The sequence below is a fragment of the Eumetopias jubatus genome, unplaced genomic scaffold (assembly GCF_037043125.1).
Source record: "Eumetopias jubatus isolate StellerSeaLion01/CBP00866 unplaced genomic scaffold, mEumJub1_p1.0 scaffold_13, whole genome shotgun sequence".
NCBI classification, from domain to species: domain Eukaryota; kingdom Metazoa; phylum Chordata; class Mammalia; order Carnivora; family Otariidae; genus Eumetopias; species Eumetopias jubatus.
In genome coordinates this window covers 11345191-11417279 of record NW_028274819.1, presented here as the reverse complement: position 1 = coordinate 11417279, position 72089 = coordinate 11345191, and the positions used below count along the sequence as shown (strand labels likewise).

Genomic DNA, 72089 nt, shown 5'->3' with positions numbered 1-72089 from the left:
GCTATTCTTCCTGTTGGGCATTTACCATAGGCCCAGAACTCTGTCACTACTGTTCCTCATCACCTTGATCATTGCTTTTTCAGAGATAAGGAAACAGACTCATTGTCTAAATGAAGTTCCCAGAGTTTCCTGGTGAGTAGAGGGAGCTCTCAGATTCCATCCTGGATTCATGTGGTCTCAAAACTCATGCTTTTTACCACTGATCAGTTCTCTAGCTATAATGGTGTTTCTCAAGGGGCATAAACAAACACTTTCTCAAATATGAATCACAAAGATCCTTTCTCTTTCAATTGGTTGCCTTTTCCGTACAAGCACTGTGGCAGATTTTAACCCACTTGTCCATTTAGAAAATGCCCTGGTTTCCTATTAGTAGATGCTGTCTCTAGTCACTTCAGTGAGAGCATTGCCATTTTTAGAGAGTTCGAAGGATCCATAACTTCTCATTCAAATGCCATTAAGTTTCCTGAGACACTTGAGAGAAATATCTGTTTAAAATCTTTCTTTGTCCCCTTAGACTCTCCAGGAGACTCTTCTACTTAAAACTAAAATTATCCCAAGAAACTCCCAATGACAGGGCTGAAATGCCACTGCTGTGTGCTGTCTGAAAGTAAATATGGTTTGCCAGACTCCTGTCCTGGCTCCTGGCTTCATCTTTACTTTCTAGTTAAGAAACTGAACCCAAAACTTTAAATGGCATCACCACAGGAAGGGGCATAAAACCCCAATGGGAACATCAATCTGTTGATCCCTGGCCATGCATTCTTCCAAAGTTATTATAATTGTCGCCCAGAATACAACAGTACTAGGAATCCTGAAAAATGGAATAATTTGCTTTTTGATAATGTGTCAGGGTTACTGAAAACCTGATAGAGCTTAACTAGCCAAATCAGGTTCTTTTCATTTTAAGTTTGATCCCACATTCAAGATTCCGAAAGGAGATACAAAGTCTAAAAAGAAAAGAAGGCTAAAATGATACAGGAACTCACCAAGGAGTCAAGACCACGTGTACTATCCTGAGCTGAAGATGCAGGAGAGTGACAAAGCATAGTAGGACATGGGTTGAGATTATATTTCTTTTTGTATCTTATTGTCTGACCTTTTTGAGAAAGTCTACGGTTATCAAGCTTCAGATCATAACAACTTTGACCAGGTCTTCGTAAATTTATGATACTTGGCAGGACTTTCTTTTTATTACATTTTTCTGGTTAAAATCTTGAACTGAGATTTTTTTTTCTTCCAATGATTAAAGAGCCACACTGCATAGTCTTCTTCTCACAGATAACAACAATAATAAACAGCAGCTAACATTTAGTAATTGCATACCATGTGTCTGCACTGTTGTAAGCACTTTACCTGTATGAATGTGTTTGTTCTTCATGATAATTGAATGAAGTAAACACTATTATAACAATTTATGGTTGAGGAAACTGATGCACAGGGAAAATAAGTTATTTGCTCAAGATAATTTGCTGGTAGATGGTAGAACCAGGAAGTAAACCCAGAGTTTGACTTCAAAACCCATGCTACTTAGCACCACAAACACTGCCTGTGATGTTCTGAAACAATAAGTGGAAATCAATACATCTACTAGTAACAGGAATTTGGCCCCAAGTTCAGCCTTGTAAGCACCAGAGTCTGAATAGATCTTTAGCCTCGTGTGATATTTCTCTATTTTATTTGTTTGCTTTCAAAAACAGGATCACCCTGGCTGTTGTGTGGAGAATAGACACAAGAGGGAACAAGGGCTGAAGTAGGGAGACTCACTACATCAGCACCCCAAGTTAGTGAGAGGCAATTATGGCATATTAGACCAGTGGTTCTCATCCAGGGGTCGTCTTTCCCTTCAGGGGACATATCAGGAGATAGTTGGTTTTTTCCTCCAATAGGGGGTGGTGTTGGTGCTGAGAGCTAGTGGGTGTAGGCCAGGATGTTGTTAAACATACTAAAGTGCATAAGACAGCCCCCCACCACAAAGAATTATCTGGCCCCAAATGTCAATAGTGCTGAGGCTGAGAACCCTGAATCAGGTGTAACAGTGCAATCAATAGGAAGTGGTTAGATTTTGCATATATATGCATATGCATGCACTGCATATAGTAGTATATATTACACACATAATGTAGTATATATATTATATATATGTAATATATCTGAGGAGTATTCACATACAGTTGGATATGGGGCATAAGAAAGAGAGGAATCCAGGAGACTTTATATGACTTTCAAACTACTATAAAATGGGAGATACCACTAACTCATAAAAGAATGTGGGAGATCCTGGCTCAGTAACTCTTTTGATATTGTCAAGTTTAAGTTACCCATTAGATCTTCAAGAGAAGGTAGCAAATAGGTAGCTGAATATATAGGTCTGGAGTTGAGAGGAGTAGGTACATGCTAGTGTAGAAAATTTGTATTTATCAGCAAAAAGTAATTTTTAAAGCTGATAAGACTTGATGAGTTCAAGGCAAATAAGTAAGGAAAGAGAATATAATTGGTCTAAGGCTTAAGTCTTGGGATTTCCAATGCTAAGAGGTAGTCGAGAGGAGGCAGAACCTTCAAATGAAGCAAAGAAAAGTCAGTAAGGTGACTGGAAGTAAAAGCGGGATAGAGTGGGATTCTGGGAGCCAAGTAGGCGGAGCCATCAACCACATCAACTGTTGCATTAAAATGTTAAGTGGGACGAGAACCACAATCTGACCATTACCTCTGGCAACGTGGAGAGCACTCATGGCTTTGGCAAAAACAGTTTTGGTGAGAGGTATGGATGAAACTGAAAATATAATTAAACATAAGATGCGAAATAGTAAAACTCCTAGAAGAAAAAATCAGGAAAAAGCTTGGTAAAAATTTTTTTGCATGTGACACTAAAAAGGACAGGCAACAAAAGCAAAAATCAACAAGTGGGATTATACCAAACTAAAAAGCTTCTACACAAGAAACAAGCAACAAAATGAAAAAAGGTGACCCATGGAGTGATAGAAAATATTTGCAAAATAAGTGTCTGATAAGGGGTCAATATCTAAAATATGTCAATAATGCATACAACTTAATAGCAGAACAACAAACAATCTGGTTTAAAAAATGGGCAGAGGAACTGAAGAGACATTTATCCGAAGAAGACATATAATTGTCCAACAGGTACATGAAAAGATGCTCAATATCTCTCATCATCAGGAAAATGCACATCAAAACCAAAATGAAGTATCACCTCATACCTGTTAGGATGGCCATCATCAAGAAGACAAGAGATAACAAGTGTTGACAGGATGAGAAGCGGAACCCTTGTGCACTGTTGGTGGGAATGTACATTGGCACAGTCACTATGGAAAACCATGGAGGTTCCTCAAAAAGTTAGAACTAGAGCAACTATAGGATCCAGCAATCCCACTTCTGGGTGTATATCCGGAGGAAATGAAATAGGGACCTTTAACAGATGTGTGTACTCCCATGTTCAGCATTATTCACAGTTGTCAAGATATGGAAACAACCTAAGTGCCCATCAATGGATAAATGGATAGAGAAGATGTGGTACGCATATGCATGCACAGACTTGCATGCATGTGCTCACAGTGAATATTATTCAGCTATAAAAAGGAAGGAAATTCTGCCATTTGTGACAACATGGATGGACCATAGAGGCATTACGTCAAGTGAAATAAGTCAGAGAGAAAAAGACAAATGGTATGATTTCACTTACATGTGGAATCTAAAAAAATCAGAACTCATAGAAACGGTTGGTAGAATGGTGGTTGGCAGAGGCTGAGAGATGGGGGAAATGGGGAGGTGCCGGTTAAAGGATATAAACCTCCAGTTGTAAGATGAATAAGTTCTGGGGATCTAACGTACAGCCTGGTGACTGTAGTTAACAACACAGTATTAAATATTTGAAAGTTGCTAAGAGAGTAAATCTTAAATATTCTCCCCACAAAAAAGAAATGGTGATTTTGTGAGCTGATGGAAATATTAACTAACCCTATTGTGGTAATCATTTTGCAATATGTAAGTGTATAAAACCCACATGTTCCATACCTTAAACTCACACAATGTTATATGTCAATTTTATCTTAATAAACCTGAACTAAAATAACAATATGTTCACTTTTTGAATAATTTTTTAAAAAATTTTATTTATTTATTTATTTGAGAGAGAGAGAGAGAGAGCATGAGAGGGGAGAGGGTCAGAGGGAGAAGCAGGCTCCCTGCCAAGCCGGGAGCCCGATGTGGGACTCGATCCCAGGACTCCGGGACCATGACCTGAGCCGAAAGCAGTCGCTTAACCAACTGAGCCACCCAGGTGCCCCACTTTTTGAATAATTAAGAAAACTGAAAAGTATTCTGAAAAGTATTAAAATGCATTGCTATTGTTCTTGTAAATGTAAATCTATTGCAAACTGTAATTTCTACTTATAATTTAAAGACTAGATATCTTAAAATAAGAACTTGTTGATTAAAAATACATGATAAAAATAAATAAATAGATTAAGTGTAAACACTAAAAAAATATTTAATGGGAAGAACTTTCCCTTGAGGTTTGTGATGATCACAAACGTACATTATTGTTTGATTTTTGCTACATCAATGTATAATCCTGGAGACTTCCTACACTATTTTATGATATTCACCCAAAATTATCCTATACCTGGAAGCTGGGGCAATCTATATGACATGATTTCTGAAGATAATTTATTAAACTCTTGCTTTGGGGATAGTGTGCTTTTTAGGTGGTTTTTGCCAAAACAGGGACCCAGTTCAAACTTTATTTTCATCCATAATCCCTTTTTCTTGAGATTTTGCATTGCCAGTTTTTACTGGAAAAAACACCTTGGAAAACATTTTTTTCAGTTCCCTGGAGATGTACACATTCATGACAAGATGCGTTTTGGGAAAGCATAACCAAACCAGATTGCAGTGTTTTTCAAAAGCCTAGCCCACAGTTCTGTGAATTTTTCTCCCCTGAATCAGAATCACCTGGAGCTGGTTAGAGAGCCCAGATGACTAGGTGTCAAACCAGCCTCCCTGGATCAGAATTGCTGTCCACGGGACCAGGGACTGGGTGCTTTTTATAAGACCACAAAGTGGTTATGATACATAATATTATCAATCAATGTATAAATCATTCTTTTGTCTCACCCACTTGGAAGATCCTCAAATCATCTAGCAAAGTCCTGCTTTCACAGCCCAATAGACATGTATCCTATATATGACAGTTTCAGACACCTCCCTATGCTTGCGGAAGACACCATTTGGGTGGATACAGTCTCAATCCACTTTATATATTTCCTCTTGCCTTTCTGAATCATTATGATTATAGTAATTTAAAGTAATTTCAGCCTTGAGGCAGAAAAGCCAATCATGTTGAAGGTTTTGGCGTTGCTTCGAGAATGATGGATCAGCACCTGCAGCTGAGGAGACAAGAGGCTTATAAACACCTGTGGAGACCACTTCACTCAGTTTCCTGTTTCCTCTGGCATCTTGGGTTGAGATCTGAAATGATGAGGGTCTGGCTTGTTTGGAGGGCTTTTCATGCTTTTTGTGTTGGTTTGTGGTTTTGAAGACGGTAAGGAAAAGGGAATTCTGGAAGGTGGGATTTCAGGTAGTGGCTATGCTTTCTTACATACCATTGACTTTGGGGGGTGGCATTTTTCCTTTGGAGTCGGGAGAAAGCAAGGAGGAACTGTCAGGTGTCTAGGAGATCTGGAGATTGCTCCGAATGGATTCTGCATATGTTTCAGTCCTGCTCTGCCATTTACCAGATATCAGAACTTAAGTTTATTCATTCATAAGTGTGGATCAATAATAAAATTGACTTCATGCAGATATAATGAAAAATAGACACCTCCCCCAAACGACAAAGTTAGCGATCCATAAATAAACTTACTGTGGAGTGCATTATGCTTTTGTTTATTCCAGTAGAAGTCTTTAGTTTCACATAGCAAGCTAGTATCAACTGGCTCAAGCATTTTCAAAATGAAAGCAGCTGATGAATTTTTCTAGGTCTGTACAACCAAGTATTGAAACCTATCCATCCCTGTTTTAGAGCTATATCAGTTATGCTTGGAAATATTTCAAAAGTGTATTTGATAGCCAATTATAGATGAAATTTGTATTCTCCCTGAGAAACCTCTAAGGAATTGATAGTTGGTTTATAACCCCTCAGGAAGTAGCTCTTAGGATTTCCCTCACATTCAGATGAAGCAACAGACTTTAAGTAACTTCTCTAAGATCTCACAGTGGAACATACAGAAATAGAATCAAGCCATTTTCACTCCTGAGTTGAGATTCAGGTTGACTACTTTGTTGAAAGTTTTCTAGGCTGTTATTTGGGCCAGATATGGGATCTAATATTTTCCATTTTTTTTCTTTCATCAGTGTCTGTAATCTGTAACCAGCGCTGGCTTCAGGTCAGAATTAAACAAAAGCCTTATTTGTATTACCAGGAACAGTATTATGAAATCTATTTGGGAACTGGCTGTCCCCTAACTGGAGGGATGCAGGATTTCTTTGAGTTCCTTTACCCTCTCTCTTCTTGTGGACTCAGAGTTGAAGTAAGAGCAGTTATTGTTTCAACTAACATACGTTCTTTGTGACTGTGCTATTAAAATTAATTGTAAATTGATTTTATAGCTTATGTAATATTGACTACTCTCTATCTTAAGTTTTGTGATTATTTCACAGTAGAAAAGATATCAGGTAAATGGGGGTCTTTAAACACCATGCATTCTTTTTTCCCCCAGTTTTATTGAGCTATCATTGACCTATAACATTGTGTAAGTTTGAGGTGTCCACTGTGAGGATCTGGTATGTGTATATACTGTGAAATGATTACCATGGTAGAGTTGGTTAACACCTCCAACAGCTCATGAAATTACCATTTCTTTTTTTGTGGTGAGAATATTTAAGATTTATGTTCTCAGCCACTTTCAGTATGTAATACAGTATTGTTAACTGTGGTCACCATGCTCTATGTTAGAGCCTTGGAATGTATTCATCTTCTCCCTGGCAGTTTGTATCATTTGGACCCTTTGATCAATGCCTTTTGAAGTTTCCCACTCCCTAGCCCCTGGCAACCACTATTCTGTTCTCTGTCTCTAGGAGTTTGTCTGTTTGGCTTTTTTAGATTCCACATAGAAGTGAGGTCATACAGCATTTGCCTTTTGCTGGTTTATTTCACATGGCATAATGCCTTTAAGGGCCATCCATATTACAAATAGTGTGCTTTCCTGTTCTATGGCTGAATGATGTTCCACTGTATGTATGTACCACGTTTTCTTTCTCCATTCACCTGTCCAGGGGCACTTAGGTTGTTTCCATATCTTGGCTAATGTGAATAACACTGTAGTAAACACAATGTGCATTTAAAAAAAATTCTGCCAATACATCTCTCTTGCCTGTGACAAAATCTAACTTGAGGGCAACGTTTTATTTTGAAACAGACTGACAAATCCCCCACCCTTTTGTTTTTGTCGTTCAAACATTTCAACTAAACTAGGTTGCATAGCTGCTGTATAATTAAAGGGGGAATTGATCTTTTCTGAAGCCAAAAAACTTAAATTCCATGAACTACCCTGAATAAAATGGATCCTGATGAGAGATGTCCTGGTTTTCCTGTTTGGTCCAACAGCACCCCAACTATTAGCACATATGATTTAAGTAAACTGATTCTACCCCTTGATCCAGGTACGTGGCCCACACCTGTGAATACTAATGTATCTGCAGTACCTAAAACCATTCCCAGCATATGGTAAGCATGAACAAGTAATGGTTACGTACAATCAGCATTTGTGAAACAAAAAGGCTATGTCCATTGTCAGTTCAGGGAATGACTCCAGGTCAAGTGGAACCCTGCTAGGACATTTGCAGGTTTTTCTAGGGAAGAGTCTTTTACATTGGAACTGTAAGCAAGTCATCCATAAGGAAAGAGGTGCCAAAGTTTCAGTTTGTCAGCCCTGGAAGAAGAACCTCTGTGTGTGTTTGGGGGGGGTGGGGCGTGGAGGAGGAGGGAAGGACCAACCTGGAGAAAGGAAAAGATAGGAGATTTTTGGGGAGGGGGAAGTAGGAAGGAAAGAAACTGATACTTGATAATGTGATGGAATTCTTCTATTAAGCTATTCCTAATGTTTAATTACCCTGGGGTTCAGGAACATGGGGCAGTATATTCCTATTTGTGCAAAATCCAGATCAAATTGAATGTCTTTAATATGTAATACTGTTCTGTACAATGCTCAACCCTACAGATTCTTACCAGGCTCATTTTTTTTTTTTTTTAAGATTTATTTGAGAGAGAGTGTGCGAGAATGAGAGAGCGAGTAAGCAGGGCGGAGGGACAGAGGGAGAGGGAGACAGAGAGTCCCAGTCAGACTCTCTGAGCTGAGCTCAGAGCCTGACTCAGGGCTCCATCTCACGACCCTGAAATCACGACCGGAGCCAAAACCAAGAGTCAGATGCTTAACTGACTACACCACACAGGCATCCCTTACCAGGCTCATTTTATAGATTAAAAAGCTTAGGTCTATTTATTCCTTCCTGACACAAGAAGTAAGTGTTTAAGTCAGTATTTGAGCCTGGAGTCTGAGGTACTACAATGTACTCTTGAATGCCATAGTTCTAAGCCCTGAAATGTACACTTAAAGATGAGTTCTATGAAATACTCTACCTCACTGCATGGACAAGCTGAGTACTCTCATTTTGGATACCACCTTATATTTCATAATTCTAGAATTTAAGTACATTTAATCGTAGCATATAATTGGATGCATGTCTGTTGGCTTACACTTTCCATGGAATCCACTACTCTGGAGATATACAAATGGACAAAGGTCTTAGGTTAATTGCTTTTCTTTAGAAATATTTCTGTGTATTTCTCTTATGTTGAACATACTATATATCTTGTTTTTTTTATTAACTATAATGTATTATTTGTTTCAGGGGTACAGGTCTGTGATTCATCAGTCTTACACAATTCACAGCGCTCACCATAGCCCTTACTCTCCCCAGTGTCCATCACCCAGCCACCCCATCCCTCCCACCCCCCTCCACTCCAGGAACCCTCAGTTTGTTTCCTGAGATTAAGAGTGTCTTATGGTTTGTCTCCCTCTCTGGTTTCATCTTGTTTCATTTTCCCCTCCCTTCCCCTATGAGCCTCTGTTTTGTTTCTCAAATTCCTCATATCAGTGAGATCATATGATAATTGTCTTTCTCTGATTGACTTATTTTACTTAGCATAATATCCTCTAGTTCCATCCATGTTGCAAATGGCAAGATTTCATTTTTTGATGGCTGCATAATATTCCATTGTGGACATTGCTGTTATAAACATTGGGGTGCACTTGCCCCTTCGGATCACTACATTTATATATTTGGGATAAATACCCAGTAGTGCAATTGCTGGGTCATAGGGTAGCTGCTCTATTTTCAACTTTTGAGGAACCTCCATACTGCTTTCCAGAGTGGCTGCATCAGCTTGCATTCCCACCAACAGTGTAGGAGAGTTCCCCTTTCTCTGCATCCTCACCAACATCTATCATTTCCTGACTTGTTAATTTTAGCCATTCTGACTGGTGTGAGGTGATATCTCATTGAGGTTTTGATTTGGATTTCCCTGATGCCGAGTGAAGTAGAGCACCTTTTCCTGTGTCTGTTGGCCATTTGGATGTCTTCTTTATAGAAATGTCTGTTCATGTCTTCTGCCCATTTCCTGATTGGATTATTTGTTCTTTGGGTGTTGAGTTTGGTAAGTTCTTTATAGATTTTGGATATGAGCCCTTTACCTGATATGTCATTTGCAAATGTCTTCTCCCATTCTGCCAGTTGTCTTTCGGTTTTGTTGCCTTTGCTCTGCAAAAGCTTTTTATCTTGATGAAGTCCCAATAGTTCATTTTTGCCCTTGCTTCCCTTGCCTTTGACGATGTTTCTAGGAAGAAGTTGCTGCGGCTGAGGTCGAAGAGGTTGCTGCCTGTGTTCTCCTCAAGGATTTTGAAGGATTCCTGTCTCACATTGAGGTATTTCATCCATTTTGAGTCTATTTTTGTGTGTGGTGTAAGGAAATGGTCCAGTTTCATTCTTCTGATGTAGCTGTCCAATTTTCCCAACACCATTTGTTGAAGAGACTGTCTTTTTTCCATTGGACATTCTTTCCTGCTTTGTCCAAGATGAGTTGACCATAGAGTTGAGGGTCCATTTCTGGGCTCTCGATTCTGTTCCATTGATCTATGTGTCTATTTTTGTGCCAGTACCATACTGTCTTGATGATGACAGCTTTGTAATAGAGCTGGAAGTCCGGATTGTGATGCCACCAGCTTTGCTTTTCTTTTTCAACATTCTTTTGGCTATTTGGGGTCTTTTCTGGTTCCATACAAATTTTAGGATTATTTGTTCCATTTCTTTGAAAATAGTGGATGGTATTTTGATGGGGATTGCATGAAATGTGTAGATTTCTCTAGGTAGCATTGACATCTTCACAATATTGGTTCTTCCAATCCATGAGCATGGAACGTTTTTCCATTTCTTTGTGTCTTCCTCAATTTCTTTCATGAGTATTTTATAGTTTTCTGAGTACAGATCCTTTGCCTCTTTGGTTAGATTTATTCCTAGGTATCTTATGGTTTTGGGGGCAATTGTAAATGGGATCGACTCCTTAATTCCTTTCTTCTGTCTTGTTGGTGTATAGAAATGCCACTGATTTCTGTGCATTGCTTTTATATCCTGCCACTTTACTGAATTCCTGTATGAGTTCTAGCAGTTTTGGGGTGGAGTCTTTTGGGTTTTCCCACATAAAATATCATATCTTCTGCAAAAAGTGAGTGTGTCACTTCTTCTTTGCTGATTCAGATGCTTTTTATTTCTTTTTGTTGCCTGATTGCTGAGGGTAGGACTTCTAATACTATGTTGAATAGCAGTGGTGATAGTGGACATCCCTGCCGTGTTCCTGACTTTAGGGGAAAAGCTCTCAGTTTTTCCCCATTGAGTATGATATTCTCTGTGGGTTTTTCATAGATAGCTTTTATGATATTGAGATATGTACCCTTTATCCCTACACTGTGAAGAGTTTTGATCAGGAAAGAATGCTGTACTTTGTCAAATGCTTTTTCTGCATCTATTGAGAGGAACATATGGTTCTTGTTCTTTCTTTTATTAAGGTATTGTATCACATTGATTTTGTGAATGTTGAACCAGCCTTGCAGCCCAGGAATAAATCCCACTTGGTCGTGGTGAATAATCCTTTTAATGTACTAGTATTTTGGTCAGAATTTTTGCATTCATGTTCATCAGTGATATTGGTCTGTAGTTCTCCTTTTTATGGGGTCTTTGGTTTTTGGATCAAGGTAATGCTGGCCTTATAAAACGAGTTTGGAAGTTTTCCTTCCATTTCTACTTTTTGGAAGAGTTTCAGAAGAATAGGTATTAATTCTTCTTTAAATGTTTGGTAGAATTGCCCTGGGAAGCCATCTGGTCCTGGGCTCTTGTTTGTTGGGAGATTTTTGAGGACAGCTTCAATTTCCTTAGTGGTTATGTGTCTGTTCAGGTTTTCTCTTTCTTCCTGGTTCAGTTTTGGTAGTTGATACATCTCTAGGAATACATCTATTTCTTCCAGGTTATCTAATTTGCTGGCATAGAGTTGCTCATAATATGTTCTTGTAATTGTTTGTATTTCTTTGGTGTTGGTTGTGATCTCTTCTTTCATTCATGATTTAATTTATTTGGGTCCTTTCTCTTTTCTTTTTGATCAGTCTGGCCAGGGGTTTATCAATCTTATTAATTCTCTCAAAGAAACAGCTCCTAGTTTCATTGATCTGTTATTTTGGTTTCTATGTCATTGATTTCTGCTCGATCTTTATTATTTCTCTTCTGCTGGGTTTAGGCTTTATTTGCTGTTCTTTCTCCAGCTCCTTTAGGTGTAGGGTTAGGTTGTGTATTTGAAACCTTTCTTGTTTCTTGAGAAAGGCTTGTATTGCTATATACTTTCCTCTTAGGACTGCCTTTGCTGCATCCCAAAGATTTTGAACAGTTGTGTTTTCATTTTCATTGGTTTCCATGAATTTTTTAAATTCTTCTTTAATTTCCTGGTTGACCCATTCATTCTTTAGTAGGATGCTCTTTAGCCTCCATGTATTTGAGTTCTTTCCGACTTTCCTCTTGTGATTGAGTTCTAGTTTCAAAGCATTGTGGTCTGAAAATATGCAGGGAATTATCTCAGTCTTTTGGTACTGGTTGAGACCTGATTTATGCCAGGATGTGATCTATTCTGGAGAATGTTCCATGTGCAGTAGAGAAGAATGTGTATTCTGTTGCTTTGGAATGGAATGCTCTGAATATTTCTGTGAAGTCCATCTGGTCCAGTGTGTCATTTAAAGCCTTTATTTCCCTGTTGATCTTTTGCTTATATGATCTGTCCATTTCAGTGAGGGGAGTGTTAAAATCCCCTATTATTGCATTATTGCTGATGTGTTTCTTTGATTTTTTTTTTTTTTGTTAACTGGCAGGTAATTGGCTGCTCCCATGTTAGGGGCATAGGTATTTAAAATTGCTAGATCTTCTTGTTGGATAGACTCTTTAAGTATGATATAGCGTCCTTCCTCATCTCTTATTATAGTCTTTGGTTTAAAATCTAATTTTTCTGATATAAGGATTGCCACCCCAGCTTTCTTTTGATGTCCATGGTAAATGGTTTTCCACCCCTTCACTTTAAATCTGGAGCTGTCTTTGGGTCTAAAATGATTCTCTTGCAGACAGCATATTGATGGGTCTTGTTTTTTTATCCAATCTGTTACCTTGTGTCTTTTGATTGGGGCATTTAGCCCATTTACACTCAGGATACCTTTTGAAAGATATGAATTTAGTGCCATTGTATTACCTGTAAAGTTACTGTTTCTGTATATTGTCTCTGTTCCTCTCTGGTCTATGTTACTTTTAGGCTCTTTCTTTGCTTAGAGGACTCCTTTCAATATTTCTTGTGGGGCTGGTTTGGTGTTTGCAAATTCTTTTAGTTTTTGTTTATCCTGGAAGCTTTTTATCTCTCCTTCTATTGATATAGTATTCTTGGCTGCATATTTTTCTCGTTTTGTGCTCTGAATATATCATGTCAGTCCTTTTTGGCCTGCCAGATTGCTGTGGACAGGTCTGCTGCCAATCTAATGTTTCTACCATTGTAGGTTACAGACCTCTTGTCCCAAGCTGCTTTTAGGATTTTCTCTTTGTCTCTGAGACTTGTGAGTTTTACTATTAGATGCTTGGGGTATTAACCTATTTTTATTGATTTTTGAGGGGGCTTCCCTGTGCCTCCTGGATTTTGATGCCTGTTTCCTTCCCCAAATTAGGGAAGTTCTCTGCTATAATTTGCTCCAATATACCTTCTGCCCCTCTCTCTCTTTCTTCTTCTTCTGGGATCCCAATTATTCTAATGTTGCTTTGCTTTATGGTATCACTTATCTCTCGAATTCTCCCCTTGTGATCCAGTAGTTATTTATCTCTCTTTTTCTCAGCTTCTTTATTCTCCATCATTTGGTCTTCTATATCACTAATTCTCTCTTCTGCCTCATTTATCCTAGCATTTAGAGCCTCCATTTTTTATTATACCTCATTAATAGCCTTTTTGATTTTGACTTGGTTAGATTTTAGTTCTTTTATTTCTCCAGAAAGGGATTCCCTAGTATTTCCTATGCTTTTTTCAAGCCCAGCTAGTATCTTTAAAATCATCATTCTGAACTCTTGTTCCAACATCTTACTAATGTCTGTATTGATTAGGTCCCTAGCAGTTGCTACTGCCTCTTGTTCTTTTTTTTTTTTTTCTTTGAAGTGAGTTTTTCTGTCTTGTCATTTTGTCCAGAGAATAGATGAGTGAGAGAACAAAATGCTAACAGGGTAACAACGACCCCAGAAAAATATACACTAAACAAATTAGAGGAGACCCAAAACCAGGGGGGAAAGAAAGGAAAAAAAAAAATGAGCAGGCCAGTGAATAGAACAGAGTCACACACTAGATTTTTGGGTGTATTTTGGTCTGTTAGAAGAAATTTCCTCCCAAAATTTTAAAGAAAGAAAATCTTATATATACAAAAATAAGAGTAAATACAATGAAGGGATGGAATATGACTGTAAATATGAAAATTAAAAAGATTTTTAAAAAGGAATAAGATAATTTGCTTGAAAAAGAATAAAAAAAAAAGAATGTGATCGGGGGGAGACTAGGACAAAGTCATACACTAGAGATTTAGGGTATATTTTGGTCTGTTAGAAGAAACTGTATCCCAAAATTTTAAAGAAAGAAAAACTTATATGTATACAAAAAATAAGGTTAAATACAATGAAAGATAGAATATGACTGTAAAAATGAAAATTAAAAATGATTTTAAAAAAGGAATTGCTAAGATGTTGGTTGAAAAAGGAAAGAAAAATTCAACTAAAAAAATAGAAAAAAAATAAAATTTAAAGAAACTTTGAAAGACTAAAGAATCATGGGAAAAAAATCCATGAATTCTATGTGCTGTATTCCCTTAGCACTGGAGTTTTGCAATTCTCATTGACCGGTAAACTTGGTCTTGGCCTAGTGTTCTTGCTGATCTTCTGGGGGAGGGGCCTGTTGCAGTGATTCTCAAATGTCTTTGCCTGAGGCAGAATTGCACCGCCCTTGCCAGGGTCCACGCTAAGTCTCTCGGGAGCTTTTGTTCCCTGCAAGTTTTCCTTACAGCTTTGGAGGATGAGAGTGAAAATGGCAGCCTCCCAATCTCTGCCCTGGAGGAGCTGAGAGCTTGGGGCCCCAGTCCTCAGTGCGCCCCCAGAGAAAAGCAGTCAATCACTCCTGTCTCCCTGGTCTCCGGCCGCACTCCGTGCTCACCCAGCCTGTGACCCAGCATTTCTATCTCTGGCACAGGACCCCATTTGAGTCTCCAAACCCAGCAGATTCTTGCGGTGCACTCCACTCCTCTTGGGGGAGGAAGGGGAGTCTCCCTGCATCTGCCACTTGTTGGGTCCCTGCTGGAAAAGCCATGGCCAGACTGTCCCTCAGATCACAGTTTATGGCAACCCTGAGCTGAGGGCCCACTCCTCGGCTCTGTCTCTGCAGCTGGCTTCCCCGCTCTGATACCTGGGAGCTCTGCCATACTCAGGCACCCCCGGTCTTTCTGTGACCCCGAGGGTCCTGAGACCACACTGTCCCAGCAAGTGTTCCACCCCCTGCTTAGCCACTGGAGCGACGTCCCTCAGCAGAGCTGACTTCTAAAAGTTCCAATTTTGTGCTGTGCTGCTCTATCACTTGCCAGTAGCCGGATGATGGAGGCTCCCTCCCCTTGTGGTCTATCTTCCCAAATATCACCTCTGATTCACTTCTCTGCATGTCCCAGCTTCCAGAAAGTGGTTGCTTTTTTGTTCATAGAATTGCTGCTGTCCTATATCTTGTTTTAAAGCAATAGCCAACTGGGCGCCTGGGTGGCTCAGTTGGTTAAGCGACTGCCTTCGGCTCGGGTCATGATCCCGGAGTCCCGGGATCGAGTCCCACATCGGGCTCCCTGCTCAGTAAGGGAGCCTGCTTCTCCCTCTGACCCTCCCCCCTCTCATGTACTCTCTCTCTCTCATTCTCTCTCTCTCAAATAAATAAATAAATCTTTGGGAAAAAAAAAAGTAATAGCCAACTTTGGCTCAGCACCTATGGCCCTAGGACCAAATCCAGCCATCTTCTCTATGCTTGTAAATGGTGTTAATAGAAGAAGCACATTCCATTGGGTATCATCTCTGACTGCTTTCCTGCTCCAGTGGCAGGATGAGTCTATATAACAGACCCTATGGTTTTCAACGATTCAAATATTTATTCTTTAGCCCATTTCAGAGAAAGGTTGCCACCTCCTGTTTGATGTTGTCCCCTGCTCTGAATGTGCCAAATATTTAAAGGTCTCACCCAGAGTAACCTGCATAGATTGTCCTACAATCTAGGTCTACCTAAATCAGACCCTTACTTGTAAACAGGTGTGGTGACTCAAAATTGTGCAGACTCAGCTGCCAAGCCAATAGAATGTCAAGAGCCATTCACGGGGTCTTTTCTAAAAACAGACATTTTGTCACTTAGCTCTGTTGTTCTGCTTTATATATTCCACTTATATCTACTTTATATATTAATGTAAAAATGGTGATTCCTTTGTTTTTGGATTCCTAAATTATTTGTAGCTCTCAGACATAGTAAAAATAACGCATTTTATACTCTGTCTCATTAGGAGCGCCATGGGGTACTCTCATTGAAAGTTAAATCACTTATGTGCCGGCAAATTTAAATATGACTGGTTACCCCCCCCCCCCCGATATCCTGCTATATTCAAATGTAAGTGAAGTAGACCCCTGGGATTAAGGTTATCTAACATCTTTGGCTGCCAGGTGTTCTGCTATTGGACAGTATGCTGAGGTTGAGCTTTGGGTCCACTTTGATCAATAGTGTTCTGTTTAGCCGTGTGAATAGGTCTATCAAAAAAAAAATGCAGTCCTTTCTTTCCATTATTTTCTCAACAAGTAGACAAGCCTCATTTGTTTAAGGTTTAGTTGGTAGCTGACAGTATTTTTGAGCCAGAAGTCAGCTTTCTTGTTCTAGATCCTGTGTTCTCAACCCTGTTGGAAGTTCCCTCTATAAGTATCAAGAGATGTTGGTAATTGTTAGATGAATGGGTCCACGAATATAAATGTGAATGGATCATGATTCATAATTGCTCATCAAAGTCAGCTGACAGGATAACAAATGGTTCTGAGTTTTACATGCCACACAGTTCAGTGTCGTCTGCTGCTTATCCCTTTAGCCAAGATTCTGTAAGAGTTGAATAACAGAGTTATGAAAGAGAATATGCAGGAGGATTTTTGTTGGTAAATTTCCCTTCTTTCACTTAGGTGTTCCTTTTCTGTACCTACCATCCCTAGCCTGCCCTGTCACAACACTATTAAAGGTGCTGTGAGGTCCTTATGTGAACCATGCTATTTGTCTGCAGACTATGGGGTCAGAGCTAGGGATGACCCAAGAGATTAAAAATCAGAGTATTTCTCCCAAATTTTCAAACTAGGACTGTGTCAGTCTCTGGTGATGCACTATGATATAAAAAACAGGACTTGCTGGAGGACTGTATTCTCTTCTTATTTGTGAGAATTCCTCTATGCAGAGAGAGAATGGAGCAGAGGAGCTTTCTGAGCTCTACGGAGACACAGGGATTCAATAGCTGTATTTATTTGCTGATCACTGCTTTCTGCTGTGCTATGAACAATCTCCTTTCTCCATTCCTTAACAACCTCTTCTCCTATGTGAAAACATAATTAAGTCCAGTGGGCATTTTAAATTTTATATGAAAGTCAGTGTTTCTGTACTTCAACCCTGTGCACAGTGAATCTGGAGTAGGAGAGGGCTCAGTAGGATCTACAGATGCTTCCTCCCCTGATTCTCCTACTGAGATGCTGTGTTCAGTTATGATGGGGGTTGAAGGAGGGTGAGAGGCACATGCGTCTGAGTTACATGGTATAATTGTGGTCCATTTTTAGTAACAGGCTAGGTGATTATGCCCTATACTCTGAAATCCAAGTACATTTAAAATTATGAATGAATGATTCTTTGGGTGGACCCTGTAAGGGAAGGTCATCCCAATTCCAGATGGAATACGCTATATGAGGCTTTACTTATTGCACACAACTGTCACCCAGCCCTGCTCCCTGCCCTTTCTGTTCCCCATCTTGATTGTTCATTCTAGTATCTTTGTTTTGGGGGGTAACTTCTCCAGTTGATAAGTATTCTAGGGTGGTATCCTGGATAAATATTTAGAAGCCTACTTGTGGGAAAACAACCCAGCATGGTCAAGTGGGGGTGCTCTTGCACCCTATCCCACTTGTCTATTTCCTACTTTTGCGCATCTCTCCTGTGCTAGTCCCGCATAAGCACAAAGCCATTTGGGGGTAAGAGGTCAGTCTACTGTAGGCGCCCTCAGCATTTGAAGAGCTGGTTTAAAACACTCTTACTTGGCTTCATAAAGGGCAGGAGAATGTTCACGCGCACTTCATCCTTCTATCATAAACAAACAACTCAAAATGGCATGTCTCTAGTCATCCTCTGTAGATATGTGGTTGGCAGGACTGGAAAGAACAGAGCCTCAGCCACTTAACTAGGAGTTTCTGGTATTTGACACTTCTATGAAATCACCTCAGGGCCCCAAGAGCAAATTCTGGGCTAATGAGTTTTACTGAATCTTCCTTTTAAGAATGTTTTTCTTCTGTGAAGTACAAATTTCCATTTTTGTCTAAGGTACTTGATTTGGCATTCTGTCCTTTACAACCTAGATTTGTCTAATTTAGTTTTTTTCCCTACATCACAATCTCTTCTTCACTCCCCCAAAGTGGATATATGCCAGCCTGAAATCTATGTATTTCTCTTTTCTCTACTTCAGAAAGACTGTATTCACTTTTGTGCAAAAAGGGAAAAAGAATAATGGTAGTAAGCATAGGGCAACAGCCCAAGGGCCAGTGGGTCAGGAAAAGTCAACATCACCTCAAATGGAAAATGTGGGGACTCATCCACAAGCATCTTTTGGGCAAGTATTTTGACTTTGTACTACACACGTTTTCCCATACACTCATGAAAAATGGCAAGTGTTTAGTAAAATGTTGACATATGCCACACATAGTACCCTATGTGGCCACATAATTTGAGGTCAGGATCATCATAGCCATGAACTCTTATGGTGATTAGGAGTTATACCTGGCCTGAGCATTTCTCATTATTCTTTCAGGTAAAGCAGTGTTTTTGCAATTGTAACCTCAAGAGCTATTTTACCATTTTTTTTCCATCAATTTTATTGATCTCAGTTCAGCCAGAGAAAAATCTTCGACTATAACCTACATATGGATGGGACTGGAAATTTCCATGAAGGTGGTAATTCACATCAACTTTTTGTTTTAGAAGAACTAAATGCCTATAAGAGGAAACACTTCTTAATTAAGCCACAAAGGTGGCCTATATATGGCCTTTGGGCTTCTGCACTGTAGAAGGGAAAGCTCTTTTATTTTTTTCTACATATCAGCAGACCTATTTAAATCAAAACTTGAGGGATTGTTCTGTAAAATTTATAAACACTTATCAATTATATATATATAATGTCATATGTCTGCTATACTTAATCATTAAAATATTGTAATGGGTTCTGTGATTTAAAATTGGTGCCTTTCCCCCTCATGTTCCTGCCTTGCTGAGCCTCAGTGACTTTTTAGCTATGAATAGTTTCCCTTCAGTGCAACTATACTACTATGCTTTCTTCCTTCCCCTCCCCCTCCATTGCAGGTATAGTTTTCCCTCTTTCGACAACATGAATTTTATCTTTCCCTCTTAAGGGCAGGAATTAACCTATAAATTCCGGATGGTGAGGCAACCTTGCTGACCTTGGCATGATGACTGTCTGAGGAGTGCACTGCCTAGTAGAAGCTGGACTGGTGCCTTTGGATATCATCTTTTACCAATTCATAAATGATATTTTTAAATGAAGAACTTGCTCCAATGTCTATATTAATGGACTCTTTGAGTAGGGGGAAAAGGAGCTTCTCTAGATTTTAAATTTGTAATAAAGGCGTTTTATTTTATTTTTTAAAAAGATTTTATTATTTATTTGAGAGAGAGAAAGAGAGCATGAGCAGAGGGAGGGGCAGAGGGAGAAGCAGGCTTCGCACTGAGCAGGGAGCCCAATGTGGGGCTCGATCTCAGGACTCTGGTATCATGACCTGAGCTGAAGGCAGATGCTTAACCGACTGAGCCCCTGTGATAAAGGCATTTTAAAAAGAAAAAGTCTTACAATTATTATGCTTTAAAAAAAAATAAGTCCAGAGTCACAAGGAATTGCAGACCACTACGCAACTAATCTAGTTCTCATCCCCATACCACTTCTTCTAGTGGTAGGTATGAAATAAGATGAAATTGGAGGGTGGGTGTCAGGGCAGTGGTGTGCTGATGTCTTTTTATTTATTTTTTATTTTTTTAAGATTTTATTTATTTGACAGCACAAGCAGGGAGAGAGGCAGGAAGAAGGAGGGGGAGAAGCAGGCTCTCTGCTGAGCAGAGAACTCAGTGTGGGACTCGATCCCAGGACCCTGGGATCATGACCTGAGCCTAAGGCAGATGCTTAACTGACTGAGCCACCCAGGGCCTCTCTGGTGTCTTTTCTTATGAGGCCACTACTCCCATCACGAGGATCCCACTCTGACCTCATTTAAACCTAACTGACTCCCAAAGGCCCCATCTCCAAATGCTATCTCATTGAAGGTTAGGGCATCAACATATGAATTTGGGTGGGGTGAGGGACACAATTCAGTCCAAAGAACCAATCAATCTCAGGAAGGAGATTCCCACTTCATAGAGTTTCCATGATGCAAGAGACTTGGCTAAGAGACCAACAAAAATCTAGGTAAATGTGTAGTGGCTCCTCTTATAAGAAAAATCAAGAGGAAGATGAAGTCCCTAAATATGTCCCCAAATGCTGCTGCTTCTTGAGTGGTGCAGTAAGTAAATATGCTCCCCCAATACTACCCTGCTCTATCACCCTGTCTCCATTTCCCTTTCCTTTCTACTTGTCTTACCTTCCTAGTAAAACACTGGGGCACTTTACTGACACAATATGGAAAAACCTTATACTTGAATGTAAGAACATGATTTTTATTTCAATAAATAATTTTTATGTATCTTTGGAGAGTGAAGGAAAACATCAGCTATTTTGTCTAAATTTCAGGATAATTTGTTTTATCTGTTTGAATTCTTATACTTCCTCAGGTCAGGGACTCTCTGATACATGTGAGGTGTGTGTCCTCTATCTCAATTATTTCAACCCAGGTCTTTATTAGACTTATATTAGTAAAATTTTAGAAAACCAAGAATAAAGAGAAATCTTACAAATAGCTTTAGAAATAAAATAGGTTTTCTACAAAGAAAGCTGTTGTGTGGGAGCAATATTGGAATGCAATACCTATTGCTCAACCTCTCCTACGGGTATGGAAAAAACCCAGAGAACAATGTTCAAATCACACAGTGTATATAATCAACTCAATATTTACAGCAAAAAGCAAGGGTCATGGTCAAAACAGCCCTTATAGTGGATCCTGCATTCCTTTCTCCAAGTGTTCTGGGGCGTATTCCTTTCTCAAGATGTCCCATCTTTGACACGAGTGAGTTGACTTTTTGGAAGGCATTTTGCTCCTGGGATTGTTAGAGTCCAGCTACAGAGATGGGTCCAGATTAGTAAGGTTGGAATACTTTTGGTACCAGAAACATACATGGTTAGAGAAATGTCTGTTTGTGGTATTCAGTGGCATAGCAATTGGATGTATACTTGTGGGACTGAACAGTAGGGGATATATCTAATAGTTTGTCAAATCTGGGGCAGTGGTAACTTCCCAAGACTGGCATACTAGTGTCTTCAGCAAGGCAAGAGTCACATGGGCTACCCTGCAAGAGAGAGAGAAGACAAGTTGGATCCCTTCCCCCTCTCATCCCTGTAGCCATGCTCTCAGGCCCAAAGGAGGTCATGTCCTATCAGTTGAGGGAATTCCTCCCCACTGACTGAGACAGGTAGTTTCTCCTGCAACACAGGCAAGGATAGTGCCCTTGATCCCACACCCAGAGTGGTGAGTTTTCCGGCTTGGATACTCCTGTGGTTTAATAAAAATTTCTATTTAATATACTGATATCCAGATTATGGGACTACAAAGACAAAGTGGCAGGGCTACATTAAGAAAATGTTGAACTTCAGACCTTCAACTGATGGCCATTATTTTTGAGGTCCTTGTAGGCAAAAACCCATGATCTGTACCGGGGAGGTAAATGGAGAAGGAGGGTAGTGTCTCCCTCCCCACTGCTGTTTAATAGGCATCCTGATCTGCCACTGATTTGATTTTTCAGGAAAGGATGAGAAGAGATGCCTTATGGGCAAACCTCCCCCCACCCTTGGAGACTGACGTGTAAATAATTGTAAAAAGTGGTTTATAATCGAAGGAAGGAGATGAATACCCTGGTCAAACATGTAGTGCAAATGAATACTACCCTTTTTGGGAATCGCTGTATCAAGACCCCACACTACTTCCCTGAGATGTGTAGTATAGGCTGGGGTTATCTTGTCTCTTCCCCATTAGCCACTTAAGCCTATTTTTATACTGTCATTAAAATGCTCAACCATTCCAGTCATATGGAACCTGGAGAGTCCATCAGATGATCCATTACTGGGCCCATTGATGTATAGCTTGGACTGCAAATTTGGGGCCATTATCAGATGCAATATGCTTAGGGAACATAAATAGCAAACAAATGTGGCCTCATAGGGCCTGGATAGTGTGGCCCAACTCAGTGGAATGTATGGGGATGGTTAGGCCAAACCTGGAGAAAATGTCAATGTAGTCAGGATCCAGCTGAATGCTCTGGGCAGGACTAGAGGCCCAGCAGGATCTATTTGTTATGAACATCCTGGCCTTTGGCTGGAGGCATTTGTCCCTGCACAGTATTTTTAGCTTTGGTTGGAGTCTGGCAGGCAGACTGCTTTTCCATGCCCATTTGGCATCTTTCATGACAGTGGCCATCCATGCATGTAGTTCCAGTCCAAGATGGTGTCTGAATTTTCATTAGCAATTCTCTTTTGGATCCAGGAGGCACTTGGTTGCACATCTGCTTCCTCTGTGATAGAGAATAATTCAGTCTCTGTATTTAGCTGACAAGCACAGACTACTTATTGTGTTCCCCTTTGTTAATGTAGAGGCCTTTTGGTGAGCATCCACATGGGAAACAAAAAACTTATTAGCAGCAATGTCCATTTTTATCCGACTACCTTATCCCCACGGGAAGGCTTATTTTATATGCCAGCCTGAGTCTTGCTACTGGCCTGACCAAACAACCAAGCCTTTAGCCACAACCCAAGAGTCAGTGAACATACAGCATGGCTCATTGGCTAGGGTGGCCCTCATAGCCATCCGTATTGCAGGAACTTCTGCCCATGTGCCACTTGTTCTTTACCATAGTAGGTAAGGGAGAGGTCCCTTTCAGGTTGGAATGTAGCCTCTCCCCAGTCCATCCCTGTACAAGGTAACTGGGAGGAGCCATCAGTGAACCAGGCCTGTGCATCATCTAGGAGGTCTCTCTATCTGGGTCCTCATTAGGCCAGTACAGTCAATGGCTCCAAGGGTGGTATGTCTGGGAGATAGGCACTCCTGAGATATCTTCATGGAGTTGCAAGTCCCTATCTTGGCCATATTTCACCTTCTCCTGTATGTATCATTTCTGTTTCACTATAGAGGATTTCTGAGCCACACCAACCTGGTAACTTGGGGCCTCTGTTCAGATCCACAACATGATTAGGATCTCTGGTCCTAAGACTATTTTACAGCCGTGGTTCATGTGCTCGGTATCTACCAAGACCCTCATACAGGCTAATATATTTCTACAAAACATTTAGGAAGAAAATAATTCAATCTTAAATAAATTATTTGAGAGAATTGATAAACTGGTCATAATTTCTACCTCATTTTATGAAACTAAAATAATCTTGATAACAAAAACTGACAAGGATAATAAAAGAGAAAATAATAGGTCATCACTCTTATAAAAAAAGGTTAGAAAAACCAAGTCCAGAAACACACAAATAAAGATAATACATAATGGCTAATTGGGTTTGCATCAGTAATGAAATCTAGACTTGATATTAGAGAAAATTATCCATGTATTTTACCACAATGGCAGATTAATGGATGATATAGTCATCTCAATAGATGTATTAAAAACATTTGGTAAAATTAATCAACTATAGGTGATGAAGGAGCAAAATATTGATATAAAGAAACTGATTAAATTTATTAATTTGATTAAATTTGATTAAGTTTATCAAATTCAAGATCTTTAATTAATTTAAGACCTTTAATTTGATAAAATTTAACTCAAATATCCTACATCAAATATCACATTTTGTAATGTGATAACTTGTCCTCTGAGATCAAGAATCAGGTGAAGGTACCCACTATGACTACATTTGTCAGCTCTGTGTTGGAGATTCTGGGGAGAGTACATGGCAGCATTAAGGAGTGAAAGATAACAGCTTTCAAGAAAAAAGAAAATTGCCATTGTTCACAGGTGAAGAGTTGCTTATGTAGAAAATACCAAGACTCTATAGACAAATTATTACAGTTAATATATTAAAAGCAACTAAAATTTAATATGCCAGCACCAGTAAGAAAAATAATATAATTACAATAGCATGAAAATATCAAATACCTGCGAATAAACCTGAAAAAATATGCAAGGACTCCAAAGAGAAAATTATAAAACTTTCTGCTTAGACCTAAAAAGACCTTAAAAAAGAGATATTATGTTCACAAACTGAAGACTCGTGGATTATAGATTCATTCCGATACTAATCAAATCAGATTTTTTTTTTTTTTAAGTAGGTGCCACACCCAGCATGGAGCCCAGCCTGGGGCTTGAACTCAGACCCCCAAGATCAAGACCTGAGTGGAGATCAAGAGTCAGATACCTAACCGACTGAGCTGCCCTGACACCCCCAAATCAGATTTTCTTTTTTAAACTTAAACTTGGAAAGCAGTTTTTTTAAATTAGGGAATGGCAGATGAAAAAGTTCTAGAGGGGCGCCTGGGTGGCTCAGTCGTTAAGCGTCTGCCTTCGGCTCAGGTCATGATCCCAGGGTCCTGGGATCGAGCCCCACATCCGGCTCCCTGCTCAGCGGAGGCCTGCTTCTTCCTCTCCCACTCCCCCTGCTTGTGTTCCTTCTCTCGCTGGGTCTCTTTCTGTCAAATAAATAAAATATTTTTTAAAAAGTTCTAGAGATTTACTGTAAAACATTGTGCTTATAGTTAACCATCCTGTACTGTACATTTAAAAATTTGTTAGAAAGGTGATGAGCACCTGAACTGATGAATCATTGAACATTATATCAAAAACCAATGATATACCATGCCTTGGCTAATTGAATTTAAATAAATAAAAAAAGGAGAAAATAAAAGATGGAAAAAATAAAGAAATGCAAACTTCAAGAAATTACGGGCTGGCAATTGATCAAATACAGTTAAAGCACTCTCAGAGTATATGTAAAAGGATTTACGATACCAGATATCAAGATAAACCATAAATTGATTATCATTAAGATAGTGTGATATTGGTGTAGGAATAGGCAAGGAATCCAACTCAAAACTATAAAACACCGCTGAAAGAAATTAAAGACCAAATAAATGTAAAGACATCCTGTGTTCATGGATTGGAAAATTTATATTATTAAGATGAAAGTACTCCCCCACAAAGCAATCTACAGATTGAATACAATCCCTATTAAGATCTCAGTGGCATTTTTTTTTAACAGAAATGGAAAAACTGATCCTAAAACTCATATGGAAATCCAAAATAGCCAAAATGATCCTGAAAAAGGATAAAATTGGATGATTCACATGTCGCAATTTCAAAACAAATCAAAACTTTGTTACTGGCATAAGGATAAACATATAGACTAACAGAATAAAATTGAGAATCCAAAAATAAAACCATTACATCTATGATCAATTGATTTGCAGCAAGGATGCCAAGATCACTAAATGGACAAAGAATAATCTCTTGACAAATGGTGCTGGGCAGCTGGATATCTATATGCATAAGAATGAAGCTAGAACCCTACTGCTCACCATATACAAAAGTTAATTCAAAATGTGGCAAAGACCTAAATGTGAGAGCTAAAAATATAAAATTCTTCAAACATAGTGGTAAATTTTCATAACCTTGGATATGACAATGAATTTCTATTTTATTCTGTTAAATGGTATTGGAAATGAGATTGTTTTCTTGATTTCCTTTCCAGATGGTTTGTTAGTGTATAGAAATGCCACTGATTTTTGTATGTTGGTTTTGTATTATGCCACTTTATTAAATTATTCCTGGTGTGTCCATAGCGTAGGTTTAAGTTCCAGCCTCATCCATTGCTAGCTGTAAAAGACGTTGGTAAAGCTGTTAACCAAGTTACTTAATTGTATGGATTAGGAAATTGGAGCCTGAAGAGAGTAAACAGTCAAACAGCTCACTATTGTTAAAACAAGAGCAAAATTTTGAAGCTCCTGACTCAGGTGTTCCTTCTGTCCACCATATCATTCTGTCTGGACTGGGCTCAGAGAGTATGAGGCTGTGGATTTCATGCAGAGAAGTTTGGCTTACGATTACAGTGAGGGGCATATAAATGCAATGAGATGTCCTGAAGCTTTTTGGGGAGAGCAGTGTCACAATCAGATCTTTGCTAGTGGAAAGAACTGGCACTGGAGTATATGATGGGATGAATGGGGATACGCTAAGACTACAAAAGCAGGCAGGAAGTTACCACAGTTGTCCACATGGGGAAAAAAAGGCTTCCAACTAGGACAATGACAAGAGTTGTACACATTTAGCACCATTTTTTGAGTGCATACAGTGTGCCAGATATTGAGTATAATCTTACATAATCCTCACACCACCCTCAGAGCTGCCATTGTCACCATGTTATGGATGAAGAACTCAGAGCTTGGAGTTAAGTAACGAGTCTAAGAATATAGAGCCAGTAAGGAGCACACTCAGCATTCAAACCCAGTCTGATGCTCTTATCCATTCACTGTGCCATTGCTTCTCAAACTTTAAAATGCATGCACATCACTTGGGGATATTGTTAAAAGTCAAAGAAGATGTGGTATATATACACAATGGAATATTATGCAGCCATCAAAAGGAATGAGATCTTGCCATTTGCAACGACATGGATGGACCTGGAGGGTGTTATGCTTAGTGAAATAAGTCAATCAGAGAAAGACATGTATCATATGACCTCACTGATATGAGGAATTCTTAATCTCAGGAACAAACTGAGGGTTGCTGGAGTGGTTGGGGGTGGGAGGGATGGGGTGGCTGGGTGATAGACATTGGGGAGGGTATGTGCTACGGTGAGCGCTGTGAATTGTGTAAGACTGTTGAATCACAGATCTGTACTTCTGAAACAAATAACGCAACATATTTTAAGAAAAAAGAAAAAGAAGATAGCAGGAGAGGAAGAATGAAGGGGAGTAAGTCAGAGGGGGAGACGAACCAGGAGAGATGATGGACTCTGAAAAACAAACTGAGGTTTCTAGAGGGGAGGAGGGTAGGGGGATGGGTTAGCCTGGTGATGGGTATTAAAGAGGGCACATTCTGCATGGAGCACTGGGTGTTATGAACAAACAATGAATCATGGAACACTACACCAAAACAAATGATGTAATATATGGTGATTAACATAACAATAAAAAATTTTAAAAAATAAATAAAAAAATAAAAAGACAAAAAAAAAGTCAGATTCTTTTTTTCCCCAAGTTTTAAAAGTGAAGGAGTTTTTCAGCTATATTGAAGTATAGTTCACAAATAGGAACTGCATATTTAATCTGCTGTAAGGCTCTCATGCCCAAATATAATTTAAGCAATAGACACCCTAAAATAAATTCCTGTTGATTTTGAGGTACTTAAAATTCAGTAAAAATATTTTGTAGAAAGGATTTAGTCTTGAGGTTTTTGATGATGACGAGTGTACTGTTTTGCTTGTCCTTTGTTATATTAATTCATAATCCTGGAGATTCCTATAGCTAAATTTGACAATGCTCACCAACAATTATCCTGCCTTTAGAAGCTGAGGCAATCTGTGTGACATACTATATAATTTCTAATGGTAATTTATTAAGCTTTTACTTTTGAAATGGAGCTTTTTAAAGGTTGGCTTTTGCCAAAATATGGAACCAGGTCACATTGTTATCCCCTATCCACCACCCCTTTGTTTCAAGATTTTGCACTAGGTTTAATTGGACAAAAATGCTCGCTGAGCACCTTTCTTCAGCCCCCTGAGGATATACATTCATAATAAGATGACTTTTGGTAGAGCAAAATTAGAAACCAGTGTTTTTCCAAACTTAGACCATGATTGTGTGAGTTCATTGGAATCTCCTGGAGCTGGTTACAAGTACAGATGAACACTTCTTGTCCCAGTTTTACTGGGTCTGAATCAGGGAAACTGGCTTCTTTTCATGAGAATCCAGAGTAAATATAAAATGCAATATTTTCAATGAATTCATAAGGGATTTTTCTGTATCACCCACTAGGATCCCTCAAAGCATCTTGCCAAAGTCCTGCTTTAACAGTCCAATCGACACGTATTAAGTATTAGGTGAGACACAATTTCAGACACATCCATGTGTTTGGGGAAGACACAACTGGTGTGTGGGGGTATAGTCTAGAACCACTTCTCACATTCTCCCCTCTGATTTTCTTTCTTGCTTAGAACTATTAAAAACTTCAGCTATAAGAAGGAAAAGCCAAAACTGTGCTGAGGGTACTTTCTAGAATGCTAGATCACCATCCACAGCTGAAGAGGCAAGAGATTTACAAAACACTTGAAGAGGCTCACCCCCTTGATTTCTTTTTCCTGTGGTACCTTGGTTTGAGATCTGAAGCCAGGAAGATTTCTGACGTATTAGGAGGGCTCCTCATGCTTTTTGTGTTGATTAATAGTCTTAGTGATTGTAAGAGAAACAGGGAATTTTGGAAGGAGATAATTTCAAGCAGAGGGGGTACTTTTTTTTTTTAACATACTAATATAGCTGTTGACTTTGGGGATTTGTCTTTTAATAACCTGAAAATCCATGCAGGGAAATCTCACTAAAATGGAGCTGGGAGCTTCACCAGCGGGGGAAGTCTCATGTCCTACCACTCCCTGTCAATTGCAAATCCAACAGGAAGAGAGAGACCTTGCAACTTTGCCTTAATCACTTTAGCTACTCTGAGCATTACTATCCCAGCAGGGGGCAGAAAGACATTTCTCCTCCCCCAGCGATAGTCCTGCCAAGGAGACAGTCACAACTCAGCCAGTGAAAACTCACTGTACTTGGAGCTCCCAGGTTACTCCAATGGACTTGTGTATAGCAGCCTTCTCAACTGCCCCTCTTCCTCTATAAAAGAGTGTTCCCCTCCTTTGTTCTCCAGACTTGCCTACGGTTTTGCATTCTTTCTTGCCCTGGATTGCAGTTCTCTGCTATTCCTGAATAAACCCATCTTTTGCTGGTAAAATAACTGGCAGTTTTATTTTTAAGGTTAACAGTGGTGATCAATAACCTGCTAATAGCTAATGAATGTCAGGTTCATTCTTCTTTATTCCACTGCATTTTCTGTTTATTCTATCCATCCTTGTCATGCCTCTGTGCTGCTTCCCAGGCAGACTTTAAGCCAAAGGTGGGTGATGGCCCGGTGAGGGTGAAGAAAAGATCTGGAGACAGAGACCAAGAAGACAAAGGTTTATTGGGAGAACTTACATACAAGGTTCCAGGAGCAGTGGATTGGATAAAGCATCTGCTGTTGGGATCTAGGCAGCAACTTAGCCTAGCAACTCTTTGTAGGCTTTCCCCTCCCTGCATGGCCTGTATTCCAAGGAGGTCAAGTCCTGCCATCTGGACACTTCCTTACAAGGGAGACACTCTGGGTTGGCCACCCTGGGAGTCCCTGACCTTGAACGCTGAACATGTTTTTCTGCACATTCTGCTTCATGGAATACAGAGGGAAGATGCGATCTCTACATTCTCAAGATAGTGATTAACAGGGGCATTCAGGATGTGCTTATACAAACCAGCCTTCCAGCACGTACCATACCATACAACCTCTGGTTAGTTAACTCATCCTATTAATTCCCACTATGTTTCACAAACATCATAGACACAATTCGTGTCTTATGAATTTTGACCACTTTCTGGTTTTCTTGCATTTATAGACAAACCGAATATTCTCAAATTTGCAACAAACACACATTACAAAAGTTATTAAGTTGTATAAGAATTATCTGCAAACTTGGGTGCTAGAGCTGTATGGAATAATAGTATTAAAATTCTGATAAAATTTTACTTTAATCATTTCCTTCTTATATTCAGGCTAACTAGAATTCATCTATGAAGGGCAAAAAGGAGATTAAGAAAAATATACAATCTTAAACACTTTTAACCTTAGACATCCTCTACACATGTGAGAATGATCAACAACAAAACAAAATAAGGATTACAATAAATAACATATAGATCCCCTCTAAAGAATTATTAAAATATGTGCTCAAAAAGGATAAATGCAAATAAGTGTTAGAAGGTCAATATATCAGCAAAATTTATTCTTTGGCCAAAATTTCATATTGGAATATAAAATCTAGAAATAAAATCCCAAATTATCATAAAACATTGGAAAAATGTAGTAAATTCCCTGTAAGAGAATACAGATTGTGTATTAGTTTTTTGCTGCAGTTGTAACTAATTACCACAAACTTAGCACCTGAAGATAACACCCATTTATTATCCCACACTTTTTATGGTTGGAGTGTAGGCCCCACACGGTTCACCTGGGTTCTCTGCTTAGAGTCTCACCAAGTTCAAATCAAGTTGTCAGTGGGGCTGTTTCTTCTGGAGGCTCTTGGAGAGGCCCTGTCTGTGGGCTAATCTAGGATGTTGGTAGCATTTGATTTCATGTAGTTGTGGGACTAAAGTCTGTCTCCTTTGCTGGCTGCTGGCTGGAGGTCAGTCACTAGAGACCTTCCATATTCCTTCCCTCATGGACCCTTTCCAAAGACAATGATGGCGGGTTGAATTCCTCACAGTCCTCAGATCTTACTGACATCCCCTTCTGAGGTGATATCTCTTTTGCTTCCAGCCAGAGAAAGTTCTCTGCTTTAGGGATTTATGTAGTTAGATTGGGTCACTCAGAAAATCCAGGTTAATCCCCCTATTTTAAAGTCCTTCATCTTAATTATATCTGTAAATCCCTCACAGCAGTACCTCGATTAATGTTTGATTGAATCAATTACAGAAAGCATCTTTAGAATTCTGCCTATGACAGATACAAGTTAACTCGATGATAGAAAAACATAGGATTCCCCATCTTGACAATTCACAGATGCCCAGAACAGGTTTTAAAAATAGCAGGCTTGAGACTGCTATACTAAGAAAAGCCTGCTTTGCAAGGCTGGCATCTGGGATTTTGATTTGGGGAAAGTTCCCGCCACTCTGATGTGTGCCTCCACTGGGAGACAACCCTTGGAAGCTTGCACCTGGCTTCCTTTGGACTCTGCCCCATGCACCTTTCCTTTGCTCTGTATCCTTTTGCTATATTAAATCATAGTGTGATATGCCTATGCTATGCTATGACTATATGCTGAGTCCTCCTAGTAAATCATCAAAACTGGGGATGGTTTTGGAGACCCTGACACAGAGGTAATCTTGTAAGCTTTAGAAAAAAGAAAAATAAAATAAAACTTCCAAAGAATTAAATATATAGGAGCTTCCACCTTGCTAGAGAATTAACTGCATAGATAAAAGGAAATAAATCAATTAAATGGAACTCAGGTTAAAAAGAAAAAGAAACCATGATAAATAATAACAAATTAATATAGAGGAAATTAAAAATTCTTTTTTTTGAGGTTTCGATGAATACTTTTTCAGTAAAATGTTGGCAGGTGCAGTCAAGAGACAGAAAGTCTAAAGAGACGGAGAACTTAGAAGTCATCACATTTTTACCAGTAAAATGGTGTTGGGATAGGATATATTCAAGCAAGTTTTTCTAAGTGTAAACAAATGAAAATTCTCACATTTCATAAGCAATCCTAAAGTCTTAAAAAAATAAACAGGTGGCAGATACCTTTTCAATTTGTAGTCACTGGCCACAATAGCAGATTCCAAAACTGTTGTCCCATGTATGAATATATATGTATAGAAAAATATTGCTTATGGCACAGATTCAGAAATATATAGTATTGAAACACTGTGGTACTGAATCCAGCATCTTTGAAAATTATAATTCAGCATAATAATTCGAGAAGTCCTTTGGGAGTAACAAATGCAGCAAACCTTCAGTTTTTGTCTTTCAGCAGTTTTAATATATCATCTGTTCTGGTCTATAACGTTTCCTTGGGAAACTATATGAAACCTGAACTCACTGTGCTTAAGTTTGAGGAGACCGTATGTACTTTTGTACACTATTTACATTAGTGTGTGTGTGTGTGTGTGTTTTGAGAGAGAGTGCATGAGCTGGGGGGGAGGGGCAGAGGGAGGGAGAAAGAGAATCTTTGTTCTCAAGAACTGAGCTGGGTTCAATCCCATGACCTGAGCTGAAATTGAGAGTAGGATACTCAACAGACTGAGCCACCCAGGCACCCCTACTTCGTTTTTATATGTATTTCTTGTACACTGTTAACTCTGGCCAGACGGCTTACGTTTGTTATCCCTTTTAATATTCACAATAAACTTACAAGGGAAATAGTACTATTACCTCCTTTTTACAGAGTATGAATGTGAGCCTTAGCTTGTTTAACTTTCCCAAATTTGCATAAACTGAGAGTGGAGAAACTGGTCTATGATTCCAGAGGTTAGGCTCCTTACCAGTGGACTCTGATGCCTTCTGGAACAATACTAGATGTTTATATTGGAATGATTTAAAATTATATTTCTTAAAGATTTATTTATTTGAGAGAGAGAGGGAGAGAGAAAGCATAAGCAGGGAGAGGGGCATAGGGAGAAGCAGACCCCCTGCTGAGCAGGGAGCCCAATTCAGGGCTCCATCCCAGGACCCCGAGATCATGACCTGAGCAGAAGGCAGACACTTAACAGAACGAACCACCCAGGCAGCCCTGGCATGATTTAAAAGATAAATGTAAAGATTATGAATTTTATTTTATTTATTTTTTAAAGATTTTATTTATTTATTTGACAGAGAGAGACACAGCGAGAGAGGGAACACAAGCAGGGGGAGTGGGAGAGGGAGAAGCAGGCTCCCCGCCCAGCAAGGAGCCCGATGTGGGACTCGATCCCAGGACCCCGGGTATCATGACCTGAGCTGAAGGCAGACGCTTAATGACTGAGCCACCCAGGTGCCCCGCTTATGGATTTTAGATCATAGAAATGTTAACATCATGAAAAGGTAAAAAAGAAAATGAAAGACAAAAAAAAAAAAAATAACATGTGGACTTGTCTTTGTCTTTCTTCAACTCTTTTCCTTTTTGTGGCTGGTGGCTGGGTTCTCCAGCTTTCCAGATGCAGACCGAACACCATGCGGGTCACGACTTAAGGGATCTCCTTGTCCCTGAGAGAATGGGATGTTGGGAACAAAAGTCCTTTTCATGACATATAAGGAAGCCCTGTTCATGTACTTATATGACAGCAGATTGTAACATTGAGAATATAATTTAGTTGTCAGGAAAACCAATAATAGGCCTTCAATTCAGATGCTTGGAATTTTTTTTACTGTGAACCTTGATTTCCAAGTTCGCTTTAAAATTACACCATCACATTCTTGTCACAACTGGCATTTTTAGAAAATGCAATAAAAATGCTTAGCTGGAACTTTTATTCTGAGTACTGGATTGAAAATATCTATTACGCATGAATAATTATATATACATATGCATATACATATAAACACAAGGGGACAAAATATATGATGACATATATATGTTTCTCTTCTGAGGAATCTTCCCAGCATGAAAAAATTACTGTTCTCTTGTGTTATAAGCAAATACTTTTAAGGCTTGACCTCATTAAAGTAACTAAAACATTAATTTATGGAAGAATCGGCAAAGATGGATTTGTGGATTTACTTGATGCCAAGAGAGACGGTTTTCTTTAGGTCCCTGTCTCCTCCTGGGGTTTTTTGTTTCTGGTCAAGTCCCTTTAGTTATCTCTGCTGCTATTCTTCAGCCAAACCCAAAGAAATGAATAAATAAACGTCTTTGGATTTCACATGTATTTGATTTAGCCTGTTCTGCTTATTAGAAGGACACCTGAAAAAAAAATCACCTAGTGGAATCAGGTTCCTACAACTGAGCATTTATTGGCAGTGTTGTGGGCCATGCCAGCCTCCCAGGCCATCTCAACAGGCCTCATGCAGGCACCCTCATCAAACAGCACTCTTTGCCTGATATGTTTCTTGGAGATTCAGCGTTTGGGGAATCCGGAGAGCTGCAGATTTTAGGTGGCTGACACTGCGCGAACGCCCCATGGGCTCTCTAAATCAGTAGGAAAATGAAGGCAGCTGAGAGTGGGATGCCATATAAATTCACTTACGGCCGGCCCCACTTCCTGTTTCCTGAGGAGTGCTGGCTGGGGGTCTGCTCAGATGAAGGTCTCTGTGGCTTTAGGGGTCTGGACGCTCCTTGCTGCCTTGATTTGGCCTTGCACCGAGAGCATCTATGGTAAATGGCCAGTTCTGGAGAACACTTCCTTGGAAGGGTTATGATCACTTTCCATGCAGGGACTGTCCTCTGGAAGAGATTGGATCTTACAATTAGGTAGAAGAGAAATACTTTTGGGTCAAGAAGAGTCGAGTCAATATACTGAGGTCATCTGGGGTGGGGGGCCCAGGGCACTGGGACCATCTGTGGTGGGGGACTCAAGGGCATTGGGACCATTTGGGGTTGGGGGGCGCAGGGTGTCAGGGCCATCTGGGCTCAGGGTAGGAGGGCATTGATGCCTGGCTGTGATCCACGGTGCTGGGGTCCAAGGAAGATTCTACTTCAGCCAATTTGTGTAGCAGCTACAGGTGCTCCTCAGGCTTTCCCTCAAATAATTTCTCAACTTCTTGAGACATGGCCTCATAATGTCAGACTGAAATGACTCTAATGTAGTATGAAAAAAATGAAACCAGAAACCCAGACTTCCTGTAGGTCCATGTCCACTTACCTTTTGACTATCTTTAAACTCTCTTTTTTTCCTTTGGGAAGGATCTTCCTGAGAATCTTATCTAGGTGATGCTAGGATAATATTTCAAACACATGGAGCAATTTGGAGCTTACTATCACTGAGGTAAAACACCTGCCTTCTCCAATGCCACTTTCCCCCCAAAACCTCTCCCTGAATTTTCTTACTTTCTTGATGATTTCTTTGTAAAGAACAAAAACTTACAGGCTTAAGTAGTTGGAATCTCTCGCTTGTGACATATGAATATATTTTCACGCTGGGAAGATTTCGATCCTCCAAAGCATTTAAGAATATCCTGAATGCCAAGATCTCCTGGTTCTGTTACTGTTTTGGGAGCTTTCCTAGTCAAGGTTTGAACCTCTAGCTACTCTTTTCATTGTGTGTTCCTGACTTTCTATGATTAATTTGTAATGGATGTATAAGTGAGCGCCACTCCTACAGGAAAGAAGATAATAGACAATTAGTCCCTCTGGCTTTGCTCAGAGTCATGTTAGACTTATTTGTGAGAAGTAGGAGATACAAAATATTGAGGGCAGATGGTCATTTTTAAAGACACTTGTTTGACTGTATAAGTGAGCGCCACTCCTACAGGAAAGAAGATAATAGACAATTAGTCCCTCTGGCTTTGCTCAGAGTCATGTTAGACTTATTTGTGAGAAGTAGGAGATACAAAATATTGAGGGCAACTACCTGCTGTCAATTCCTAAACTGATGCAAGATTCATCTACTGAGAGATAATCTACTGAGCTTTGCCGTGGGAAAATCCTCCTCCAGCTCCTAGTATTTCTACAGCTACCACAGAGGGGCAGTTTACTAAGTAAATCTGTGAAGAGAAGATGGTCAAAATCAGTCACGGGTATGGTTTGTGCTTAATGGCACAGGAAATTTAATTTTTAGATGATATGCAAACTCCAGTTATAATGTTTGGTATGTGGTGTATTATTGAGATCGGCATGAATAATGGAAAACATCCATGACAAATTATCCTAATTGCTTTAGGAAGGAAATCTTGCTTCCTGATAATTTTTCTGACCACAGATCTGTTCACATATGTCTTCCAAAGGCAGCCTTTAAGCAAGGCTTTCAACTTGGAGCCCCTGACCAATTTACTCATCACTTTATGTCCTTTCTGCAGGAGACAATGGCTAATCAATCATCATCATACCTGAGCACTACTGAATGTACTTCTGTTGCTTTGCGCCCCCCCCCTCTTTTTTTCCCCTTCTGTCTTTAAAGACGTGCTGGTGGGGGATAGGAGGCACTGATCAGACTTCAGCAGTGACTGAATTACTTATTTATGGATACTGCTTTATTTACTTCCAGGTTTTGTTAGACTCCAAGGAGAGAATTGACATGTAAGTGCTTTGGTTGTGGCTATATTTGGAACACATACAGTAACTAGGAGACCTTTGAGAGTATAGGAAATTCATCTTAAATGTCATCTCAAACCATTGCAGCTTAACTTTCCCGTAACTGGCTAGAATTGGCACCTTGGGTGCATGTTCACTTGAACCTGTTTGGCCCAGTTCCACATAGTGATCTGAGGCTCTGAGCACACTCAAGTCAAATTGCCAGAACTTAATGTTCAACCCGACTGTGAGTCTCCAGTTTCGGTGGCCTTCACTGATTCATGAATAAATTGCATTGCAGTTTTTTAACCAGTTTTTAAAAAATCTAATAATTGGGTATCTACAGAATTCAAGCCCTGTCCAGCCAGCTGTGAGAAGACTGCCATCCTAAAGGTTGGATGGCCAGTCAGACTTTCACTTGGTAAAGGGGAACTGCTGCATGCATGTGGTACTATCAACGAGGACTACAATTCAAATTATATATATTCAACACTTACTGGGTTCTGTGCATCTGTGAATATATAATTTTAAAAAGATTTTATTTATTTCTTAGAGAGAGAGATTGAGAGAACAAGTGGGAGGAGGGGCAGAGGGAGAAGCAGACTCGCCATGGAGCAAAGAGCCTGCCATGGGACTCGATCCCAGGACCCTGGGATCACGACCTGAGCTGAAGGGAGACGCTTAACCAACTGAGTCACCCAGGTGCCCCTGCAGCTGTGAAATAAAGATAACTAAGAAATGAAATCCATGTTTAATACATTTATCCTAGGTTGGATGACAGGTTGTGTTTGAGTTACTTCTATTAATGTCAAAATAGGAAGATAAGATTTAAACCCAATGACTTTCACTTTTGCAGAACATGAGGAGGCTGTATTGGTTGAAATGTAGAGTCATATATTGGGTTTTGATTCTCATGCCTTAGTAACTGTAGGGCAGGTTCTAGCTAAGAATAGTCTCTGTTTGGAAAAAATCTTTTTAAAAAATGCTTATCTCTCCCTGGAACTTTATATCGGTAGATATATATAAGGTTTGTCTTGTCTTTGACTCACTTCTTGGTTGTTTTCAGATCACTTTATATGTATAATATATTTTCCATGTTATATAGAAGTTGATTATATAAATACATTATAATTTATTCCTTCCTTCGGCTGTTGGTCATTAGGCCTGAAGTATTTTTGTTCATTTACATTTATTTTTATTGTTGACATATATTTGCAATTCATTTATTGCAACCATCTTGTTGCTTTTTGTCCTTGTTTGCTTTGTTGTTTTGTCTCTTTCCCCTCCTGCTTTTTCACCTTCTCCTAAATTGTTTGAAATTTTTCTCCTTCATTCTGTTTTGTTCTCTAATTTGGAAGTCTTGTAATCTTATTAGTTTTTTTTCCCCAACTACTAATCATGCCTCTTTAAACACTAAAGCTAATAAATCTGTATTTTCTTTCTGAACAATAGTTTCCCAGACTTCGGGGAAACAAGCTGAGGGTTTTAGAGGGGAGGGGGGCGGGGGGATGGGTGAGCCCCGTGATGGGTATTTCTTTCTCCTTAACTTTGATCATCCTCTAAGAAACTCTGGTTAATATGTCCGTCTGGCGCACTTGGTCAGAATCCAGCACATTTTTACTTCTACAGGATACATTAATCCATTAGAAGTAGTAATGATTCCTAACTGAAGATTTCAATGTAGAGGGTAAGAATAGGTTTTACAGAAAATTTTCACAGAACTTGAGTGGATTTTCTTTCTTCAGATTCTTCCCTCTATGGCTCTGATCATCTCTGGTTCCGGTTGCTGCAGATATGGGTCGTACTCTTCCACTCTTTTTCCTTCTCTCCAAAAAGCATTCCTGGGGATATATCGCTCTTTTTCGAATGCATTGCAATTTACTTCCGTCGCTTATGTGTAGCCCTAGATACATCACCCTCTTTGGGATCTAGTTTCTTTAAGAGGAGGCAGGGGGCTAGAAGATTGTGATTTTCTTATTCTTATGTGTCGATTTTCTTCCCTGTGAAATAATTGAAGTCTAGTTATTTGAGGATATAATGATGAAGATATTTTGGAAACTAATGGTGATGTGAACACCTTATACGTGCTGTTTGTAAAGCCTTGATTATCTTTGTCGGAGAACGGAATACTTTTTATTTAATCACAAAGGGCATAGCTGAATATTCTTTGAATTCTTCCCTGAGATAAATACGTGTCTGATGCTTTCTCCTATGATTCTTTCTGCAGTGAAAGTAAGTTGTTCTGTGGACTGGGTGATGATCTCGGTTAGCCCGTGTGGGTACAGCAGCAATCTGTATATATTTGCTGATGAATTACATCTGGGATCGGGTTGCCCCGTGACTCGGATACAAACATATGCATATGATTTCATATACCCTGTACATGACTGTGGGATCAGGATAAAGGTGAGAATAGTGATTATTTATCAAAATGACTTCTAAATAGTTTTTTAGACCTTTATACCTGGCAATAAAATTGTCTTTTTTGTTTTGTTTTAAAGAACAAATTTTGCTTCTAGTTATCATAACTTATGGGTAGACAACGACACAGTTCCTTTACTTATCATTCACTGGACATTGGGCCGTCTGTGTGCACAGGACCTGAGAACACACATTTCCAGACTGGTTAGGAAACCGATTTTAAGTTGTCCTTAGGCTACGCTTGTATTTCACCAAAGCTTAGCAGACAATTTTAAGTTCCATTTGATACTCCTAGTGGGAAAGGTCACAGTTCCTGGAAAGGCATATATCCTATTCATTGGATCATTTGAGCTGCCTGTGCTCTAGGGATGTGTGTCCATATAAGCAAGTAGATTTTCACTGGGATAAAATCTGTTACTTATTCTTCTGGGCATAAATCTTCAACTGTATTATTATCCTGGAATATTCTCTTTTCATGGAGTCCCATATTTAAAAGTTATATTCATACAACAAAGACATTTTGGGCCAATGACTAATTGTAATAGTCACCCACAAATAAGGTGTTGGCTTTATTAGAAATGAGGAAAAGGAATGAAGCTCTAGAAGGCGGGATGGGTTAGCCCGGTGATGGGTACTAAGGAGGGCACATACTGCATGGAGCCCTGGTGTTATATGCAAGCAATGAACCGTGGAATACTACATCAAACTGATGATGTACTGTATGGTGACTAGCATAACATAATAAAAAAAAATCTTCCATTAATGAATCATAAACATGGCTCTCATTGGCAGTTTAGGTTTGCTCCTATGTACTACTGAGATTTTTTTCCAGGCACAAGAGGTATTTATACGCTCTTACAGATAATACTCCTGTTCTGTCCCAGTGGATTGTCAGAACTTCGTATATACATAAAAGTGACAGTAGTCAACTTTGAGATCTTAAATGTTTTCTACTTCCTACGCAAATGTGTGTATGCCTCCCCTATTATTAGAAGTACCTTCTACTTAAACTTTCTTCTCCCCTAGGTTGTTTCAGAGGATACTCTCCTTTTTCAAACAGAGATGTACTTTAACCCTAGGAATCTACATTGTGACCATCAGAAGATCCCTTTGGAATGTTCTGCCTCTAGGTGAGTCCAATAGACCAGACTTCTTTGGAATGTATCTGCTTCACCTTTACTTAAAGATGCTTCTGGGGAAACATGAACTTTAGACTTGATTCACTCATAAGCATACATCCAAACACGAAATTAGCATTTCTAAAAATACTGAATACTTTTATTTTTAAATGTAATATTCATTTTAGAATCAAAACATACAATCTAATGTAACTAGGTCATTTTGCAGCAACTGAATTACAAAGCAGAATCATTAGATACTGAGTCACCTTAATAAGTGGAAGAATCAAGCCCGATACTAGTTTTCAATGTCTCCTCCTTCATAATACTCTAATACATCTTACAGTTTAATTCCATGTTAATAGAGTAAATGATTAAAAAGAGAACATGAGTTCTTCATTTTAATACTAACTCATGGAAATGCATGAAAGGAAAGGGTTATCAACCTAAGCATTAAATGCACTTTGCTTGCAGTTTTGTGGAACTGAGACATTGAATCCTAAAGGGACCCCACATGAACTTTGAGACCAAGTGGAATGATGTATCCTGAAACACTTTAATATTTACATTCAGTGTTATGAGTTATAAATCTTGTCACTGTAATATTTACATTGAGTGTTATTAGTTACAAATCTTGGAAAAAATGTTATCCTTGTTTCGTATATGGAAATAGTTGACATAAAAAAAAGAAGGTACAGCTCAGAGCAAACGTGTAGTATTTTTGCAGGGGAGAATTTTTTTTTTTTTTTTTAAGTAGACTCCATGTCCAGTGTGGAGCCCAGTGCCGGGCTTGAACTCATGACCCTGAGATCAAGACCTGAGCTGAAGTCAAGAGTCAGATGCTCAAAAGACTGAGCTACCCAGGCACCCCTGGTATTTTTTTTTTTATTGTGGTAAAATACATGTAAGATGAAATTTATCATTTTAACCATTTTTAGGTGTAAAGTTCAGTGCCATTATGTACACTCATATTGTTAAATACTCTTGATACTCTTTTTTTAAATTTTTTATTGTTGTGTTAATCAGCATATATTACATCATTAGTTTTTTCAATAATTTTTTATTGTGTTAATCACCATACATTACATCATTGGTTTTTGATGTGTTCCATGATTCATTGTTTGTGCATAACACCCAGTGCTCCATGCAGAATGTGCCCTCTTTAATACCCATCACCAGGCTAACCCATCTCCCCAACCCCCTCCCCTCTAGAACCCTCAGTTTGTTTTTCAGAGTCCATTGTCTCTCATGGTTCGTCTCCGCCTCTGACTTACTCCCCCTGGCATTTCTGCTTTGATAGTGATTTCTATGTTGTTTGCAGCTCATCTTCCTTAGAAAAAAATGAAAAGTAGGCCAGCAAATATATACAATGAAGTTACCGGTGCATATGTTTTACTGCTGTACACACACACACACACACACACCCTTTACCACCAGTACATTGGATTAAACTTTTGACAGCTTTTACTTACTGTTCTTAGGATTCACTTGTCTGAATCCATTTTACTGGGCACTTGGGTACTTTACTAAAGCAAGCATTTCAAATCCCCTGCTATCCAGAGGGTGTAGGCACTGTGCCACATCCCTAAATCACTGTACTCAAAAGAGCCACAGTGGTACAGTGGTAAAAATAACTTAGACCCAAGTATAGACTCAGAGAGACCAGGTACCATGTATGCCAACAATATCTGCTCCTCTGTGTTTTTGTTTTTTGTTTTTGTTTTTTAGGAAATCGGTGTGGCTTACACCAGTTTCTACAGAAAATGAAACAAAATTGGACCCCAGTCCCTTTATTGCTGACTTTGAGACCACACCGGAAGAACTAGGCTTACTAAGTTCAAGTCAGACGGGTTTCCTCCTCAAGGAGGAATGGAGACTTGGAACTGGTGTCATGAATTTTGTTGGAAAAACTGTTTTTTGTATTAAAAAAAAGTTGGTATAAATCTTTTCTTAGGTATCTTATCCCTAAAAATCCCTAATTCAGTGAAGGTCCTGATTCAGGGAAGGTATATTTTTCATTTTTTTATTCATTAGGGATATAGCTTATTAATTTAATGTTAACTATTAGGTAATTTATACTACCCATTTAAATTTTATTTTCTGTTTTATACGGTAGAACAACATGTTCTCAATGACAATAATTTGATCCAATTGATATGAACCTTTGAGAAATATGTTCTAAATATTTTTTAATAAAAGTAAAGAATAGGGAGAAGTATCTAAATGTGCCAGAGACTTAATTTGTGCAGAGTCTAAAATTTAACATACTCTCAGGACAAAGTCCTTTTGTGTGAAGACACTTTAACTCTTGTGGCTTTCCTAATTAATTGGTAAAGTTAATTCCTAAAAAGAATTCAATGTATATCATATATGATTACTTATTGCAGAAGGAAATTAGATTCATATTCTAGAATTTAAATAAGCACGTTCTTAACTGAAATTTGATGTCAGGTTTTCTGTTCTCTCCCTGATGTGATTTTTCCACACTTGAAATAATTGGTGGATTGAGGTGGTCAAGGGTAGTATCCTCCCATCATAGTATCATCTTCACATAATCACTTATCACCAGCTACCTTGACATCTTTTCCCTAAAGAGGGAGTCTTCCCATGTAATAGACAAAAAAGTCACTCCTGACTTCTGGGATATTTCTTATATCAATTATGAGAATGGAGCTGTGCCATTTGTTATTCAATCGCTTTGTAAATGTATATTTTGGGTGTCACGTGAGCCTGGAATCTGATTTTGCCAAGGTATTTTTCATTAAGCTATTTTCCTTAAATTCTGCTATTATATCATTTTCAAGAAAATGCTGCTTATAGTTGTTTACCTGTCAAAGAATTTAAACATTGTCACAGTGGGCATCTACCTTCGACAGTTAATATAAAGCTAAGAGGTAACACTTCTGTGAGGCTTCACATGTATCAGGTAATGTTACCAGCATGTCATGACAACTTACTTAATTCTAATAACGCCAAAGTTATGTATGAATAGTACACCAATTTTACAGATAAAACATAGGTTAAATCATTGGCCCGCTGTTCTTGAAATTGGTGATCTTTTCTTAGAGGAAAAGCTTCAGCTTTTCACCATTGGGTATGGTGTTCACTATGGGCCTGCTTTATGCAGTCTTTAATATGTGAACGGGCATTCCATCTGGACCTAATCGGCCGACAGTTTTTTATCATGAAAAGATATTGAATTATTTTGGTTAAGGTGTCCCTTAAATAATTGCCAGTCCTTTTTGAAAATCAAAAAATGGAAATAAAATCACAAGGATGTCTCTGTTGTTAAATGTTCCTCTTGTAAGTTTGTAGCAGGTAGTCTGCCCTGATTCTGCAGAGCATTTTAAGTTTTTGTGTATATGTTCATTCTGTTTCATTCTATGTAAGTGACTGAGGGGTGGATTCATCCAGAACATTTACAAAGCCAATATAATGATAGATGTTTTGTTTTTCAGTTTTGCCAGAGACAAAGCTGGACTTGGTATAATTATAGCTCATCAAGTACTTAGTATTGATTAGTTCACATGCTTAAACGCTGCCTATTTTCTTTTTGAAAATACATTACCGCTTTCCCTGGAAAGTGCACAAGGATGCAAGTGACTATAGGAATCTTTTCCTGAGAAGTAGGTTTTAGTGACATGATGGAGTTCCAGATTAATTATAGATAAAAAGAAAAAAAGTTCAACATGCTGAGAATTAGATGCGTAGCTCTTTTAGCTTGATTATGATAGTGTTTACACTTCTATGTATGTTAGCTAAATGTGTAGGACTATACACCCGAAAAAGGAAACTTATTGTATATAAATTTTATTTCAATGAACCTGACATAAAAAAATATGCTAGTCTGGCTACAAGGCACAATAGCTTATCCCATATTAACCTAACTGCATGGAGATACGTTTAATAGTAGATCAGTTAGACTTTTCAACTGGAATTTGTTCTATTAGAAAATGAAAGTTCTTCTGTGAAATATATGCTCTTAAAAGAAAACAAAGTATTGAGAAGCCAATAGAAATTTTGGTGGAGAGATGGAAAGGAGATGGAATCATGAAGTGGTGGGGGCAGGGGGTGGGCAGTAAAGATCCAAAGACGTTTGGACTGAGCCACCCAGGCATCTTCTACTTCAACCACAGCCCAGCTAGTAGTGAGTCCCTCCCTCCCAAATAGCCCATTAAAAGGCCCCAAAATACCTGGTAAAAACCTGTAGGCTGACTCTGAAAAGGAAGCAAGAGTGACTTGGTGGCTCACTCAGAGAGTGACTTACCAAGAAGCCACTGGAAGATGCTCGGAAGGCTCACTTGGCCACTAAGTTGGGGCAGATCCATCAGGGTGGGATCCCTGTAGATGCACTTCACCTGGGGCTTGCTGCAAACTCTGCCACTCTTTCTTGATAGGCCGCGTGGCCGGAAGTCTAACACCATGGTGGGCTGAGGCGCTGACAATGTATCTGGCAATGGTCAGGAATGATCCAAGGGAATAGAGTGGAATTTGTGCCCTAAGTATGGTTTATGAGATTTGGCAGATCAAAATACAAGATGCTCAGTTAAACTTGGATTTCTCATAGCATTATTTTTAGTATAATTATATTCCATGCAATATTTGGGACTTATTTTATTTAAGTGATCAAATATCATACGGTGCATACTTATTTTTTAAATTGTTGTTTTCCTGAAATTCAAATTTAGCTGGGACTTCTGAATTTTGTCTGGAAACCTTAGTCCCAAGGAATCCAGCCTGGGCAAAGCAGTATTCTAGCAGTAGAGAATAGAGGGGAGAGAAGTTCTGGAAGGAAGATGCTCACCAAGGCTCTATCTACTCTAGGTCATTTTCACTGTGGAAAAATAACACTGGAGATGAATTTAAAAACTTGTTCAAGGGCCAAAGGGTTGGCTTGATCAATGTCCAGGGCAGCCTTAAAGAATCGTGTGCTACTGACTGAGGGATCAAAGTGGTCCCACTGAATTAGCCTTGGCAGGTGCCTGGTGTGAACTTGGCAGCTTCTCAGGCAGCCTCTCAAGTGTTGTACCCCCATGTGGACACTAGAGAGAGCAGCCTGGTCAGAAGGAGCCCAGATCTCTGTATTTCAGGCTCCAAGGAAGAGTAAAGGTCTGATTTCCATGCCAGTTGATGAGAGAGGGGACCCCAGGAGACACAAATGAGGGTGGCATTGAGAAGATGCAGGTCTACGAGCCTCCTAAGGCAGAGGGAAGAGCAATCCTTGCCCAGACCAGGGGGTTAGCAGAAAATCGTGTGAGCAAGAACCCCTAGTCCTGTAACAGAAGGGATAGTCTCCTCTGAAGAATACCGTGGGTAGAAGATGAGGCACTTTATACAGTGGCTTTATCCCAGGAAAAAAGGCAAGGACAGGAAGGTCTGCTGCAAAAGCCAAGTGAGCATCAGTCCCCGCACAGAAACCAGGCGCACTGGAAACCAGCACTCTACATCCACTGGAATCAGGGGATACTGCACGCCAGTGGGAGACATGTCTGGGAATCTTGAGAGCAGTTCCTCATAATCATTCTCTCTCTAAATAATTGAAGAGGCTCCCCATTTTTATTCATTTATTTTGAATGCATTGCAAAGACCTAAGTTGCTAAGATGTCTACATGTATTCTATCATTTAATCTTTATATGTACTGTTCTCTAAGGTGGGCACTGGGGTCTTATATTTACAAACGAGACAACTGAAGTCTTAGAGTTTAAGTAACTTCCTTTCAGAGCTCTTCCTCCCCTCTACAGCTCTACATTTAAAACGAGTGTGTTAAAAGGAACTACTTTTTTTTTTTTTTCATTTACTCATGTTTCTCCCTCTCCTTCCCCGAAGGCACTTTCTTGTCCTTCCCTCCTCCTCCTCTCCCTCCCATTCCCTTCCCCAGCTCCCCCTCCTCTTCTGGCTGCTTCTTCAGTATTCCATTTGCAATGGCTCTGGCTAAAGCGAAGCAGGAGGAACATGTTTTTGCTGCCACCCTGTTAGCTATTTCCTCATGATTTACAGTTAGTTTCCCTGTCATCCCTAGCTCCGCAGCATCTGCGGCAGGCTCCGGGGCCTGCCCTGGTCACAGAGCTCCTGCATATTGTTCCTTTTTCCTGACTGCTGGACCTCAGCTCACTCTATATCCAGTGCCCAAGTTCACAGTCTCCCAGAGCTCTCCTTGGGTCATCACACCCGGCCCTCTTTCGTTCTTTTGTGTGACCAAGTTCCCACCTCTGCTCCAGTTTCTAGAACTAGAACCTCACACAGTTTGTTGGGAACATTCTCCTCTTTCTCATAGACTTCCCTTTCCAGGCCTTCCTCACCGGCCCTGCCCTGTGAACTTCCTAAAAATTGCAGTTTGAATCTTCATATGTTATTTATTTCCTTACTGTCTCTTGACTCTGATCGTTCCATCACCTACTTAAGGACACTTATTTCGGATGATTATGTCATGTTAAGCTTAAGAATGAAACTGCAGAAATGGGTTTATTTGAGAATAGTAGAGAATTACAATTTGAGAAAAGCAAACTAAAGCAAACCACAGCCAAGTCAGGAGAACAGAGCGAGGACTGCTCTTTTATAGAGGAAGGTGGGAGGCGCTGGGGAGGGCTGTTATAAACACAAAGTCCATTGGACTGAACAGGGAATTCCAAGTATAGGGGCTCCTCAGCGTCTGAGTTGTGACTGTCTCTCATTGGCTGGGCTGTTGCTAGAGAAGCACCTTTCTTCCTTGTACTGGGTAGCAACGTAGGTAAAGTAGCTTGAGAACCTAGGTCTCTTCCTATGGGGTCTGCAATCCCTGAGAAGTGGTAGGGTGTGAGAGCTCCCCGCTTTGGCCTCCCAACACCATTTTATTTTAAAGATTAATTGTTAGTTTATTTATTTCAGAGAGATAGAGCATGAGAGAGAGTGAGCACAAGCAGGGATGAAGGGCAGAGGGACAGGGAGAAGCAGGCTCCCCACTGAGCAGGGAGCCTGACTTGGGGCTGGATCCCAGGACCCTGAGATCGGGACCTGAGCCAAAGGCAGATGGTTCACCAACTGAGCCACCCAGGCACCTTTTTCCAACACCATTTTAAACAAGGTTTCTTTTTATTCATTTTCACAATAATTCATCTTCTAAGCTGGGACACCTCTGAAAGTGGAGGGAGGTGTTATTAAAATCCCACTGGGGGTAACAGGCATCATTCTGACCTCACCCTACCCAGAGCCTGAGGTTTGCACACAGCTTGGCCAGGTACTGGCTAATGTTAGGAAAGCTGGTCATTAACATTTCCATGCCATAGTCTTCTTTTCTATGAAATTGGGCTAACAGTTGCACCTCGGTCTGGAGTTAGCATGAGGAGGAAGTGGGGCAAGGCATGTAAAGCATTTAGAGTGATGACTGCTACATGGTAATCATTTAATGTATTTAAACAACAATTTTTTAAAAAGATTTTTATTTATTTATTTGACAGAGAGAGACACACTGAGAGAGGGAACACAAGCAAGGGGAGTGGGAGAGGGAGAAGCAGGCTTCCCGCTGAGCAGGGAGCCGGATACGGGGCTTGATCCCAGGACCCTGGGATCATGACCTGAGCCGAAGGCAGACACTTAACTGACTGAGCCAACCAGGCACCCCTTTAAACAACAATTTGCATAATTTTTGTATCTATAATGTTGGCAACTTAACTAGCCTTTCTAAGCCTGTAAGAATCGAATGTGATGATGCATGTGACCCCTCTCCCTCGTCCAGACATTGCTCTTACTGACTTCGTTCTTTGTTCTTCGAAATAACTGTTCAATCCCCATCCTTCAATGCTTTCTCACCCATCTACCTATATTTTCTGCTTGTATTTCTTGTTCCAACAACGCGTTGGGCAATGTCTGAAAGCCAAAAGACAGTTACTCCTGCTGCCGGTTTCCTAATCTACGGTAAGCCTTCGGGAAGCGTAGTGAAATCAGAGTGGTCTCAGAGGCAAATGTGGTTAGTACACTCTCCAGCCAGCACATTTTCACCAACTCCTCTAAAGTGTTGTACAAGGCAAAGGTACATGAAGCCCGAGTCAGAAGAGGCTGCAGTTTTCCAGAAAAGACATTATAGCAATCATTATCGAGTGTCTCCTGCTCAGCTTCAGAGGTAAGACGTCTTCCAAGGCCTGAAGTCTCCAAGGTAAACCCTCTAGATTCCCTCTTCAGAGAACACCTCCTTTTTTATTATCTGATAGCCATGCCACCCAGTGGGCCATGAGGATGTCTGCATGGTTGCTATGTAGAGATTTGGAACTTTAGCTAAGAGCATGGCTTCCCTTTAGAATTTGATTGTTCCCCTGGTCCCAAAATGTCAGACATAATTATATCATTATATGTTAGGTAAAAAAAATGTTAGACATAATTATATAGTTATTTCTTTGGGAAGAGGTGGACATGCACACGCACACACACCCCTGAGATATATTAAATCCAAGGGGCTGCCTCCAAATTTGGCTGCCAGCTGTGGGAATGGGATGGTCTGGGCACAACAGAGGTGTGGGATTTAGTGAGTGAGTTTCTGGATGAGCTCAGAGGGATAGTAATGATACCCTAGAGCCAGATCACTAGATTCTGATCCCTGTCTCCTCACTTGTTGGCTGTGTGTTTCTTTGGGAATTGACTTAACCTGCTGCTGCTCCACCTTCCTATCTGTAAAATGGAAAGGATCGTGAGAGTAGTACCTATTCATATGGATGCGTAAGAGATAAATTGGTTAAATGAGTAAAACACTGTGCTTGACACACAGTAAAAACCAGATGGGTGAACTTAACTGGGGTTCTCAGGAAATCTACACTTCTCCCATTTAGAAAATAGAAAGCTAAATTGAGCAAATTATTGAACATAATTTATTTTGCCTGAAGGCTGAAAATTCTCCCTGATATTTATAGTGATTTTAAAAAGTCAAATGAAATGATGTGGTTAGAATAGATTTCCTCACTCCAGAAGTAGTCTGGAGTTTCTCTGTATGAGAGGCTCCAATCCTTGCAAACATATTTTCAATAAGGCATGTCTCCCAACAGGCTGGACCAAAAATTTATTTATTTATTAAGCATGTATTCACTGAGTGTCCAGTGTGTGGCAGACACGGACCCAGGCACTAGAGTTACCACGTTGGGAAGACAGCAGATACAGCCGAGCATCCAGTCAGTTGAGGCTCAGAAGGGTAAACAGTAGGAAAAGGGAAGCAGAGGACATTCTTGATAACAGGGAGCTTCCTCCAGACTTGGCCAGGACTGAAGAGGGCTTCCTTCGCGAGAAGTGTGGATGTGGGCAGAGAGTCAGTCTGGGAGAAGAGCAGGAATTATCTAGGTGGAGCTTGAGGGGCAACATGTTCAGGAAGGCAGGATTAATACTGAGAAGGAGGGTTTGAGACTTTTGAGAGCTTGATGCTTGGGAGATTAAAAGAAATAAACCATGGCTGGATGGAGCTATGGGCTAGGGAGGGGGAGGCATGAAGCTGGAGAAAGATCATGAAGGAGCACCATTCCCCACGTTACGTACATTTTAGTGCAGAAGGTATCTTATCTAAAATATGTACTTATTTCCCAGCGGGCTTGGTTGGCTCACTCAGTGGAGCATGGGACTCTTGATCTTTGGGTTGTGAGTTCAAGCCCCACATTGGGTGTGGAGATTACTTAAAAAAATAAAATCTTCAAATATATATATATACACACACACACATTTCCCAATGGAGAAATTTTATTTTATTTCATTTTATTTTATTTTTAAAAGATTTTATTTATTTATTAGAGAGAGAGAGAGAGCACAAGCAGGAGGAGCAGCAGGTAGAGGGGAGAGGGAGAAGCATGCTCCCCCCTGAGCAGGGAGCCCCATGCAGGGCTCAATCCCAGGACCCTGAGATCATGACCTGAGCCGAAGGCAACACTTAACCGACTGAGCTACCCAGGGGCCCCCCCAATAAATTTTAAGTTTGAGCTTTGCAAGGTGATGTTCCAAATAGATAAGAGGGATGTGAAGAAGATTATTCTACATTTAGACATTCTTATTGTACATCCTGATGAGGATTACGTTAGGCATTCATTAAAATGGAGTTTGCTGTAAACTTTTTGATCTTTTCTCATTCTGGGATTCCATGCATAGTATTGAACATGGAAGTAAGGGCACCTTGTCATTTCGCATTTTTCAGTGTTTAAATAGAGCATGTACCTAAATGTTAGCATGAAAATCAGTCTTGGCAGGAAACTGATGAGAGGTAAAATAGCAATTACCAATGTGATAAAGTGAAGGTTAGAATGTATTCTGACTTTCACCTTCTTTGTGCCTTAGTGATTAAAGAAGCGTGTCATATACCCACTATGATAGAGAACTAGAAATGTAAACGTTATCCTGGAAGGATGCAGTATGGATTTACTTTGACAAACATGAGTGAAATTATTGGAAAAATAGATCTGCTATACAATTTCTGACAAAAAGTAGAAATTAAGATACTCTTCTAAACTCAAGGCCAGTAGTTTTGGCAGAATTCAGCAGTATGTGATAGATTTGTAGTTAATCCCCTGCTTTCTACCTCATCAATTGTAAAAGCAGATAAGCATTTTGCAATCACTTTGTGTTGGAGGACACCATTGTTAACCTTGAAGATCAAACTCAGTTATTTTACTAGCAAAAATGGGTTTATTCAGGAAGAGCAGAGAATTGCAGTTTGGGACAGGCAAGCTACAACGAAATCATACGCAAGTCCAGAAACAAAAAGGAGGAACTGCTTTTTATATAGAGGGAAAGAAGGGAATTGGGAGTTACTGTTAAAAACAAAAAGTCCATTGCAGCAAACTGGGGTTCGAAGTAGGGTAGTTTTTCATGGGTGAGTTGTAACAGTCTCTCATTGGCTGGACTGATCCTTGCTGGGGTAGTAAAGTAGGGTTGACTTGGAAGATGCCAGCAGCTTTTCTTCCTCTTGGGCCTACAACTCAGGAGGAGTGGTAGGGCATGAGAGCCCCCCATTTTGGTCTCCTGACTCCATTCGAAATAAGGTTTCCCTTTATCAGTTTTTATACTATGAAGTTATATTGTCCAAGATTGAACATACTGTGTATATTTTAGTGATACGTATTTTTTTAAAAGATTTTATTTATTTATTTGAGAGAGAGTGAGAGCATGAGAGGGGGGAGGGTCAGAGGGAGAAGCAGACTCCCTGCTGAGGGACTCAATCCCGGGACTCCGGGATCATGACCTGAGCCAAAGGCAATCGCTTAACCCACTGAGCCACCCAGGCACCCTAGTAATACATATTTTTTAGGTGTAATGATTGAGGTGGTTGTTTGGTGACCCTTATATGTGATACACTAAGTACTTTTTGACACAAGGTAGACTGTTAGTTAAAGCCAACATTTACCAACTGTTTGTTAGGTTAGGGACTTCATACCTTATCAAAGTTGCCCCTTGCAATGTTAATATGAAATTAAAATTATTTCCATTTACATATGTGAACACTGAGGTTCCCATTACTAGATCACTCAACTAGTAAGTGACCAAATTCAGACTTAAACTTGGCTCTTCCATGGTGAGTAAACTCTACCCACTGCTATATAGCTGCCCAGAAGGTTATCTTCCATACAGTAGTATACAGCATAACGATTTAAAGAAAATGTTGGACCTTAAAGTAGAATGTCTCTAGTAGAGCTGATTCACTTACGAGCTGTGTAAATTTGGGTAAGTTGTTTAGCCTCTCTATGCCTCAATTTTCTCATCTTTAAAGTGGGAATAATATTGCAACATAGACTGTGGGGAGCATTAAATATGTTCACACATTCGCAGCAACCAGACAGTGTTTGGCATGTAGAAGTAAGTACTCAATAAATTATACTTATTATTATTATAGGAATATGACCGAAGTCATCTCCCTCACCTGAGTTCAGAGCTCAGTGAAACCATCTGTCTCGTTGTCTAGGATTGATTTGAAGAGAGAGGGGGGCTATGTAATAATGTATATGTGCATATAAAAATGAGAAGGGGATCACTCTTCACTGTTTCAAAGTTAAATGAGGCACCCAGACTTACTACAATAGTCTGATGATTACTACTCCAAGACGAAATGAAATTCAACCATGTAAACTGTTGCTCCGTTTGTGAAGTCATTTTGATGTACGGACAGAATTGAACCCTTCTGTTGCACTCAGAAAATATTAGCTAGTGGCAAAGGGGAAAACGCCAGACCTTTGGACTTCTTTTCTGTGACAGCCGTCAATAACCCCAGATGGCCCCCCAAGAAGTTGGTAATGCAGAACCTGGGAAAGCCTCAGCAGGTTGTCCCCCAGCAAGCCAGGCGGAATCAGTGTTGATAGATAACTCTGTCTACCAGCCCACTGATGAATTGCAAAATCACCAGAAGAAACTACAAGCCCTTGGGGTATTTCAACCTTAGTTTAAAAATTAGAAAAATTTTGGATTTTTTTTTTTCTACTAATTGGAAGAAAATAAGTGTGTAGAAAACCTTGTTTATCCCCTTAAGGAAGAATCTGAGTTATTCATCACTGAGTCAATAATGTGCTTCTTTAAGAAAAGACTGGGGCCTATTTTAGGCCTGGGGAGTAGGAAACAACCTATCAACATTGGAGAATGGACTCCAATCTGACCACCACATCAGGAGGCTGAGTTCTTATGAACTCATATTCCGTATTTTAAATTTAAAAATTGCGTTATGGCCCTAAAGTATGCTAGGAAGATATCTGACCCCATCTGTGTTACCAGCCATGTTGCCTCTACTCTTCTGCCACTTTCTGGAAGGTGTTTGTGAGAATGAACAGGAGCAGGGGGAGAGGGGGAGATGACGGGCTGCCCCTGGGATCGGTGGGGATAGCACGGGATGAAAACCTCCCAGGGTAAGTCAGGCTTGACTTTATAATCATTTCAAGCACTGATATCTCCTTTCTGAAGAAAATTAAAATTGTCTCTTCTCCACTTACACTAGTATATGACCATTAGTTGCACACACACACACACACACACACCCACTTCTTACAGGCCATCCAGATCCTGAATGGAGCAACGATTCTGGTCCTGGGTGTTTTTCTAGGTTCTTTACAAAACCTATTCCATCTCTTCAGTCAGTTTTTCTTTATCTTCTACAAGCCTATCCACTGTGGGGTCCTATATTTGTGAGTATTCATACTCCCCCTGACCAGAGTTCACTGCTTAAATACCACTGCTAGAAGACTGCTAGAAGTGTGTTTGATTACTATAGTGTCGTTCTTAGGTGATTTGAAGATTGCCTGCTGTGGTTTTGATTTGTAATTCTTTACACATATTTTAAAAACAAAGTGCCTGTGAATAGTGCAAGACTGTTGAATCACAGATCTGTACCTCTGAAACAAGTAATACAATATATGTTAAAAAAATAAATAGAAGAAGATAGCAGGAGGGGAAGAATGAAGGGAGGGAAATCGGAGAGGGAGACGAACCATGAGAGACGATGGACTCTGAAAAAGAAACTGAGGGTTCTAGAGGGGAGGGGGTTGGGGGGATGGGTTAGCCCACTGATGGGTATTGAAGAGGGCACGTATTGCATGGAGCACTGGGTGTTATGACCAAACAATGAATCATGGAACACTACATCAAAAACTAATGATGTAATGTATGGTGATTAACATAATAAAAAAAGTAAAAAACAAACAAACAAACAAAAAAACTAAGTGCCTTTCTGATTAAGAGAAGTCATATTTGCTGAGTACAACTTAAGTCCCAAACACTGAGTTAATGCATTCATGTATTAAACCCAGGTATTATGTTTATGGATACTAAGAAAATCAAATGAAAACTGAGTATTGGTGAATTGTATCGTGTAGCCAAGAGAAGCCTGCTTTGGGACATAAGAGATTTGCCTGCTGATTACAGTCTGGAAATCAGAAGACTGATTTCCCCTATCTGGGTCAAAATGTAATCAATAAAATAAGCTTTGGTCTTAGGTGATCTTAAAATTTATTTATTTAGCTTTGTTATTTGATTATCACCTACCTGATGGTTTACTTTTTAAAAAGGTGACTAGTAGGAAGTGTTTGTTAATTAGGCAGGACTTGTTTTGTTTGTAGATTCTGGTGTTAGAACTTTTGAGAATTTATATGTGTTTGGTCTCAGACAAAGATGCTACCATGACATAGCAAAGATGGGAAAGTTTAGTTGAAAATAGTAAATGGAACATGTAATTGGCAAATGAAGAAGAAAGAAACTTATAGTAAATCTTGGGCTCTGATTTATTCAAGCTTTGATTTTTTTTCAAAATCATTGACCTTCAGCTGTCCTTTAAAACAAAATGGCTCATCATCTGGCCAAAATTTCTTGACCCAAAACAGATCTCATATTTTGACAAAAGATTATATTCAGTTTCTGGATATAGTCTAACACATGTAATTTAGATTTAACATTCCTGAAATGTTTACGTAGTTAATATGACCGTTTAGATGACCTAGTTAGAATCTGGATTTTTTTCTAGAAAACCGGGAATACACATTTTCTCTGCATCGTGAATCCTCACTATCTAAATGGGAAATTTCCATGTTGTAGAAAAGAGAACCATGAAGGGTTTCAGTTATTCAATTGGAAAAGAGTATTCTTTTCTCAGAAAGCTGAGGTCAGTTTGTGAAAAAAAGTGGTCAGGGAACCAGAGCTCACTCTTTTAAGGCATCCTCAAGACTAAGATTCGAATCTGACCGTTGAATTCCCATTGCCGGAAGCTTTTCTCTGGCTCTGTATAACCGATGGAGCAAAGTCTAAGATCCATGACATGGAACAAAGCCTTTGCTATCTGGTCTTACATGCAACTGTACCGTAGTCTTCCTCCCCTTCCTTCTGTATACATGCCCTGCTATATATACAACAATCTTCCTCTTACTAATCCTTATTAAACCGTGTGACTTTAGAAAAGATATTTAAGCTCTTACCCTTCAGTTTCCTAGGTTAGTAGAGATAATATGAGGACCTTATCTTTGGGTCACTATGAAATTAAAAGGAAAACAAATATGAAAACCTTAGCTATTATTAATAATATGAGGGCTTTGTGTATGCTGGGCCCATATCTAGGACCTTGCCATGTATTATTTTATTTTATCACCATATAGCAATAAGGTCAGTGACATTAACATGGGGATATGCACATCTCTATTTTACAGGAAAAGAAACACAGGCAAAGAAGGGCATGACACTGCCTCAGGTTATAGGATGAATACAAGCTGAAGACTGCATCAGGACACAGAGCGCAGGCTCTTGGCCATGAAGCTCTAGCGAGCCTGGAGTTTCTTGTGATAACCACTTTGTTATTTGAAGTGGAATTCAAAACCTGTTCCTTCATGTTCAAACAATTCAAGAATTGAATTTGTGTAGCAAGCTTTTGCTTTCCACGATTTTGGCAACTTTGTCTTCAAACCCTAGGAGTGGCTTGGTAAATTGTAAGATTTATGGGGTATAAAACAGAATGAAGTTTTAAGAAAACCATGAACTTGTAGAGAATTCAATATGTCAAATTAGAGTCATGAAAACAATAGCTTATCAAAAATAATCATTTAAAAATTAGTGGATATATCAATATAGACAGATTTGCAGAAGTTCTTTTAGAACATCTAATCCAATAAATCAGACCCTTATCTGAAGCCTGGGTAAGAACATGAGAATAATGTTACATATGCATGTGTATATGAGTAAATATCATTGGGGCGCCTGGGTGGCTCAGTCGTTAAGCATCTGCCTTCAGCTCAGGTCATAATCCCAGGGTCCTGGGATCGAGCCCCGCATCAGGCTCCCTACTCCGCAGGAAGCCTGCTTCTCCCTCTCCCTCTCCCCCTGCTTGTGTTCCCTGTCTCGCTGTGTCCCTCTCTGTCAAATAAATAAATAAAATCTTAAAAACAATAAATATTATTTACATTTACTAAAAATTGAAGCATAAAGATAATTATGTTACATTAAATATATGTATTTATTATATTTTTAAAGTATGTACACTCACATAACCTATAAAAAGCTAGACATAAAACATAATGAAAATATTATATATTTGCTCAAAATTTTAACTAATTTAAAATTTTATTGCTATAACATGATGAATGACATCGAGTATAATTCCACGTGGTAGAATGTGAATTTAAAAAAGAAACTTTGTGCAACCATTGCTAGATAGCTACTAATTGAAGGAGTACAAAGAAAAAATAGTTGAGACTTAGTATTTTCTTATCTGTTTCATTTCCTGTGTTCAAACAGTTCATTGTTTCAGGATCCTTATCTGTTGCAGCTGGGAGAAAACCCACAAGAGTGTTGGTAAGTGGCAGTTCTTCTTGTCTTCCTTTGATCATAGGACTAGAAATGAGTTATTCGTTAATAGCAGGAGAGTAGAGGTTGGTGAATCCAACTGAGACACCGAGTTTCATGTAATGCATAAGAAAATTCTCTTTTCTTAAGGCATTCAGATGGTCAATTATCAGAAAACCATAGAGATTCGAATGATTATTGGGATGGTTACCTTGAATATTTGATGAATCTGAAGCTCAGAAAAAGGCTTCTTGATTTTTTTTGTGTCATGAAACTTGGCCAATTCTAATTACTTTGAGCATACACTTTCCACCACTAATTCTACAACTGAAAGCCAAAAGTTCTATTCCTTTAGTGATTCATTAAACGCTTTACTACGCCCTTGTTCTGTGTTCTATCTGAATCATCTGCCCAGCCACGCAACTTCCCTAGCTCATTCACTCTGCCCCCTCCCTGGATGGCCACCTCGAACACCAATCCCTTTTCTCTCACCTTAATTCTCTATTGATGACCTTGCTTCCTATTCTGAGAAACTCAAATCATTAGAGAAGAACGTTCAGACCCCCACTCTAATATCCACTTCGTGGACCAGATCTGTACCATTTCTCTTTTCATTCTAACCTCTTACAGCAGGTGACCTCGCTATGATTTTCTTCAAAGCCAGTGTCCCTAAACTTGAATACTAGAGTCCTTTCTGGTTTTTTTTTCCCCACCCAAATGCACCACTCCAAATGTCTTTCTGCTAGATCTTTTTAATCAGCCTATAAGCATCCAGTTACTGCTCTAAACAGAAAAAAAATATTTTGACCTTATTGTCTCCTGATAGCTATGTGCACAATTTGCTTTTCCTTCTGTAGCTAAACTCTTTAAATGGATTATCTGTACTGTCTCCAGGTCAGATCTACCCAGTTTCAACTAAACCCATTCCAATAAGGGTTTATTTTCTTCCCTATCCCATCTCCATAATCATTCTGCTTAAGATTACTGAAGACTTCTATGCTGACAACACAAAGATCGATTCCCAGTTCTTATCTAACTTGACTCATGAGCAGCATTTAGCACAGAGTTGGCCACTCCTCCTTCAGTAATTTCTTCACTTGGCCTCTCGAACACTTTGATTAGCTGGTTTTCCTCCTGTCTTTTCAGTGTCTCCTTCTCAATGTCCTTTCCTAGTTCTTTTGCTTCTCTCTGACCTTTGAAGGCTGGGGTGCCCCAGAGGTCAATCCTTTGTCACCTGCCCTACTCATTCCTTTTGTGACCTCATCCATGCTCATGGCTTCAAGTGACATCTGTATGCCTACAACTGTGAAAAAATACTTCCAGCCTCGATCTCCCTCCTGGGCAACAGTCTGGCGGATCTCATGGCTTCCACTTAGAGTTCTAAAAGCCCCAAAATTCTACTCCTAATCTTCCTCGAATCTTCCCCCTCTACTGTCCTCTCCATGTCCACTGATGAGAACTCCCTCCTTCCAGATTCCCAGGCCAAAAACCTGGGAATGACCCCCGATTTTTCATTCTTTGACAATCTTGAATCCAATTTGTCAGCAAATCCTATTGGCCCTATGTTCAAGCTCAACCCAAGTTTGACTGTTCCTCATCCAGTCCACCACCATCTTTCTTAATTGGGCTCCTTGCTTCTACCCTCGGCCCTCTCTAAACCAGTGCCGCTTGAGACACCATTGTTCCCTTTGATATGTTCATCTAATCGTGTTGCCCCTTTGCTCAAAGTCATCCAGTGGCCCTATGTTTTCCTCAGAGTAAGAACCAAAGTTCTTTTCGAGACCTGCAGGGCCCGGTGTGATCCAGCTCTCCTCTTTTTCTCCATCTTCAGTTCCTCATATTGTTGACTTTGGCCACTCCCCTCTAACCATCCACCTTGTGCTCTTGCTTCCCCGAAACATGCCTGCAACACTCTGGCCGGAGGGCTCTGAGCTGTTTCCTTGCCTGCAAGGACTCTCCTCCAGTTACCCTCTTGTGTATCCCACTCGGCTCCTCACTGCCTCTTCCTGGGCAACATTCCTATTAATACCACCATCTCCATTCCCCGCTGGATGTCCAGGTCCTCCTCACTCCACTCCATTAGCCTGCAATACTTAACCGCTTTTAAAAATACTATGTAATTTACCTATTTGTAGGCTCAATTGTTTTCTTTGTCTTTGCTGCTAGAATGTAAGCTCCACGAGAGTATGGATTTTGTTTGTTCATTGATGTGTGCCCAGCATCTAGGATGATGCTGGGTGTGTAAACAACCTTAAATCGATATTTATTTAAATGAATCACCAGCAAAGGAAAGAAGGATGTGCTTCCTGTATTAACTGAAAATTCCTATTCTTTTTTTAGGTGCAAATCGCTTTTGGAATGAGTATTGCCAGCACTGCTCTGGATCTAGTTGGGTTTGTTTTCCTCTCAGTAAATTTGGCAGTTAATAAGCAGTCTTTCAAGAGTTGTGAGTCTTCACAGTCACAGGACTTAGGCATTTTCGTGGGCATCTTTTCAAACGTATGTTTTCAAAAGTTGTGTTTAATTAGAAAATATTTCAAACAATCTAAAATGTTCAGAAGAATAATATATCAGCTATCCTGCGACCTTGATTTGAATCTGGGCTTTGCCACTCATTAGCTCCGTAATGAAAGTCAAGTTAGACAATCTTTCTGTGCTTCAGTTTGCTCACCTTTCAAATGAGGATGGTAATAGTGTCAGTCTCACAGAGTTGGTGTAAGGATTAAACAAGTTAATATTTAATGAACAGTTAAAACAGTGCACATTGTGTTATATTATTAATATTTATTACTACTACTATTATACTCTCCAGAGAGATTAAATTGAAAACCAAATTCTTTCACATCTTCCTTAATAAAACTGACTTGGAAGATTTACAGTGTTCTCTGTGGTCTGGGATCTTCAAATCATGACTCACTTTTGAATTGTGGGGGGTATTTTATTTTTAAAGGGAAGTTCCTTAAGAACCTTTTCAAATGATTTTGTTGTTTGTGTGAGATAATCTCTCTCTTCTGAGGTCCACTTAGAATCAAGGTTTTCCTTCAAATTTGCCTATTTTCTCCATGATGACCTATTTTTACTGACTGACTCCCAGTCCTCCTGTGTGCTGGCATAGAAGTTTGTGCCTCATTTTTTTCTAAATTGTATTTTTAATTTTCTAAGTTTATATTTATATGGGTCTGATTTTTTTTTTTTTTTCCTGTGGGTTTCATAGTATTTTCCCTCTGGAGCAATTTTGTATTTGCTTCTTCAAGGTGCCTCAGTGATTATAGAAGAATCGCTAATCTAGTAATTTTGTGTTTAATATTTCAGCTTAGTGTTTAGTTTCTAGCAATGATGTAAATGCACAAACCCTCTAATGAAGTTCCAGTAATGAAATGGTGGAGGGGTCATTTTTGTCTATTTTCCTGAACTTCCTACTCATCTTCCTAGTTTGCTATGACTCAAATTAGTAAATGTTAATGAGAATATCAGCATTTTACCTCTATGGTTTCTTCACCCATGACTACTTCACGTGGGTTGATAAAGAAATGCAATGTGTCTCTCTCTCCAGGAAAAATATTTCCATGTTTTTAGGGTGACAAAGTGTCTCTTATAGAGTGTTGGTGTGTGTCTATGTCTTAAACCTAATCTATAGTTCACTTTGTTCTGTTTTAAGGGCGGGAGACATTATATTTGGTTTCCTGATGATATTTTTTTCCCTCTGAATGTTTGTACTGGGTTTGACATGAGGAATCATATCCCCTAGGGCCTGATGTCCCTAATGCTGATCCTTACCTTGCTGGAATTATGCGTAAGCATCTCTGTCTCAGCCATGTGATGCATAGAAAGCTCACGTAATTTGATTAAGTTGGGTTTGTTTCCATGACTAATAATTCACATAGTCTGCTAAGGCTTGAGGTTCTCTCTGAGTCCCAGAATTAGAAAGACACGTTTATGCAGTAATGATTTGTGGGGTTCCTGGAGTTGGAGATGGTATGAATGTGAGGGATGGAATGAAGGCTGGAATATGAGGAAACAGTGTATTTAATGTAATATTCAATACATGTATAACGTCATAGTATAATGTTAGAGTAATATAATTCATATAATAATAAATTAAAATATCGATAATAATACTACTACAATATAATGAATATTATAATAACATTTAATGTATTTTTATACAGATATAATTAAGTTCAATTATTTCCTTGTAACTTGTCAGTTTCTAGTTGTCTAGCCAGGAAAAAATTATTAATTCTTTCCAGATTTTAGGTAACTCAACTGTAAGATGAAAACATTTTCATTCTCTTCTGGTGTTTGTTGTGAGGACCATGTACGTAAAACTTCAGCACAGTAATGATCAGCAATCACATGTTATTGGTGATGATCATGATGATTAGGGAAGGGATGGAAGGAGAGGGAGGGGATGATCCTATTCTTGGACATTGATGTTTTATTTTCCAGGTGATTTCCTTTCCTTCCAATTCTGTGTAAGCAGGAATGCCTCCTGATGAAAATAAGTCTGAGGGCAAGGAAATTCAAGCTTAAATCTCCAGTGAGTCAGAGCTTCATCCAAGAACTCAGGAGGATGGGAGCCTGCAAAATGTAATCCTACTCTCTTAGGGCACCAATCATGAGAAACTTGAATATTTGACTCAGTTTTTTCTGTCCTAATTATAAACTCCATTAGTATGTTTGGATATGGAAGGAAAAATACTTCTTTAGACATTCTTGGTTTCATAACTTCTGTGATCACCACTCCAAAGTTGTTCCCAGAATCAGTGCTCTTTCTTCTTACCCACCTACTCCACTGCTTTATAAGGTTTAAAGAAGCCAAGTAGAAGAATTCCTGTTTTATGTATTCTCTCTAAACCCAACTCCCAGCCATCCACTGAAAAAGAAAATGAGTCAGATTTTTTTTTCCACTGCAGAAAAACACTTCCTGACTTCAGCTGACATCAGCATTGTAAAAACTCAAAAATCCATCATTATCATCAAAATATATTTTTACTACATTTGAGGTGGGAAGGTCAAGCCTCAGAGATTTTATTTCAGTCAGCTTCTGAGATTCCAACATGCCCTGATACAGAAATGATGGTGTAGACTGGGGACTTTGAGAGCAATATCAACATTTGTTCTTCAAAGGATGGTGAGAAACTATAAAACAGAGAAGTAAAAAATAAGGCTTTGGAATCTCACAGATCTGGCTTTAAATTTTGATACTATCACTTACTACCCATGTGAACTTGAGCAAGTTACTTAATCTCCCTGACCTGTTTTCCCTCATCTATGAAATAGGTGTGATAATATCAGTGACCTCCAGGCACCTGGGTGGCTCACTCAGTTAAGTAACCTACTCTTGATTTCAGCTCAGGTCAAGATCTCAGGGTCCTGAGATCGAGCCCCACATCGGGCTCCACGCTTAGTTCAGAGTCCGCTTGAGATTCTCTCTCTCCCTCTCCCTTTGCCCCTCCCACCTCTTGTGCTTTCCCTCTAAATACATACATCCATGCATGCATACATACATACATAAAATCTTAAAAAAAAATCAACGACCGTGTCAGTTGTTATGAGGGTTGAACAAACTATGGCAAAGGCGAAATAGACCCACAAGTACTAAATAATGCTGTTATTGGTGCTGCCGCTGCTGCTGTTAAGGCTGAGGCGGGATGGTGGTCAGATGTGCAGGGAAGATGGCAGAAACCCTCACTTCTGTTGTGGCTCCTCCTATCCCCCAGTGATATTAATGGCTATCTTTTCAAGGTGGCAGTTTGATGTTAAAGCTCCTTCTGATATATCTGGTTCCTGAGTTATCTACTGCTGAAGTGCTTATGTTTCACATTTATAAATGAATTCCCTTCTCTTGATACTAAGATGAGTCATTCATAATGTCCATAAGTTCATACACATGGGCTACTCTTAGCTCCTTGTTTACCATATGTGCAAAAATTCTTTCACCCTCTTCTCAACTAGTTGTTGCCTCTCTTCTTCAGAGCACACACACACACACACATACACATAAATAAATATATATATATATTTTTTATCTGCTTTTTAATCCATTCAACAATATCTAGGGAGTGTCTACTATGTGCATGTTCTGTGCTACAAGTTTAGGATACAATAGAGAATGATGGATAGTTTCTGCTCTCAAGTTGCTCATAGTGGGATATATAGACCCATGGAAATATGTAATTACAACATGGAGTAATAAGGGCATTGATAGGAAGAGTATAGGAATCTGGGAAGATATAGGAAGAGTTTCAATCTTAGGTTAGAGGAGATAACGCTTTTTTTTTAAGAAAACTTTTCTTCTAAAGTGAGGTCTTAAAGATGACTAGAATTGGCATGATGAAGGAGGATGCACGCAAAAGTCTTTAACCTGGGGAGAATTGGGGATCTTTAGGGAACTAACAAGAGAGTTTAGTGTATCTTTGCTGTGTGAGGGGCAGATGGCAAGATAAAACTTTGGAGAGGGAAAAAGTACACACATCACAGGTTTCCATAAGACAGAGCAGCTCTTTGAGTCTTTAGAAGCAATTGAAAATTGTCTGTAGTGGTGTTGAGCTGGCTTATGTAGACTTGTGAGAGCTGTTTTAAAATTTTCAGGGATCAGGGCGCCTGGTGGCTCAGTTGGTTGAGCAACTGCCTTCGGCTCAGGTCATGATCCTGGAGTCCTGGGATCGAGTCCCGCATTGGGCTCCCTGCTCGGCGGGGAGTCTGCTTCTCCCGCTGACCCTCCCCCCTCTCGTGCTCTCTCTTTCTCTTTCTCAAATAAATAAATAAAATCTTTAAAAAAAATTTTCAGGGATCACAAGTTCATATATTTTTGGTGGATTGAAGTTGGCTGTGGTGGTAGTATTTATACCTCAGAGATTGGTAAGCCACAAATCACATTCCCACCCCCATCTTCCAACTCTGGAAGGCCAGTTGAATATTTACAGCACACCACTGGGTAAATATGGACAGGGCATGCACTTACTTGAAATTTAGAGATATCCTTTTAGTTGCAATGTAGAGTGTATGGGAAGGAGTTAGTGGAGAAGAGGTTGATTAGGAGTCGGATACAGTACACAAAGCAAATGATGGGTACATATAGACTTCAGCAGAAGAAAAAAGTTATTTAGAGTAACATTTGTATTATCATTTTTAATTCTTTCTACTTTTCTCCTCTAAGATGTTATAATTAAATAAGTAATTTCTTTGTATTTTCGCACAGATAATCTGCTAACAAATTTTGATCAAAACATATTGACATCCTGTAGTGGACATTGTGATTGTCTTCCTGGCAGCCATTCTAGCTGTCCCCAGCTTGATGGTAAACTCAAGATTTTGGTAGGGTTAACCTCACCCTGGGCTGCAGGGCTCACCACGGGAAATCTGAACCCATCAGAACACTTCCATTCTTGATTGTATCAGCCCATGAAATGCCCCTGGACCAGGGCTTGATTCAGTTGTGGAACCATCAACATTAAGTTGGAGGGTTTTTACAAATGTAAAATACAACCTTCCCTTTCATCATATTTGTGAATTAAGCTACAGCTAGAACTAGTAGCTATTAGTGGCCATGGCAAAAAACTAACCTGAAGGCAATGTAAGAGAATTTCAGAAAATAGAAATCAAACCCTAACCTAACCACACCTGAAATTTAACCTGTATCTGGAATTAAAGTTTCATGAACACATTTTGTTTTTATTGTTAAACATTTGTTGCAAATATATTCTCCCATTCTGATTGTGTTTTGTTTTATTTTGGTGTTTTTGTTACCTCTTGTTTTGCTTCCACCCCAAATTGTTGTTGTAGTTATATTTACTCACTTTTCATCATGATTTATGCATTTTGTGTTTTGTGCAAGAAACCCTTCCTTACCTCAAGTCCATGGAGATTTTCTTTTTATTTATTTATTTTTTTTAATTTTTTTTTAAGATTTATTTATTTGAGAGAGCGAGAATGAGAGAGAGAGAGAGTACATGAGAGGGGAGAGGGTCAGAGGGAGAAGCAGGCTCCTCGCCGAGCAGGGAGCCCGATGCGGGACTCGATCCCGGGACTCCAGGATCATGACCTGAGCCGAAGGCAGTCGCTTAATCAACTGAGCCACCCAGGCGCCCGAGATTTTCTTTTTATATTATGATCTTTAATATATCTGTAATTTACTTTTTCTATAGAGAGTAACATCATCATCATCATCACCATCATCCTCCTTTTGGAAAGCTAATAATTCTAGAAATTTTCGGTTGAATATCTCCTTATTTGCCATACTGACGTTGACATACATGCATGCATCTACCCAGAGCCTCCTATTTCAGAGACTTTGTTGTTGTGAAAATACCACATTGTTTTAGTTGTACAACATAATTACTTTTTGGTAGTATGGACATTTAACAGTATCAATTTTTCCAATCCATGAGCATGGAATATATTTCTATTTATTTGTGTCATCTTCAATTTCTTACATTAATGTCTTACGGTTTTCAGTTATTCTCTTTAATTATGGGATTTTTCCTTTCAGGATCTTGCTCATCTTTTATTATATTTACACCTACAAATGGGGGCAAATTTCTTTCTTTTTAAAAGATCAATATATATCCTTAGTCTCTTCTCATCTGAGACACTTTCTCAGACTACCCTTGTTTTTCATAACTTTGACATTTTTGAAAACACTGTTCTGGTATTTTGTAGAATGTCTTCTCAGTGTGGGTCAGTCTGATATTATGCCCTGATTCAACTAGATTTATGGTTTTGGGGGCAGACTTTCATACAGTTGAAGTACCGTTCTCATCACATCATGTAAGGACGCCCAGTATATTCATATCAACATGGCATCATTAATGTAATTAACCATGATTACTTAGTTAAGGTGGTGTCTGTGAAGGGGTTCAGAACAAAGTCTCCCCAAGATGTGCCTCTTTAGCTTGTAGACTGTTTTGAGCTGAAGGCAATCAAGACCCTGTGGGCTCAAGAGAAACTTTTGTCTCTCCCTTAACTACCTAGAGGGATCTAAATTGGAGATCTTTCCCAGAATAAGAGTTATTGACAGAGATAAAATTATTTTTTAAAGATTTATCTATCTATTTGAGAGAGAGAGAGCATGCACGAGCAGGGGGAGGGGCAGAAAGAGATGGAGAGAGGAGAATATCTTTTTATTTTAAGATTTTATTTATTTATTTGATAGAGATAGAGAGAGGGAGAGCACAAGCAGGTGGAGGGGCAAGCAGAGGGAGAGGGAGAAACAGGCTCCCCGCTGAGGAAGGAGCCCGACATGGGGCTCGATCCCAGGACTCTGGGATTATGACCTGAGCCAAAGGCAGCCACTTAACTGATTGAGCCACCCAGGCGTCCCTAGAGAGAGAATCTCAAGCAGACTCCCTACTGAGTGTGAAGCCCGACACAGGGCTCGATCTCATGACCCTGAGATCAGGACCGGAGCTGAAATCAAGAGTCAGATGTTCAACTGACTGAGCCACCCAGGCGTTCCACCGAAGATAAATTTTATGTGAGTGACCCATCTGTATGGCAGGGCAAATATCTAATTACTAAACATCTACCCTTCTTATTGCCCTATGATTTTCCTTCCCCCTCTTTGAAGCCCCAGGTCCTTATCCCATTCTTTGGCTCAAGATGGCTTATATACCTCATTTTACCTTTTTGTCTTTGCACCTCTCATATATGTGGAACTCTCGTACATATGAAATTAAATTTGATTTTCTCCTGTTAATCTGTCTCATGTCAATTTAATTCTTGGACCAGCTGAAAGGAACTTTGAATGGTAGCATTTTTTTTTTTTTAGAACAGAGTACATGGGTGGGTCTCTAGTTTGAAAATGCTACTGAATATCCAGTAGAATTAATGCATAAAATTTACATTAAATCTAAAAATCATGTATTTTTACCTTTATGGATTAAGAGAAATTATAAAACTTTCCAGAGAAAAACTACATGACACATACAAATATTTGTAATTTTGTAAATAATTGTAAAATCACATTGGAATTGCCAAAATGAACTCTAGATGCTAGAAGAAAATGGAGTGAATGATTCTGAGTAAAAGAATATTTTCCATTCAAACACTATACTTCTCTAGACTTCAATCAAGTACGGGGGTGTAAAAAAGGAAATATCAGGCCAGCAAAACCTCAAAAACTCTTATCTCCCAGATACCCTTTCTCAGCATGTAACTGGAGATTGTGTTCTACTGGGACCACGAGAAAATAGAAATGGAGCTAGGGAGCCCGAAAGGGGGCGCTCTTGCACACATACCACTCCCCGCGGCCTGCCTTGCCCGCGGGAAGAAGGAAGATGATTAGTTTATAAAGGGAGGATGTTTTCACATAAGAATTTTATCTCCTGCTTGTAAGAAAAAGAATAAAGATCTCTCCCAGCCCCTGCAACAACGCACTAACCACAGCTTGCAGCCAGTGAAAAATCGCCACAACCTCAAATCCTTGTTCTTCTCCGATGAACTTTTGTTCAAAACGACCCTCCCCAGTTTCCTTCTAAAACCTATTAAAAGCTGACCTCCCCTTGTTTTTCGGACTCACCTACAGTTTGCCATACTTTGCGTGTTCCAAATTGTGATTCTTCTGCTATTCCTGAATGAACTCATTTTGCTGGTAAAATAACTGGCCATTTTATTTTTCTGGTTAACATTTCCAATGTGCAAGAGTAAACGAAGCAAGAGAAAAAAGTGGGATCAGGGAAATAAAGAATCCAATATAAGACAGGATACTGGGAAGTCCTACAATGACAACAGTGTGGCATGCTTAGAGGCAACCAGTTCAGACTGGAACAAGGGCAGACAGGTGATCCAGGAAAAATCTGTGCTACCTCATTCTCCAGGGTTAGCAATGGGAAAAAAGAGGGCTGAGAGGCGATGTATACAACACTCAGAAGGTATTGGAGGATAAAATTACATTTTCAAAAATAAGCTGATAAAGAATAGGAAATTATGCAAAGTTTTGGAATAATACTGAAAACAGTAAAAAATGATTTTGACCAAATGTTCCAATATGGTTATAGTAGGAGGGCAGGGGGAAAGGCAGAAGGGTTTAGGAAAGCTCATCATTCATAATAGAAATAGGAGTTAGTGTCTGCCCTTTGCCTATGATTCTAGGTGTCTCTTATTCTCCCCACTGAGCAGATGCTTTTGGTCACAAGAGAACAAATTATATATACACACTTGTAATTTTCCCTGTTAAAGTGCCATTTGGGGAACTAGAAGGAGTGTAAGAAGATAGATAACAAACACGTGCAGGACCTTCACAGTTGAATGGCCCGGAAGGAGCAATGGCAGATCAGCTTCAATCTCAGGAAGGGTTCAAAGCGATTTTAAGTCCCTGGGTTGTCTGTGTAAATCTTTTTCTTTGCATTTCTGAAGTCATGTAAATGAAGAGACAAAGAGGCTTTCGCTTTTAGTTCCACCTGTCCGGTTTTGTGAACAATATTTTCTTACTTCCTTTTTATAACCCAACTTCCCATGGAACCCTTGGTGTTTGGTGTCAGTTTCAGCCTTTCTGGGCCTCTTAAAGAGAGAGACAAAGGGACACAGAGAGAGAAAACGAGGGTGTAATGATTCCTTTGGGAGTATCAGAAAATACCCCCTAAGAGCTAACATCTTTCCATTTGTAATATGAAAATTGGTGCATATTTATTTTAAGCAAATTGAGCGTTCAGTCGGAGAAAACAATTGTTCAGATGGGATCTGAAAGCAAATCTGAGTTTGGAAGAATAAGTCCAGTGTGTACTGAGAGAAGAAACTGCTTGTGGAACGAAGGTGTGCTGATGGAAAGCATGTGCAAATGCACCGCTGGATGGATATACACGCCCTGTGGTGCAGGAAATGATCACTCTATTATCTCTTTCTTTCTGACAGAAGCATGATTAAAACTCATCTTGATAATCTTGCCTCCACCAAAAAAAAAAAAGTCATATTGGCATATCTTTCAATGTTCACAATTGTGAAAGACAACACCACATGTTCTAAGGGCTCAAATGTGGGTACAGGATTGGGTAAGCATCTCAAGAGGGGCAGAAGGAGGTGCTGGTGAAACCAGGGTATGAAGCAAGTTAGGGGCCATAAGATATATCTGAGTTTCTGGTTTGCATTTTGCAAGTTTCTATTGAAAATTCTCACAAAACAGTAACATGTCCAAACGCCAAAGACCATCCTCCCTTTGTTTTCTGTCTAAACCTCAAGCTTAATTTCTTAATTTGCTGCACACACAATGCACTTATTACATGCTCCCAGAAAACACCACCAACGGGCATTTCCTCAGGACTTTTGCCAGCAGATGTGGTCTCATTCTGCAGATGAAAACCCTTGACGGCATGATTTTAAGTCCTGGCTTACATGATACTTTCTCAGGGAATCTCTTCCTTGAATTCTGCACACCCTTTAGCAGGTAGAATTGTTACATCTTCCTGTGTGTTCCAGGAGCGTCAGAAATATTAGTAACGTGACTTCATTTGTCTCTGACCTAGTCTTCTAGCTTGTGAGAGTGAGCAGGACAAGGGCTGGTACCATGGTATCCACCTCTGCATGCTCAGTGACAGAGAAGTGCCTGACCTAGAGACCGAAGTCCTTTTTGGATGAATGTGTACATAAAGAAGTTTTATTCCTTAATTTCGATAACACATTGGTTCAGTCCACAAGTTCCCAAAGACACGGTGGGAAGATGGCACATGGCTTAATACATTTTTGTCTTGAAATGTACGCTCATATATCTTTTAATGTGCTCTGTTCACACACATACCTTAGTTTCCTGGAGAATGAGGAGAAGTTTCATCACATCCCAGAGAGACAATACAGGTGACTAGAGGGGCAATTTGGAGTATCTTACAGTTGAAGGAAGAGCCACTCAGGGGTATGTCTATAATTAAACTGAAATAAAATAATCCCAAATCTGTGAATCTCACCTGCATATTAATTTTGCCATGTATTCATTTTTTTTTTTTTTAGCTAGTTATGCTATTAAGATGAACACGTCAGGTAAGCTCTGACCCTAATTTAGATACAGGGCTCCGTCCAATGCTGCTTAGATCTACTCATAGGATTTGTTATCAAGTTCACGCCCCTCGGTGCTTCATGGCCACATCCTTGCCATCACAAAAATCAAAGCAGCAGAGAGTCTGTGTAATGTTTAGCAGTCCAGGGAGTCTTTTGTGTGAACACTTAGCTCCCACACTCTATCAGGAGTGGCTCAGAGCATTCTTCCTGTCCAGTCTCTGAGCCCATCTGCTGCAGAGAGCCATATAAATCATGTCCAAAAGACAGGAAGAGAGAGAAAAAGACAATAAATATTGAAGTCAGAGACAAATCCAGAGATTCAGAGGCTAAGACACACTCACTAGTAGTGCTTCAGCCCTAGATTATGTGTGAAGCCACCTATGCCTTAAAGAAGGAAGACAGGTTTCCAGAGGTACCTTTGGGAAACTTCTGATACAGAAATGGTCAAGTAGAGAAAGCTCCAGAAAGGAAGAACATCTCTTTCTGTTCTGCAATTCTCTCTCACCTTCTCAATCTCCACTAAACTGTCTCATTTGTTGGTTCTGTAAACTGTGCTGGGCTCAGGCAGATTTATTCTCCAGGAGTCTCAAATGTCTACATTTCATACTACTCCCTGTTCAGTCCTTGATTTTGTTCTTCATTCTAAAAAAATAACAAACGAAAAACCCTATTGCTCTTAATCAGCTGGGAAACTTATCTGACAAATGTCTTAAGTATGAAGATAGTCATCAGTGTCATGAGCCAACCCATGTTAACTGCCCATGTGGAGCACACTGCAGGAGGAAGCCCACCAAGGCTCACCGTAACAACATTCCTCACCGGTGGACAGCTCAACTGATGAAGAAATGGACCCAGAAAATAGTAGCAGAGCAGGTCTTGCTCTCCCAAACCCACAAGGGCCCTCCAGGTAAGTACAAGCTACGGTTTTTTTCCTTTTCCCAGCGGGCCAGAGATAGTCACAGTGCTGGGGAGATGTCAGTTCATGGATTTAGGCACAGACCCATCTGGTTTAATTAATATATTGAGTATAGGGGCACCTGGATGGCTCAGTCGTTAAGGGTCTGCCTTCGGCTCAGGTCATGATCCTGGCATCCTGGGATCGAGCCCCACATCGGGCTCCCTGCTCAGCGGGAAGCCTGCTTCTTCCTCTCCCACTCCCCCTGCTTGTGTTCCCTCTCTCCCTGTCTCTCTGTCAAATAAATAAATCTTAAAATAAAAAGAGTATAAAGAAGCTCTTTGCTATACTTTGCCAGTAGTTCTCTCTGGGTGATAGGGAGGAAGGTTTTTACTCAGCTTGTGACTGGAAATAACTTCAGTTTTTTCGCAGCAGGGGCTCATATTCTGGGATTGGGGTAGGGGAGTTCGTACTACAGATTGAGATTTCTTGCCTCTGCATCTGATGTATGTTAAGGGAAACTTTTCAACATGACCTAGGGCTCCTTATTGGTTACTCTTTGTGAACCTCAAGCTGTGGGATCCTGCCCCATTCTTTAGAGGGGAAATATTCATGAGTGAGGTTGGTAGAGGTGCATGATTCTGTTTTCCTTTGCATGCTGAAGACAAACATCTTATTAAGACTTTCCTTTTAAAGTGTTTAGGAGAGGCTGAATGACAGAACTTTGGGAATCAATATTGGATTGAATATCATTGCCAAATATTAAGTATATCTCAAAGTTTTAGAAGGGACAGTATTTCCATTTAGCCTCCTCTGAGGATGAAAGCAGGAATAGAGATTGAACCAACCCTTCAGAGCCGTTCCTTTGTGCACATGAAGTTGAGCGTGTCATTGACAAAATATATTCAGGTACATTTCTGTGTTAAAAAGACTGAGAGATACATAGGTAAATGTGCCTGTTTTTATTTTTACTCATTAGCATAGATCACTGGGAAAGAACTTGGCGTAGTAACCCTGGATTAGGACTTGGTTCATTTTTTGTTCCATTTTGTTCATCTCCATCACTGGCTAGACAGTGATCTTGGTCACAAACTTGGACCCTCTGAGCCTCAGCTTCTTACACATTTCAATGAAGATTTTAATTGCAAGATCATTTTTGAAAAAATAAACAATTAAGATCCTGCCTTTCTGTCAGTTGAGAACTTTTCACAGAGAGAGGGAATTTTCTCATGGTCGAATTTCTGTTTGAACTTCACAGTGCACCTGAAATTGAACTTTCAGAAGTATCTCTCCATGAAAATCCCTTACTGGAGAAGGCTGCTTCATCCCCACCATGCCATACATGGTTGCTATTTTTGAAGAGGGAGCTGGAATTTCTGGGGGTGAGTGAGCATCTTCCAACCTCAACCAGAGTAGGACTGGCTCTAGGAAAAGAGTATTTAGGTGCATGAACAGTTTCCCCACTTGGATTCATGAGGCATGAGAAACCTGGCAGATGAAGAGGTGACACTGGGCCCAGTTGAGTAGAGAGAAGCATTTCCTCATGAAGACTAGGATAAGAATGGCAAATAGGATCTGCCAACTCTGGTCAGTTGCTGGTGGATTAATATCATTAATATCCAATTAATAAGTTTTGTCTGCACTTCGATGGAAAGAACAATTATTGTTGTCCACCATGACTATGTAAATAAAGTTACATGAGAAATGTATTGGTCATTCCTGCATTAGGTTACGCCTGTATCCATTCTTAGAGCGGCCTGATGATACTGGAAAATATTGCATTTGAATTCCGTCTCAGGATTGCCTAAAACCCCAAAGCAATTTCTCATGTTTGGCCTCAATCATAAGGAAGTTGATGAAATCTTGGGAAAATACCTTCTTATTCTATAGAACATATGCATTTTTTACAGGTAACACAAATTCTGGTTGGCTTGATATGTCTTTGTTTTGGAACGATTGTCTTCTCCGTGATCAATATTTCAGAATTTAAGGAAGACGTTTTTTCATCATTTAAAGCAGGCTACCCATTCTGGGGAGCAGTGTTTGTGAGTAAATATCTACAATTGCTTCTGAAATAACACTGCACATAGCTTTTCTCTTGTCTAGGTCAGGTCTAACCAATTATTTATTCCAGTATTTAGAGTGTATAAACATATTGCAGTTTACAAAGCACTTAGGTTAAACATGTTAGCACACTCTCATCAGATAAGAAACCTGAGACTGATAAAAGTTAAATGGATTGCCCAAGGGACATTTAGCTAATAAAAAATGAATTTAAACTTTCAGAATCCAATTCCAGAAAAATATCCCTAACACTATTTATCAATCAAGTTATCTTCATAAAGGCAGGGGGAAGT

The 72089-nt window shown here is 39.6% G+C and overlaps 3 protein-coding genes across 3 annotated transcripts in view; all 3 read left to right on the top strand.

The window, feature by feature from the left end:
• The first annotated feature begins 34141 nt into the window (after positions 1 to 34141).
• On the top strand, positions 34142 to 51898 carry LOC114220280 (oocyte-secreted protein 2-like). Its single transcript, XM_088017475.1, has 5 exons — positions 34142 to 34217; positions 38299 to 38477; positions 39519 to 39622; positions 41339 to 41510; positions 51737 to 51898. Exons 1-5 carry the CDS (start codon positions 34142 to 34144, stop codon positions 51896 to 51898), a joined length of 693 nt encoding a protein of 230 aa, XP_087873601.1.
• On the top strand, positions 51814 to 59670 carry LOC114220279 (membrane-spanning 4-domains subfamily A member 3-like). Its single transcript, XM_088017474.1, has 5 exons — positions 51814 to 51966; positions 52581 to 52714; positions 55803 to 55859; positions 58191 to 58349; positions 59599 to 59670. Exons 4-5 carry the CDS (start codon positions 58209 to 58211, stop codon positions 59668 to 59670), a joined length of 213 nt encoding a protein of 70 aa, XP_087873600.1. The 5' UTR covers positions 51814 to 51966; positions 52581 to 52714; positions 55803 to 55859; positions 58191 to 58208.
• Positions 59671 to 69594: 9924 nt separating this feature from the next.
• Positions 69595 to 72089, top strand: part of LOC114220414 (high affinity immunoglobulin epsilon receptor subunit beta-like) — a 10012-nt gene continuing 7517 nt past the window's right edge. Inside the window, exons 1-3 of the mRNA XM_028118271.2 lie at positions 69595 to 69744; positions 70991 to 71114; positions 71643 to 71777. Of these exons, the coding sequence (XP_027974072.1) occupies positions 69683 to 69744; positions 70991 to 71114; positions 71643 to 71777 (321 nt within the window). The 5' untranslated portion in view covers positions 69595 to 69682. The remainder of the gene's footprint in view (positions 69745 to 70990; positions 71115 to 71642; positions 71778 to 72089) is intronic.

Coding starts and splice junctions, on each gene's coding strand:
- LOC114220279 (XM_088017474.1), top strand. CDS start 58,209: ATGAGTATTGCCAGCACTGCTCTGGATCTAGTTGGGTTTGTTTTCCTC. Junction 58,350..59,598: donor TCGTGGGCATCTTTTCAAAC/GTATGTTTTCAA, acceptor CATATCCCCTAG/GGCCTGATGTCCCTAATGCT.
- LOC114220280 (XM_088017475.1), top strand. CDS start 34,142: ATGAAGGTCTCTGTGGCTTTAGGGGTCTGGACGCTCCTTGCTGCCTTG. Junction 38,478..39,518: donor ACTGTGGGATCAGGATAAAG/GTGAGAATAGTG, acceptor CTTCTCCCCTAG/GTTGTTTCAGAGGATACTCT. Junction 39,623..41,338: donor TTGGAATGTTCTGCCTCTAG/GTGAGTCCAATA, acceptor TTTGTTTTTTAG/GAAATCGGTGTGGCTTACAC.